Source organism: Botryllus schlosseri, chromosome 11, assembly GCF_051294905.1.
Source record: "Botryllus schlosseri isolate E-star chromosome 11, Bs_hap1, whole genome shotgun sequence".
Taxonomy (NCBI): Eukaryota; Metazoa; Chordata; class Ascidiacea; order Stolidobranchia; family Styelidae; genus Botryllus; species Botryllus schlosseri.
The window spans coordinates 8573314-8645402 of NC_137246.1; the positions used below are offsets into that span (position 1 = coordinate 8573314).

Below are 72089 nucleotides of genomic sequence, written 5' to 3' on the forward strand. Positions count from 1 at the left end.
AAATATTTTATTACAATGGATGCTGAATGGAAAATTAATAATTTCGTCGATACTGTTGGCATTTTCACATATTACAGTCAAAATGTTTTTCATTCTCATCCTCCGTGATCAGAATAACCGGTATAGGGGATGGCATGGAGGGGTGTCTTAGGATAAATTGGCCAAAAAAATAATTATGATGCAGCTTCCGGTTCTTTTTATTCGCTTTGTTGCATGGTGTTTTCTTGACCTCCCGCCAGGATTGTCGGTATATAGTTAAAGTATTTTGGAGACGCCTAAACGTAACAGAAAAACACTTCATTCGTGAGACGAGACACACACACTATTCCAACTTGATATGTCTTTATGGGCGCATCATTTTCCTCGGCGATTCGCATTTGTACAGTGGGCTTCCGATTGAAAGGACACTATTATGTTAAAAACGAAAAATCCAAGTTGCCCTGAATCGTGCTAAGCGTGAAGAAAACATTTAGGATGAATTAAAATCTCTCGAAGATTTGGAAACCAATTCGTAAATTCAAATTGCATACTGACGGCCGCCAACGTATAGGAAATGCTAAATACTAATCAGGGCTCGAGATTACCGGACCATCATCTAACACAGTGGTTCTGCAACTCGACCCCCGAAACCCCCTTGCTACGTCTCTGCAATTATGTAGGCTTTACTGCCCTATTTATAAGCTTGTCGCAGGAAAGACCAATTCAAAATGTTCGAGCTATCGCAGCGGTTTCCTTCCGAATTTTCCTCCGGATATCGCAAGCTGGACGCATGTGAACTCTAACCTCTTCTACTCCAAAAAGAACCAATAAGTCCATTAGGGACCATTACCAACGGTAAATGATGGGGAGAAACATTTGCTTGTTACATCACAAAAGGAATGTAATTTACCAGCTGCATGCAGCTAATATGAACATTGCATACGTTATTGCGCATCTGGTTAACCTGTTCTGAAGCATAAGCTTTCCTGTTTAATGTGATAGCTAGTCATCGGTCCATTGTAATGATGATCTGGTACACCTCAGTGCCCCCAATTCGAGTGGTATACTCTTTCGAAAGTTATGGTACACGTTAAGCCAGGGTGTATGATACACCCGGTTGAAGAGCCCGGCACCACGCAATTGGCCATCGTTATGGTCATTGCGTTGCGGCGCTCCGATTGTTCGAAACAATCGGTTTTGACATTCATTTCGGAGTAGTTCCATTGTCCTGACCAGATTTTAATAGGTGTTTTTTGAATCAGTGCGGCACTATTTTCGATTGAGACTAATTTTATTAAATTTTCGCCCGCGGGTCCCAGCTATAGGACTGCCAAGCATGCTTCTTTTAGCCAGCGCAGCAGCACAACTCTCTGGGTATTCAAGTATAACGACTTGAGTTGTGCATATATCCGTAGGTTTGTAATCTACAATATGTTCATAAGTAAGCGATATCGTTTGGCGAGACTATAAAGCCATATGCAAGGTCAGGGTCGCAGCTTCGGTTGCAAAGTGACTGCACCTCACTGTGCAGCGATAAGCGTTCAAATACTTCGTCCTATCACTGCACGCAATGAATCAAGATTTCTAGTGACTCTGCCGACTACTGTATCTGTCCATTGATGGGCGGGGTCCACATTATCAAGTAAAGGCTGGTAACAACAGCAAGTAACAACTACGGTATAGCTAATTGAATGGACCGACGACTGAATAGACCTTAAACTGCCTTTGCTGAATCGATTTTGCATATTTGTATTGCACATTTTGCTACTTTATTACTAAATCGCTTTAACGCTGTACAGCAGTTGCCCTCACTCATGTGTTCTTAGCGCCCCCTACTGCCTAAGTCATCGCCAGCGCCCCCAATCGCCCATCTCGTGGCTGGTTATTACAGACTGTAGCTGCACACTGCACAGTTACCTACCTATTTTAGTAGTAGTTCCGCGTATGCATGGGCGATACAACGCCCGTTTGCAGGTACATTTGGATTTATAATCTTTATTTGATTCTGCATAAATGGATAATTGAAATGATTTTGATTCATCCCTCATACTTCAATATCCAATTGGACTTGACTCGTGACTCGACTTGACTGGACTTGACTTGACTCGTGCCACCTCCAAATATCGAGTAACTTGACTTGACTCGAGTCAAATTCGAAAATCCACTGACTTGACTTTACTCGAGTCAAAACTGCAATGACTCGAGGTGGCTTGTGACTCGAAGATAGTGAATTTATCCCAACTGATGCGCAGTAATTTCAGATTAGTCAGACACAACTTCCTTCTCCCAAGCTCCCCACACAACTCTGTTTCTTCGTTTTGATATCAACTAGTTTACTAAATCCGCTTCCTGTCAAATAAATTGTGGGGTTTTGTACATAAACTTTTAGTGCTTCGATGGCCAGGTCTTTCTCACAACTATCCAGAACTGTATATATACCCAGGTGAAACACAAAATTATCGGGGGCAACATGGTATTTTTCAGTTTAGAATTATTATCTGAATTTCAGAAACTTCAAGTTCAAGTTCAAGTTTATTCATGAAATTTCATCACTTCAAAACATCACTAGACTGCAATACAATAAATGATATGAAGATGCCGAAACGACTAGGAGTGGTCTTAAGATCAGACACCAATCTGGGCCTAGGCGATGTAAAGAGGAGGCATGCACACTGAATGAAAGTAAAAGAAGCTAATATAAAGTTGCAAGTGACGGAAGGCGAGATCGATATGTCTGGTCGTGGTCCGGTAAATGGTGAGGGCTGACTAGCATTCACTCAGCAGAAATTGCTTATATTTCGACTCGAATGTGGACATGCTCGACGGCTGTCGGATAGCCGGCGGGATACTGTTCCGCACTTCAGGTCCGGCATATTTGATAGAGTGATGATCTTTTTTGTCAACCATATGATAGTTGGACGACGTGGACGCGCGTGTGTCGTACTTATGCCCTTTTGAGACCGAGGTAAAGAAGTCATTGAATTTTTCGGGGCAGTGGCCAGTGTTGAACTGATACATAAACTTTGCAATTTCTAGTTTCCGCATATCTTTTATGTTTAGGACACCGAATTTTGTGAGCAGTGATTTGTTGGACACACATCCTGGGCCCCTTTGGAACTCTGGCTATAATGCGGAAGACGTGATGTTGTAGTTTTTGTAGCGGCTTTAGTGTCGGTTTACTAGCAGCCCTCCAACAGATGATGCCATATTGCAACTTTGATAGGAAAAATGATTTAAAGAGTATCAGAACGACCCAGACTGGCATGTAGTCTCTAAGGCTGTAAAACAGACCACAGTTTCGTGATAATTGTTTTTCTTGCGACTGAATGTGACTCTTCCAGGACATGTTCGAGTCTAGTAAAACCCCAAGGTATTTCGCATTTTGCGAGTTGGAAATAGGTTGACCAGCGATGGTAACGGTTAATTTTTTTTTTCGGAGTTTGAGGTCAATAACTGGGATTCCCAGGCGTTGACGCAAAGTTTATTGTTCGCCGTCCACTCATGCACTTTGTGCATTTAGTCACTGGTCACGGCACCTAACTTAGCCTTAAAAGGATGAGCAAGAGAGGAGGTGAGTATCATCAGCGAACAGTGTGGTATTCAATGAGGAGGACTCAGAAATGTCGTTGACATATAAGGTGAAGAGGACCGGTCCAAGCACTGAGCCTTGGGATTTACCACAGGTAACTAGTTGAGGAGAGGACAAGATGTTAGTGATTGAAACCATTTTTGGCGTCCAGTGAGGTAGCTTTTCATGAGATCTAGTTGTGGGCCCCGGAATCCGTAACGCGCCAATTTTGAAAGAAGAATAATATGATCTACACAGTCAAACGCCTTTTTAGATCAAGGAAAATACTACACCCCACATCTCGTGTCTCCGGGATATCGTAGTACTGCTCGGCCACTGTTAGGAGGGCATGTGAGGTTTGGTGTTTATTTCGGAATCCAAATTGGTGAGGGGGAACTATAGACATTTTGGCGAGGTAGGAGGAACAGAAGCAGCTTTTCGAAGACAATCCCAATACACGGAAGAACAGATATCGGTCTGTAGTTAGTGACATTAGTTCTAACCCCAGCTTCGTACCAGATTTCAAAATATTTCTTGTAACAGGTTACAGGGATTTCTGATTAAGAATGCGACTGAATCAGTAGACACATAGGTACCCAAATCTAAAACAGATTTACAAAAGATATGTTTCGGAATAACTCAGAGGAACAGATCAGAATCGCAATCAATTCGATGGAAGATTGCGTCATTCAATACATAATTATGGATAACTTGCATTTACGACAATTTGGATTTATATAATTAAAGAATTACCTATGATGAGACCTTAAAGAAACATAGGCCTATTCAACCTCATCAGTGGACGTAAGTACCCGTAATCAAGAATTATTCATAAATATTAGGGTTCGGAATAATGGAGGAACAAAACAGGATCGAATTCAATTCGGTGAAATATTTTGTCGTTCAATTCATATAGATCTTGAATTTACGACAACCTCGATATATATATAATTGGAGTATTACCCATGATGGGACCAAAGGAAGATATTAAACCCCATCGGTGGACGTAAGTACTCCTCATAAAGAATTATTGACGAACATTAAGGTTCGGAATAACTCGGCAACAGTAGAGAATCGAATTCAATTCGGTGGAATATCGCGTTGCACTATATATAGACATATTTGAATTTTTGACAGACTCGATTTATATAATTGAAGGATTACCTATAATGGGACCCTGAAGGATGATATTCAACACCATCAATGGACGCACGTACCAGTAATAAAGAATTATACATAGACCAGAGGTGGTCAGTAACGAAGTACTTCTACTTTTTCGAAGTACTCAAGTATTTTTCCTCTACTTCTGGTACTTACTCAAGTAGATCTGATTTTCGCTACTTCTACTTCTACTTCGTAATATTTTGTGATCTACTCACTTACTTTTCGTTACTTTCAGTTTGTCAAGTAGAAGTAGTTCAATCTTCCAATCAGGAATATAGCCTGAGGAATTTCGGGGCTGTTTTCACGGAGTATCAACATTTAATTTTCATAAAAGTTTAGTATATTCAGAATTTTCGTCGTGCTTCGCGCGCAGTGCTGGATACGGAGTGACCAGTATGATTTCACGAAAGTATCGGTGAATATAATTTAGGTAGAGAGTTGGCATGGTTCCGTTTGCCCCACATTGTCGCCCTTCGTATATGTCAAATGATTCATTACAGTATATATGGCTCATCATAACGTTTGAAACTGATGTTTCGCAATCTAGCATTTACTTGTCCTATCGTAATCTAGCATGTCCATGGTTTGTCCAAATCTGGAAAAGTGGACTCTGACTTTTTTTAGTGTTAGAGCTGTTTTAGCATACTACCTTTGAAACTTTCTGAACTAAAAACATGAAATACATGTTACGCTTTTAGAAGTAGTATTTATATTTCACTTTCAATTTCCAGTATCATATACTTTGAGTTATAATTATTATCAACTCTTTTCTCCGGATAACATACATGTTGAAGCATAAAAGCAACTGCAGTAATGCCGTTAATTACTGGAAATAAAGCTACACAATATGGCATTTTTACCGTCCACCATATTTTTTATTAACGTTTACTAATCGCCCAAAGTGTTTACACCGTATCCTATACAACTTCCTCCGTATTGCTCTTCGACTAAACTACGGGCCTTATAATATGGGGAATGGCGCCGTACCATGCTATTTTCTAAGACGTGCTGTTCGAGAAAACAGAGGATTAGCATCGCATTTCCATATCAATACTATCATTTTCATCCCATGCTGTGGACGAATACTTATGCTATCGAAAATTGGATACCTGCTGGTATGCATCAATATGAATCAAGCTCGTCACGTATCGCATAGCTCGATTTGCACCTTTTTACAATCCATGTGAACGAATTAGGATCGTTTTTCACAACTACTTACTTACTTGAGTACTTTTAAAGTCAGTCAATTATACTTCTACTTCAAGTAGTGGTGGCGAGATAGCGCAGTGGTATAATCCGCGGCTGCGACACCAATGGGTTGCGGGTTCGAGTCCGACCGAGGTCGACTTCCGAATCCCTATACCTAAGTGTTGGAGGTTTATCTAGGCTCCTCCTCGCCACCTCATCCGCGTTAGCGGTGTCTTACGAAAAGCCTAGAAGTGGGCCGTGCTATAAGTCGGCAGTTACGAAATAAAAACCAAACATATCGGCCTGGTGTAAATGACCATAGTAGTCGACAAACACCATGAATACCACAAACAACAACAACAAACTTCAAGTAGTTTTAGGTTGCTTATGGAGGAAGTACTTCTACTCGTACTTGAGTAGATATTTTCGTCGCTACTTCTACTTCTACTTGAGTAGATTTCTTGACTACTTTGACCACCTCTGACATAGACATCAGGGTTCGGAATAACTCAGGAACAGAACGGAATCGAATTCAAATCGGTGGTATATTGCGTCGTTCATTTCATATAGATACACTTGAATTTACGACCAACTCGATATATATAATTAAAAAAAAAACATGATGGGACCCTTAAAGGAAGATATTCGACCCCCTAAGTGAACGTAAGAACCCCTACGAAAGAATTATTGACAAACATTAAGCTTCGATGGAATATCGTGTCGTATACCATATAGACATATTTGATTTTCGGCAAACTCGATATACATAATTGAAGAAATACCTATGATGGGACTCTAAAGGAAGATATTCAACCCTCTAAGTGGACGTAAGTACCCTTAGGAAAAAATTATTCACGAACATTAGGGTTCGGAATAGGAACAGAATCGAATTCAATCGACCAAATAGATATACATAATTGAAGAATTACCCATGATGGGACTCAAAAGGGAGATATTCAGCGGGATCAGTGGACGTAAGTACCCATAAGAAAGATTAATTGCCGAACTTTAAGCTTCGGAATAATTCAGGAACAGAACAGAATCGAATCGAATTGAATTCGGTGGAATATCGCGTCGCACCATATAGATATATTTGATTTTTCAACAAACTTGATATGGTGAGACGCGATATTCCACCGAATTCAATTCGACTCTGTTCTGTTCCTGAGTTATTCCGAAGCCTAGGTCTGGTAATAGCTCTTCACTAGGGGTACATACGTCCACTGATGGGGTTGAATATCTTCTCTTAGGCTACCATCGTGCGTAATTCTTCAATTACATAAATCAAAATTGTCGTAAATTCAAGTGTATCTATATGTATTGAATGACGAAATATTCAATCAAATTGGTTGCGATTTTGATCTGTTCCTGTTCCTGAGCTATTCCGAACCATATTTATTGTAAATCTGTTTTACATTTGGGCACCTGTGTCTACTGATTGAGTCGCATTCTTAATCAGATATCCCTATAACCTGTTACAAAAAATATTATAAAATCGAGCATGTAGTTTTTGGAAGTCCGGTAAAAATTCTAAACTTAAAAATATCATGATGTCCCGATATTTTTGTGTTTCACCTGAACATATATACTTACTGAGAATTACATTAGAATCACAGTGGTATCCAAAATGCAGAGCTTGAAAAATGGTTAGAAGCAGAATCGTTTTTACGAGTATGACGTTTGCCCTAAAGGTCGCAGAGGCTCTTGTTCACCGAAGGGGTTCAAAACCCACAGCGTTGTTCTTAATTCATTTCAGGAGTAAATAGGCGAGAAGAAAGTCAATTTTACGTCAATTCCCAGCGTTGATTCTGTGTATGTCTGCCGCTATTTTAGAAATGTTTCACGCGAACAAAAGTTATGGGGCCACTGTAGGCTACTTAATATCCTATCAATTATATAAGAATTATTTCATGCCTGAATATAAGTAAAAATACGCGCAATTTTCATCCGCACCACGTTCGTCACGAACGATTTGGGTCTTCCGCACAAGACCGTTCCATCCCACAGGCGGGGAATCACTGGTCTAGTATAATGGTAAGTGTTCAACTGTTCAATCGGGCCTCTATTGGTGCGTATTAAACCGATGTAAAATTTCACTGGCACGCAGCAAGTGGATCTGCTCATTCTGATGATGCGATAGCCGGTTGAGAATGCATTATATTGATTATGAAATAAACAATTTTCGAACAAATATAAGTAAATATAAATTTGTAACAAATATAACCAAATATAAACAGAAGACGAATAAAATATTTGTTTAGCAGTAACTTAACGTTTGGAATTACCGAGGCTGACCCGATGTATCAGCAAAGTGTGAATTTATTCGTATATAGTATGTCGAGAATCATGTCCTTTCGTGACCGGTTTAGTCTATACGCACTCAGTCGAATGCCGTTGGAATATTTGGCAGTTCGTTGTAGAGGTCGAAAGTAATAAGTTTAATGATAGTGGAAAAATCGAACAAGGTCATAGTCAAGGCGGTGTTGGGATGACTCGAGTAATGATTTTAAAAGAGTAATACCTTAAAATGACTTGGCTCAAACTCGATGACTGAGAAATATGAAATGACTCGTGACTCGAACTCATATTTTACGAGTCAATTTTTCATTTTCCAATCATTGAATATTCTGCTTCAAAACGCTTAGCAGGATTGGGAAGGTACCCATACCAAGTCAACAATACTAATTTTGAAATGACTTGACGGAACTCGAAGAAAAATCTGCACTTCATCTCAACACTGAGTCAAATTCGCATGTTCTTGGGGTTTTCGGTATATACGTAGTCTGGCGACATCAGGGAATTGGCTTCGGATTTATGTGTAGTCTACGTAGGTCTGCCTTATTGTGCAATCCGGAAGTGTCCGATGGAGAATGTCGATATCAGTAATTGATTGTTTCTTCCGTGCAACCGATCTAAAAATATATTGTTTTCCATTGTTGCATATTTAGGTTTCGATGACATTAGAGCTGATTACCGGCGCCCGACTCAGCCCATCTTATTATTCTAAACTTGAAACGACCGTAGTATTCAGAGATAGGGTTCTTCAACAATTGATACATATATCCATATAGTATGGTATGGGCCGCTCAAAATCACGTCGCAGGCCGGATCCGACCGGCGGGCCGTATGTTGCCCGTCCCTGGTATAGTACCAAGATGTTGCATCATGAGAATGTTATGTCAGCAAAATATTAAAACAAGAAGAATGTGACCCTAGCATGCAACTGATGGTAGGAATGGGCCATGGGGATTTTGTATCCTCGGACATGGACAGGACACCCAAAAGAGATGCTCACTCGATAGCTTCAGCGAAAACTCGTATATCCTTTACCTTTCATCACGCACCAAGCGTAACAACAGATCCATTTCTTATTGGAGGTAAGTTGGTCTTCGAAAATATTTCCCGATTCGTCAGCTCTTTTTCAAAGTGCCGCAGCTTCTTCGTTCTGATGTATCTACGGATTTGTGGTCGTATCGCGGTTAGTACTGAGCAATCAATTGCTAACGACAACTCGTGAACATTCAGATAACTGGCATGAAAAAACCGGCAGATGACTGAAGGTTATCATGACTGGGGATCATCACGTCTTAACATTGGCTGAACACTAACCATATACGTTTAGATACTGCGCACATTATATAAATGGAATGCGAGATTAACGGGAAGTGTCAAAACAACGAAACAACGAGTATCATATAGGAGCGCATAGGAGCGAGGCAAAATAACGGATGAAATAACAGCGATGCATTCAAAATATCGAGGGATTGAAATTAGTAAGGGTGGGTTGCACAAATGCCGTTCAATCAGTGTTCGCCGATTAAACGTCAGTATCGAACCGCTTCCGTCGCGTAGATGAAGATTAGTCACTAATCGGAGAATTTTAATCAGCGAAACTTGAATCACCGAATGAGGTGTCTCATAAAATTAATCGACTCTTTGATGCCCCGACATGTCTCGCATATCAGTCCACATAACACAGACACGATGTCCTAGTGGCGAGACAGTTCAATCATAACCAGGACATGATTTCAGAGAGGCAACATAGTCCGACAACATGCCCCAGACATGATGACCAAGTAGCAACGCAGTCCGAACATATCCAAGACATGATGTCCGAGTAGCAATGCAGTGCAAACGTACCAGCCCCGCAGGCATGATGCCAACCCAAGTCAATTGCGTCATTTATAGTCAGTGATCTGGGATAATCTGCATTTGTGCAACACGGCTGCCAGGTGACCTTACTGGCGGATTGAATTATCACCGATTAAGGCTATCGGAGATTACTTTTTGATCGGCCTTTGTGCAATCCACCCTAAGTCGATTTATGTAGGCCAACTCTATATTTTTCGACGTTCGCTGATTTGAATGCTTCACTATTATAACACGCGCTGTTTTGCTACTCAGTCTTTCAAACGTATGCCGGGCCTATCTTAGAGCATTGGGACGTCAGCTATGTCTACGTTCTTAAAGTAAAAGCAAGTTTCTATCCGTAAATCCTCAATTTTCATATTGACTTTGAAGCCTTCGAGCAATACCACCATCATCGACAGTCAAATTGAAGAGAATAACCTTGCGCGGCGTGCGTTGACCCACGACTCTTCGATCGGCGGAAGATTAAATTTTGTTCGGAGTTTGCCATCGGGCGCGATGTCTTCCGGATCAGGAACAGTAACCATCTCGTTGGTAACAGAATTATCATCAGGGGTAATTTCATTGGTCTGGTCATATTCGTTGAATATAATTTTCAGAATCTCAGCGTTGGAAAGCTTCCTCTCCTGAAAATAATCGTTACGAACGAAAACATTTATGTTGTTCATCTGCAGTTCATGTATTAATGAGTAACAAGGTCGCGATGTTGCCGGAAAACAGTGCAGCGAAGACTGCAGAAACGACAAAGTCGAATAATACCAACATTTGGACATCTGCCTCCCTAATAAAATAACTGTGAAACACATGAATTGCCAGCCGTGTGCACGATTCATTCCCACGGAATACGGGAAACAACCGCTTTATATTTATTAGGCCTACTATTATGGAAAAATGATTCTTATCGCTATATGCACCACGACAATGCAATGTATGTTCTTCAAGCTCTTTGCTTCTTGAAAGGTTTATAGACAACTTCTCCTTATTGCGTAGCCTACTCTCGCTCATCATTCTAACTCTACTCCCTATCTGGTCTCTGCTGCTGGTATTATTCGAGTTCCGCTTGTTCGATTGCTGAACTTTATGAGAACGCTGGCGCTACGGCAGGATCGGCGTTGAGGAGCCCAGATCAAGCTCCGACTCGTAGAAGAAGCCGCATTGTGATTATGGAAATTTAGAGAGAAATGGAGAAGACGAAACGTCATCTTGTGCTTAAGAGGGAGTTCACCATCGCAATTGTTATTTCAGCCAAAATATGTGCAGGCTATGTACAGGTAAAGCGATCATCGATAGGACTGAGAAAAACAGTTATTGGGAATATTAACAAATAACACTGGTAAACACAATGTTGTTTACTTTGATTAGACAATTGATTCCGACTAAGGTTTGGGCGCTAAATTCAAACATGACTTCCGTTTTTCTCTAGTACGTCGAATATTTTGGTTAGGCATCCACCACATTGTCTCATAATCCACATAAAAGTACTACTTTTAATATTTTGTGTTTATTGTTAAAAAAAAACGTTTCAAAAACCACGGGCAGTCGAAAGTAAATCAATAGACCCCAAATAAGCATTTGCGCTGCTTTCTTTGGTTGAGTTAAACTGATATTGCCTCTGCAAGACAAATAAAGTGCGTGTTTCAGGGTCCGAATTTACGCCAATAACTCATAATCATGTGAGTTGTCTCGTTTGCAACTAGAGCAATAGTCAGCAAACGTAAGTAAGCTCCAATCTACTCTGGTAGGCTACTTTACCTCAATCGTCTTCAGATATTGGGGGATAGTTTGTCCTTGCCCATCGCTGGCAATATGCCAAGGTTTTCCGGGCCATTATTTAGGTATTTTAGCTTTTTTGAATGTCTACTGTCCAACATAAACATATGGCAGTGGCACATGCGTATCAGGGGCAAATGTGCATCTTTATTGCCTGATCACTAAGAAAACACAATATTTTAAAGCTGACACATATCATCCAATCATTCTTGTGATATTGCAACAATTCAGTGTTTCTGTATTATTCTCAATGTTTCTGTAATATTCACGAAGACTTGTACAACTGTTACTGCACCTAAGACGTTGTCATTTTGGAGAATGCCACACTTTGGGATCCTTGTTGAGCTACCAATAGACATTTGTCATTCACTTGAGGTGTAAATCGGGATTCCTAACTTCTCCAGCAACGCATGGTGACAGCATGATGCCAATGCCAGTATCACGGCAATACACAAATATACCGAAAGTAGCCCTACGATGAAAACGCCGTTTCTCATGATCGCCGTTTCTCTCTCTTGCCAGTAATCTTTTATCAATTCACAAGGATGCTAAAAGTTTCTGATCTTTCTCTTCCAAGTCCCAAAGTCTATGTCAGATCATTGTAATTGTGTTGATGGACTACTCTACGTTCTGAATCATCTTCGATTTAAAAATATTCATCATTAGGCCTTCTATCTCCGATATCTTCATCTTGATCCAAATTATCGAGCGTACAAGAGTTTCAAGTTACACTGGATAAGCTTAATGCGGCATTGGACCTATAGCTGACAGTAAATGTAATATTTATTTTTCTTGCCATATCACCCTGTTTTCAATAAATATGTCTCGGAAATATCCTCGGATGATTGCATCCTCTAACCAAAAATGGATGAAAGCATCGGCCTAGATCGACACCAGTACCTTTTTTCTAAATAATTCACTTGGCGTCTTGGCTATATAACTTAGTATGTGATATAAGCAGGCCGTGTTATTTTTGGCATTTCAGGAGCCAGATGCCAAAACTGCCAAAAATAAAAATTTGAAAATGCCAAAAATAAGCAATTTTTGGCATATGCCATAAATAACACGGACTGCCAAATAGTGTATTTCGTTCATGGTGTTGTGTTAACAGGACCGCGTTACAAGCGAGAAGAGCGTTTGTGAAAGGCAGGTTTCTTAATCTTGGTCCAGCCCACCCATTAGGGGTGAAAGCATGGTGTCCTAAATGGTGTGGGCACAGCGAGATTGAACGGCTTACTGCATTTGGTTTACGTCATACTTTCCATTTGTCCGAAGGCAATTTACGACCATTTTTGACCGGCTTGTCGAGCGCTAAATTTGATAAAACGGGTATCAATGAGAAGCTGCCGCAGTACTGATTATTACAATATAAATTATATTCTGCTCATGGAACTGGAACCCCAAAATCAACTACGATTTTTGCATTGTGATCGAGTTGAACATTGTGACGCAACAAACTGTCTGGCTATTTCTGAGCCGCATAGTCTCGTTTTGCCAGACAGTCTTGTTGCGTCAATGTTCTTAAACAATAGCTAACCTTCCCAGGACTCTTCCATGAGAGTTGGTAATATTAAAGCCACCTGAAGTGACAAAAGTCCTCCGAAAATATATCGGTAGACTGAAGGAGAAATGATAGTCGGGCTACTAAATAGAATGTGTTGAGAGACAACACAGGAAACTCCTGGAAAAGGATCGTGAAGAAAATTCTTTCCGCGATGAGATCGATGGCACTGGCGAAGTGATCTCTTTTCATGATGCATGGAAGCCGGTTCGGCCCTCCAAAGATTTTGAAGCTCTGAAAACCTTTTTTGGATGACTGGCAACTATCTTTCCCTCAACGGCTACTGTTGAAGCCGATATTTCCCAGATTCGCTGGGCGAGAAATGAATTTAGGAGAAACTTAGCGGACCTGAGTTTGGAAGCACTGTTACAGTGCAAACGATTTAAGTCTATTCAACAGCTGTAACAATCAGCTGTTGAGCGTGTTTGTTGGGCTTTTCTTTTTTTTTGCTTATTGGCACCGATTATGATGGATACTGCACATTTTGTAGTTTCGTTTGATATTATTAACCTATGAAATCGTTAGGTTTTTTCTTCTTCTTATTGTTTGTTGGCACTGATTATACGTGGATGCTGCACATTTTGTGGTGTCTTTTTACAAACTAGCCCAAACAAAGCGTTTTTGTGACTAATTTAAGGCTGAAACTATCTATTTAGAGGACGATGCCAAAACTGCCAAAAATAAAAATCGAAAAATGCCAAAAATAAGTTATTTTTGGCAGTTTTGGCATATGCCAAAAATAACACGGCCTGGATATAAGTGTGGATTTCTATGTGGTATGAGACAGTATTATGACTAAATTCGGGAACATTTGTATATTTTGGGCATATGTCGTAGAGCAAAAACTTGGCTTGATAGAAGAAAACCAACGGCATATGTTTGGAATCAGCACGCCAAAATTATCCTAAATCAAGTGCAAAATCAAAGTCAACAAATTTTTCGATCAAAATTGTTGCCCAGTGTAGTATGTGATTGTTGAACGCTTCAAGGACGAGTCCTTAACGCAGGAAAGCCAGATTCAAAGCGCCCACAATGAATTTGCTTTCTTTTAATCGGCCTTATAGTGGGCAAACTAGTGAGTTTCAAAACAGGGAATGTCATAGCAGCGAGGCATCAAAAATTACAAGCAATTCTAAGTCAAGTTATTCAAAATAGCGAGTTCGGGTTAAATCAGCGGTTCTCAACCTTTTTGGATATGCGCCCCCCCTCCCCATTGGGGATGGTCGAAAATACTCCGCCCCCTGACCCCCCCCCCACACACACACACACACACTTTACGTCATGTCAAAAAGAGAACATCATCTAATACTGAGGTAGGCAACCTATACTTGCTAATCACGGCCCATCTCGATTACTTATGTAGCCTGAGGCCGCATTCCAGGGCAAAGCCGTAATAAACTAACTGGACGCGAAATACCTATGGTAATCTGTCCATATCCATTGCCGGTGAACTACGGAGTCCGGCGACGATTATACTTTTAACAAAAGCCTTTTTGTACGTACCGAAATCGCGAGTCGCAATGTTATGAATAGATGCAGGGATTGCATATTGTCGCGCCTAGCGCGAAAATATTTCAAATTCACGAATGAATTCCGTAATTAATAGTAGCAGTATCACATATTATTATCAAATATTTATCCTCTCTTAGCCCATGTGATCAGATACACCGGTAGGGTTCATTGAGAGAGTGCTTTTGAAAATTTAGGGCAAGTTATAAATGATAATGCATCTTCGGGTGGGCCAAATGTTATTAGTCACTTGGTTGCATGCTGTTATTTCTGGACCCACAATCAGGATAGTCAATTGTATCGGTAGTGGAAATATATTAAAATTTTAAACAAATTTCTTTCGTGCGGAACGCACGATTCCGATTCCGGCTAAGAGTGAGAAAGGCGCTACTATATTAAAATCGCAAAATTAGGTTATGTTGAATTGCGCGGAGTGTGAAGAAAATTTCAAGATTAATCAAAATCTCTCAAAAATTTTGGAGTGAATTCGTAATTTCAATTTGCATGTCGACCGATGCCAACACATACTAATTGAATTAGGTGTCGACGGCGGCATAAATTCCCATCTACAGCAACAGGTTACCCTTCCCTGATCTAATAGTATACATATGGTATGTCTTACACCAAGTTTGAATCCGCATTCCAGTTGTTGAGTCTTTAACATTTCTGACAAATTTCCCCAAACATGTTTGAAAATAGAAATAAAACATTGAACAGGACATCAAATTATTTCAAGGTAGGTTGCACTGAGAAATCCTAATGCTGGTAGTGACTACAGAGCGCACGGAATCGCTCTGTACTGACATGCTAAATTCGATCGGTTTGGAATTGAATAAATTGTGTTTATTTAGGGTAGCTTAATTGAGGGCGAAACCGAGCAACTTATATTGCATCTAAATCTGTCTTACGCAGTGCTGTTCGCCAATTATTAACAAAAGCTACCCAGCGCACCGAACGTTAGGCTACTGCAAAGCTATGAAGTAATGGATGACTTATACGTAGGAATTGCTCCAAATTTTCAAAGAATATCAAAAATTTGCTCAAATGAAGTTGAAATCAGCCTATACTCCGTTGAGTGCGAATGCTGTAGTTAGAATTTGGCGAGATTTCTTGAATACGAAATAAGTTTCATCTTTAACAATCGTCTTCTCAGAATGATTGTGATGCACATTTTTAGTCAGAATTCATACAGACGTGGTTAATTTCGCGCGCCTCCCCTGAGAGCTTCCCGCGCCCCCAGGTTGAGAACCCCTGGGTTAGAGGTAAGGTTACACGGTTTGGGTTTATGTTACCAGTTTAAGGTACGAATAGCGTTATATGGGTAGAATATAGATAACGGTCAACAATTTGATTTTCAAGAGAATATCTCACTGCCTTTCGTTCTTGGTCCATGGTTTCTATAAAATCCCTAGCCCGTCTCTCAGCGCGATTGCTTCGCCTCTTCATCTTTTCCATCATCTTCTCGTTTCTCCTCCTCTTCCTCTCTCTTTCCTCTTGCGCAACCACGTGAAAGGCGTCGTCGTAATCGAATTTGAGTTTGTGTTCCCCAGGTCGTGAGCATTTGCGCTTGTATCTTGTACGCACCATCTCAAAATTTACCTGTTTGAGATCTTGCTCGGTTCGCCGTACAGCGTGTCTAAGCGAATATTGGTAGAAATGAAAACCAGTGTCGCTGTAATTGGCAAATTGGTATAATTGCCTGGTATTCATGATTGTTCGACGCCAAATAATCATTTGCACCATAACGATATTCGTACTAACTATATTACGGAGTTTCCGGCTTGTAGTACTGCCCATGTTCGTTTTACTCTTTTGTAGGACACCGAAGATGTGGTGGTTATATTATCAGCCTATATGGATAAACTCGCAAGGATTAGAAAGGAATTCAGAAGTCAATTTGGGTCCGATTACAACCCAGAACCAGTTTGGTGTTGTAACAGTTGGTCATGAAATTTGTATCAGCGCACGAGAACGAAGCAGGAATCGGAAACTGTTTATAGAATATTTTACACGCCTGTCGCAGTTAAGTCCGCTGCAAAATTAAGTGGCGAATATGTATTTACACGCCGGATTTTCTCAAGTGTATTTCTTACCGCTGGTGCTGTCACGGCATGTCTTTCGGGCCTGTATATAACTCGAGGGCCAAATAACACCTTGATATCAATTTTACTATGAAAAAAACGTATCGTTCGTCGTGTTGACTATGTCAACATCACAAATTCGATGCTACCTTGAAACGTCAATCATATTACACAAACACTTACGAAGTCACACAAGGCTAAGGCAAGCCTTTATACGCTGTTATATTACTCATGGATGAGACGTCTCTGATTGATTTCTGACGATAGGCGAGCCTATATTGTTAACCTTTTCGTTCTCGCTGATCCAAACGGATATCGTAAATAGAAACATGAATGTTTGGATTTTGACAGCTTTTCCAACATCTGAGTGTTTACTTTATGGAGTTATGATTGATGCGGTTTTGAATGTACGCCAAGCAAGGTATGGATACGCGTGATGTACCCACGGAAAATCGATGTCGATATGAAATCGCTAAGCTAAACGTTTAGGGTATTTCGCCTTTCCTAGCCGTTCCAAAGAACGACCACGAGTATCATTCCGTATGACGTCATATACCAGTATATGGATGATGGGATAAGTTCAAATGCGCAACTTTTATGCAACCGCAAATAAAATATAGGGCCAGCTCTGTACCACATAAAGATGATTTGGTATTTTCTCGACCATACCAATCGCATTGCACCTTGTGGGTTCATCACGATCTTACCTATTTATCATTTCTACCAACTTGTGTATGGCTTTTTATCTGGTTTCGGTGCCGTGATTCGAACAATCGAGATTTCAGCCTTCCACGATGGTAAGAAAATATCGATACTATACCCGAAAATTTCGTCTCTCACGAGTCACGACTCGTCTCGAATCATTACAATTAGTATTCGTTTCGGATTCGACTAAACGCGAATCATTGTGCCTGGCTTTAGTTGTAAGCCCTGATGCAATCATTGAACACAGCCACGCCATAAATATATGAAGATCGGCCTACGACATAATTGAGTGACAATAAGTTGTCATACTTCTTTTCTTACTTTGTTTTATTAGTGCACTGTTGCTCCTGCTCCTGTGAGGAATACACCATCCGTAAACGCTGACGCATCGAATTTGATTAATTTATAAGGTTGGTATTTGGGTTTCCACGAAAGTCAGTTTGACTCACGGATAAGAGAGAGATTATGTAACCACTGCACTGAACCAACTCATCTCTCAAAATGAAATGACAGACATGAACTGTGAAGACATCCTTCTCCCCGCGAGTCATTAGTTTAAAAGTGCGAATTTGGTATGGATAGAATAATAGCAAAATGCGTTCGAATGCTAGGACTTTAGAGCCGTAAGGGCGCCTATGTTGGCCTTTTCATATCCTGTGACCACGATACATGCAACTGTTTAGCCTTGGCGTTTTCGCGTCTTCTACGCACAACTATAGATTTCGGTATCTATGTCACAGAGTTGTTCCTGATTGTGTCTAGAGTGAAGTCGCAACATTGCCACCGTACAGTCATAATGTGGCATACGAACATATGGTGGATGCGTCCTGTCTTGAGGAATTATTTACATTGCAGTACTTTATTATAAAAGTCTAAAATAATGTTAAAAATATGCGGAATAATACAACCATTTATTCATTTAATCAGGATTGCATCGCGTGCCGGATTAAATTTTTCTGGTGGCCGGATTTTTATATATGTCTGCCTTAGAGAAATGTCGGTCCGATAGTTCTTACCTGTATTGATACGCCAGACCTCGTTTTCCGTCTATCGAAGCTGCAAGTCGACCTTGTTCCAGTTGATTAGCTCGTTTTGCCATCCTCATGTCAAGGGACATGAAGTTGACTCTCCCCATTAGCTCCCTCATTATTTGTCCCCGAGAATGGGCAGCGGATGAGCCGCCCACCATATCAGAACGGTATTAAGCTCAATTAAGTAATACACCTACAGAACTGGGCGTAACTGTTATGTAATAATTTCGCACATAACAGCTGCAAAAACTGGAGAATTTGCGCATCCTAAAGCCGATATATTCCTCGAATCCCGCCCCTCCAAGAAACAAAATCGAATAAACCCAAAACCTCGCCTTGAACTGTATAAACAGCATGAAAATGTAGCATCAAATGGATTTATGTAGCACACTGGGTTTTATCGTTTCTACTAAAGAAATTTGGTTTTTCAGAATAATCTTGGTGTGGGCACATCCTCTCCTTCGTTTGATAAATGATTATATGCAAGTAATTCTATATGCAGCATAACGGTAAATGAAACCAAAAGTTCAACGATATATATTATAATAAATATAGAAAAATGTTGGCTATTAATGCCGGCTACCTCAACACGAGTTGTCGCAGAATTTGTACTTTGCTTCCAGAACTATACGCTTTGATCATAATCACTTACGCAGGGTTACTTGATTGTAACTGTATATAATTGTCCGTGAATACAAATTTGCTGCCGCGCTCAATACTTGGTAATCCAGCATCCGGAATAAGATATAAGGCTAGCTTCACAGATACTATAACTTCATATCTTCGCAATAACCGGCTCACTTGAGAGAGTAATCGTGCGCTTGTTATTTCAGTGGTGACGTTATATCATGGAGTTGGCTTTTGTGCGCAGGAAGTGTTTTGGGAAGATAAATTACGATCGCGATAGTACGTGAACGCAAGTGCTTTGTATCAAAGTTCTTCGCAAACAATATCCTTTGAAATCAATCGACAGCTATTGAATTAATAGTTAAGATTATACACAACTATGATCCTCGGCCATGATGTGAGTAGGCTTGTGTGTAATAATTCTCAGTCACCCCCGGCCACAGTCTATATATAAAACGCGAATTACGTACAACGCGAACAAAGTGAACAATTGTTACTTCGGTTTATTGTATATCTTATATGAAATATATAAGGTCACGCGTTATGAAAACAATCATCGCGCCCTCGTACAAAACAAAACCCAGCCCAAAGCTACTCTTGCTGTTGAAGAATCAATCGAACTACGATAAAACTCGAAGGGAATCAGGTAATTGACAAATATGGGAGTATAACATATATTTATAAACCCCACATAATCAGATTTTTATATGGTCAAAGAATTGTTGCTGTTAAAGCATCCACCATTAGAGCATACTAAAGCATACTACAGCTTCAGCAAGTAGATGATAATATCATGATTTTGATGTTTTGTAACAGCCACATTGGCGTTGTAATATAGGGGTGCGCGAACAATGGCAGGCGAGTCGTCCGCATTCTTGTCCTCAGAATATTTTGGAAGTCTAATTAATTGACAATGACCCGTGCTGCTTCAGCGAAAATCTGTTAGACTTCATAGTAAAATGTGTAGTGACTAAGATACTGTAAATCGGAACTCATGGTTCACCTCAAAGTCAAGGGAAATATACAAACACGAATAAAGCCGGTAAAAATTTATGAGTTGCTTCTGCTTCCATGAAACAAGTAAAATTATCATACTACTCTTGTATGGATGGTAGGCGCAGTCAATTTGAATGATACAATTCTATTCTATTGGAGGCTGACTTAGGAATCTGTGATTCCCCTTCGCACGAAAATAACAGAACAAAAAAACGTACAAGTGTTAGTGAGGTAAGATGGATATACAGTAAGTAACGGAGCCAGGGAGTGAGGGAAATACGATTGTTCGTATGTACCAATCTGTACTATTTTGGACTTTGTCATTGTATGGGCACGTAATTGTTGAATTTGTTTGTCCCAGCCACAAAATTGCTATCCCGGTTACTCATAGGCCTACCTGTGTATATGCCTGTACAGTGTACAGGATCCACGTTTCGTTCTGTCATCCGTATGCTGCGTGACTTGGGTTTTGGCGTATTGATCTGTATTCACCCGCACCAAGAAAAGTTTGGACACCCATGTTATAATGTAACGAACCCCCTTTTAGAGCATGAATGCCTGCACTCTTGTCTGATACACATGATGTTTCAATTTTTATCAATATGCCAATTGACATGTTTACACGACCCTCGTCTCCCAGCGAGAGTTATTACAGTCAAATATTGACAGACGTGTCACCTGCTGGCGTAAGTGCGGGTGGAATCTGTGGTGAAGTTATATTGTTTATGAGATGTGTACTGATCGGATGCAGTCAATAATAATTCGGTATGGAGTCATGAGAGACGTTATGGTTCCACTACGTAATGAAACCCGGTGAAAATTTTGCCTATTTTGATATTTTAGTGTTTTGGGCTAATTTTTGGGCGCAGTTTCAAACATGTCATTAGTTGCATAACTTCTGTAAATTCGATTCTCCATCTCAAGTTGAAAAATCTGCAGCCTACTTATGCGCAAGTTGTCGCCAATCAATCAGAGACGAAATGCTGCGAGTTGCCGGTAACTCAGGCTTGCGCCTTGGAGGGTGCCAAGAAACTGTCGCTTAGAACAGTGCTCTTCAACCGGGGTTTTCGTACACCCTAGGGTGTACCAGAATTTTTAAAGGGTGTACCACTCGGATGGGGTGTACAGGGGTGCACCAGATCCGAAATACAATGATTCGATGGCTAGCTATCACAAAAGCAGGTTTATGCGTCAGTAGGCCTACAGGTTGACGCACTGGTTAATGAGCAATATGGTAGTGCTCTTCAACCGGGTGTTTCGTACACCCCACGGTGTACCCTAATTTGTAAAGCGTGTACCACTCGGATTGGGTCTACAGGGTTGTACCAGATCCACATTATGATGAACCGATGACACGATGACTATAGCTATCACAATAAATACGCCAGTTTATGCTTCAAAACAGATTAACTGGATGTGTAATATCGTAGAATGTGATGTCATAAGCAAATGTTTCTAATCATTTAACTTTTGGTAGTGGACTTAATACTGCCTTTTCGAGTAGAGTAGGGTAGTTAGCGTGTGTTCAGCTTGCGATATCTGTCTGATGATTCTCGAGGAAACCACCGCTACAGCACGGACATTTTGAATTGGTGCTTCCTGCGGCCAGCTTACGAATAGCGCAGAATACATGCTTGCGCAGCCAGGGGGTCGAGTTTGCGAACCACTGCGTTAGATGGTGGTCCAGTAACCTCGATCCCTGATTCGTATTTAGCATTTCCTATACGTTGCAGCCTTGCTCAAATGCTCATTCTTATTTCGGCTAGGCCAGGGGTGCTCAACCTGCGGACGTACGGCCTCATTCAGCCGCAATTTTGCGACCTTCTACACATATTTAAATTTGCGTGTGTTGGCGGCCGTCATTATGCAACCAATTGTTGCTGGTTTGAGTCTCGGCTCTGCCATGTTTCTATGTGTCGGAGGTTTATCTAGGCTCCTCGTCGCCGACCCGCTGTTAACGTAGCGTCTTGAAAAGCCTAGAAGAAGAGTGAGCTGGGCTCCAAAGTCAGCAGCAAAGTCCTGAAAGTGGACGCACGTTAGCGAGAGAGAATGAAGAATGGAAGTGCGCGTTCAAGCGAAAGTCGTTTTCATTACCAAAGCAAAGACACTATACTTCAGGAACTGCACTGTCGTGACGCACAAATTCTAAACAGGCGATTATCGCCACTGTCATTGATGTGTAATAAAAATATTATCAATAACAATACAAACAATCCTGGTGGGAGGCCAAGAAATAACAACATGCAACTATGTGATTAATAAGAACCGGGAGATGCATCATCATTAACATTGTACATTGTAATATTTTCGAAGACACCCTCCATCAGCTCTACAGGCTAATCTGATCACGTGAGCTGAGAATGAATAAATTTTTGACAATAATATGTGAAACTACCAACAATTTCGATGAAATCCATTCAAGGGGCAAAGTTTTCGCGCCCCGCGCGACCACACACATAATTATAGTGTCTTTTCTTGACATTTATACTCGCGATTTTGGTACATATATTATATATTGTAAGCCTGCTGGGGTGTTTTGCTTCTACAATAAGAAAATCTGCGCATTGCATATCTCAAGAGATCAGTGAAGGCACAGAACACCACAAGGGCTCTCCGCGGTGTTAAGTTCCCAGCATCAAATTTGATATAAGCATTTGTCGTCCATGCGCCATGGCGTCTCCCTGGAATCCGGACATATTGTATATGTAATCAAAATGCGGCTTTCTGCGTCATCGGTGTATTAAACGGTCAGGGGTGTACGAGTTTTGAGAAAATGTTAAAAGGGGGTACCACGACGAAAAAGGTTGAAGAGCACTGGCTTAGAAAACCTGTCTCTAGAAAGATAGAAATGATTTTGTCGTGTCATATTGTATTTGCATTGATTGATGGAATTGGGACAACTTAGTAAACTATACAGCAGCCAATACCAACCAGTTCGGAGGGTGACGGAGCTATTCGGCACCAGGAAATACCAAGACATTTCAAGTTTAGGCCCCAACATGCGACGCTGTGAAGAGCAACAACACCCGAATTAAAAAATATACCCATATTAACTTTGGCCTTGAATGAGCAACAAGTAACATTGCTCGATAATAGCCAGTGTTAAAATGGACCACACGCATGACGCATGTAGCGGCATTGACAAGGCGAAGCTAGCTAAAATTGGTTTCACGATTCAACTGGTGCTTTTTCATCGAATAGTTTGATTGCCCATTATTACAACTGCCAATACGATTGAAATATTCTGTGCCGCTAAAGATGGTTCGGATGATTAGATATCGTAATTTAGAGAGTACGCCACCCCGCAAAACGGCGAGGGTACATTGCTGGCCGTCATATACGCTGCATAAATTCGACCAGATAAAGCGCGTAATAGGCGATTTCTCTAAGCATAAGTATTAAAGCACGAGAATGCATTGTACGGTAATTAAAACGGACTTGGACACAATCGCGAAGGGGAACAATGATCCTTCTGTATCCGCGACGTCGGCATATTTATCCATATTTTACGTATCAAATTTTAAATAGGATGGCATGTCTCTTAAACAACCCCCTGCTGGTTGCTGAGAATTGGCATGCCAGTTTTGAAAAAGTTGCTTCATTTTGACGGGTAGCGTAAACTGCATCAACCCTATAACACCCAAGGCTCCCGGTGGTCAGCTTGTTATAAGGGTTCAATTTATAGGACTCGATCTCAACCTAAAATATGGGTCATCACATCGGATACAAGCACCGCAAATCTCTATCGAGCTCCATACTCAGAGTTAAAATACCAACCTTCCATTTAGTAAGGGCAAAATTCTTTTAATGTTGGTATAGTAACATGTTCGCGAATATCCTTGGTGTTCGCCGCGCCCACAGAAATCCTGAAAGAAAATTGAATGTTTTTTTTTTTCATTTGCGCAACGATTCGAAAATGCTCAAGCGCATGCTTCACAGGTTCCAAGCCGAGCATACAGGTTCAGTCGGATACGCCGTCACCAGAATCATCCTAACATTAAAACTTCGTATAGATGGCAAGGTGCAACGAGTGCGGTTAATTTCGGTCAATTATTCACATCGGTCGATGCCAACTCGATGATGTTTCGGCCCCGCAATTGCTGACGATAAAATAGTCTCCCTCTCCCTGAACAAATTGAGGAGGAAGAGAGAAGCATGTTAGGTGGAACAAAGTAAGGTGTGTGTTTGATAACTTTTTGCATAGCAAACTATGAAGTCGGAAATGAGTACGCGTCTTTAATGTTGCGCAGATGGGAATGTGTGATGCTGATATGATGCGCGTGATTAAGGCTTATATGCTTATGTAATTTTATCGCCAATGCGTGATTTCTTATCGGAAACGTTCGATGTAGTTTCCTGCTCAATTTATATTTCCATGCGTGCTGGTATCGACACCAGGCGTTTTACCATATATCCTATTTGTGGAAAATAACTTGATGTGATCCGTCAGAATCTCGTAGACACCCCTTACTGTGAGTATCGCCGAAGTCACATTAGCCTAGAACAGTGGTTCTCAACCGCCGGTCCGTGGTAAGTTTCCTGTCAGTCCGTCAGATGTACTCGAATATCTCAATTCTTAAATGAAATAAGTTTATCCCTCGTCCATTAATAAGAGATAATAAACATCAAATTCAATCAGAAGTGTGGAACGTGTCATTTTGTATGTTGTCGCAATAGAGGGGTTATTGTCTACTTTGGGCGTGCGTTTCAATGGTGCAAGTGTTAAAAAGTAGTCTACAGCTGATTTTGGACGATTTTAATGTGAAAACAGCGGAGACTTTGAAACAAACTTTGGTAAATTCCGACAATTGGCAGTATAATAGAGGTTATAGCAAATAGCAAAGTCGCATTTCTTTCAAAGGACACCGAACAATCACAATCAGGTTGTTGGTCTTTGATAGGACTTCGCGAGCTGCGCCTTGCGGAAACTTCGGTAGCACCACGTACATATATCTAGCTAGTATCAAGACACATATCATTATATGAAGTTTCCCATGCTACATTTACGTTGCATGCAGTTCTCTTGATTACCTGAAGGTGAAGTTTTGATTCACAGGTCCGCAACATTTGTTTAGCAGTTTTACCTGTCCGCGTGGCCAAAAAAGTGAAGAGCCACTGGCCTAGAACGCAAGTCTACAAGTTGTAGTCAATGCAGGGCCTACCAGGCACAGAACAAATGTGGTTATTAAGGCTTAGCCTACCCTGGCATTCGGAAATGTGACGGTTGATATTAGCAATTGGGGCGTCATGTGATGTTATAGGGAACACTAAACCGAATGATCATTTTTGAGACAATTGCCCGGTGTCTCTGCATTTGTTTATGGATGCAATTAAAACGGCATGCCGTCATTGTTTGTCGAAAACCTCGGAGGCAGCTTATCAATCAATCTGCGTCTGCACGTGTGTTATTGTCCTCATGAAGCATTTTTCCGTTTTCGGAAATCGAAAATGTTATGTGATCTGCCAGATCCTCTTACACACACGCAACTTTGCTAAATAACGACTGCACTGCCGGAGAACGCAGAAGACTCGTCATCGCCAAGGTACATGTAGAAATACGTTAATATGAAGCTTCAGAAAATCGTCATCATTTCGATCACAACTGCAGTTATGGCCTGCATAGCCCGTGTCGAAAAATCTGCTCCGCCTCGACGGGTGAGATGTTAAACTTGTTGCTGTTGTCAAATATCTATATTCTACACGCAGTGTAGAGTCAGGTGGTTTCCCAACGGCTGAGGTTAGATTCCGGCCTTCAATTTCTTTGCTAGTAGCCTATACCTCATCACATTGACATGCGGCGTGGTTCAGGGTCAGTGAGGCACTGACCTCTTTGGAGTCGAATTTACAAGCATATAAACCAGGCAGGTTCGCTAATTCAGTTGAGGACTTGTTTCTTATCATATTAGCAATCTTTACAGATAGGCTATATAAAAACTATAGGTATGGAAAATGTAGCCGACAATAACAACTATATAGCAGTAAAAGGTATTTGCTCAGCGTTACATGTTGACCGTCGCAATTACACAATGTACGTACCACACCGTTGGTTCGCATATTAGATTGTTTCACTGCACGGATTGTCTCACTGTGCAGTGATTGTCGCATGTTAAGCCAACAATCGGTGTGCAGGGGAATTCATTCCTCACTTTTTATTGTTTCACTGCGTTCTCATAGTAAGTAAAAATGTGAAATTTCAAATTCCTTGGTGATTTCGAGAGGTTACTGGTACCGTGACATTATTACCATTTGGGTTTTCGAAATCAGTGTGGCAATAGCATTCGAATAATACCTGTATAATAAATTCTGGGCTATATTTATGATCAATTACGCTATCACAGGTTCGGTTTGGCTCTATGTGCTTTTCGCGCTATGTTGTTGATCAATATATGTGCGAATAGCTTTATTACGGCTGTAAATATGTGCAAAATTAGTATTTCATAACCTGAAGAAAAAACATAAGTAATGATTGAAGGTATTGCCAATTTTCTGTTACGTATCCTGACGGCAAGTGAGGCACTGTCTTTCCTGATCGACGCTTACGAATTTCCATTTCAGTGATCACACCATATACATGGAAGTCCAAGATAACACATCTCAAATCGGTTGTGAAAGAATACATAGCCTTGCTACGATTGCCAATATACTTTTAATACCGTGTAAGATTGCGCATTTGCCGTTCGTCGGGTTGCTGAGAAGAATCCCAGGACTGTCTGAAAGAGAATAAAGTCAAAGTATTATGGACATGATTTACGTACTGGGATCGGCGAACCAAATCGCGCGCCGTGTATTAATTTTCGATGCACCGCAAAATTTCTGGTCCGTCCATTTTAGTTATCGCGAATATCGTCCGCGAACAGTCGAATCTGGGTGCATACTTCACTAGCTCCGATTGCTCGCAGGTAAAAACTGTTACACTGAATTCCATTGCAGAACTCTATTTATTGTTTATACCCAGTACGTGATGATATTTTCGCGCGAAATTATATCGTTACAAAGGCTGTGAATCATCGCAAACATTGGCACGAAAGGGTGCGCGATACACGATACTTGTAGAAATGTAGATGTTTGAGAATTACTGATGCAGTAGCTCATTATGTCCAAGAAAGCTTCATTGACTAATTTTGGGCGTGTTTCTGGGTGACATACTACTAATCATGCTGAACAACGGATACGTCAAATAAAAGGGCATGTATAGTTGCTATATTGCATGACCTCGCGAAGTTCGCAAAGCATTGGGCGTATGTGACAGCCGACAATCAATTTTATTGCTATTAGTCGCGCAAGAATACAAAATAAAAACCGAGCAGTCAATACAAGCATTGCTGATCAACAGAAAAGGATCTCAAGTCATTGCCTTTTTTGTTTACAATTTACCAAATGTGTCAATGATTCATACTCATCTGCAGACTATTGAATAATATCTGCCATCCTTGCAATTCAATCACCAGTACATAGCGGTATTGCGATGGGAACCGCACGTAATATATTCCAAGTCTGGTAAAGGTGGGAGTGCTTCTTCATAAGCACAGAAGCGTTCAATGGGATTGCGCGCAAACCGCTCGATTCACCGCAAACAAAACGGCAAGACTGCGTGGGCATTGGTTCTTATACCAAAAAGCGCATGATGAAAAATTGTGATGTAGGTTGACAATATTGTCAGAATATGGTGTGTCACCAGCAGTTTACGCACAACTTCAGTGTTGCCACTTGCCAGCCATCAACTACTACTGTTGAACGTTCTTTCTCCATTCTTGGCAATCTCCTTGCTAGAGCTAGAAACAGACACTTGCTATCCGAAAATGCGGGAAAGTATTTTTCGTTGTACTACAACAAATTTTGAGTACTTCTGCCATAATACGTGAATTAACTACTGGAATTCGTCATAGCTCCAGATTTCGTTGAAACAAAGATTTTTTCATGTAAAAATTTATCAGGTTTTCAGTCAAAAAGTTTTTTCAGGCCAAACTACCTCGTAGGGACAGACAGTTCCAACCAGAAACGAAGATAACTAGTTCAATTCTAACGCTATGTGCGAAAATACCTAATTTACAAGTATGAGAGCTAAATTTTGTCAAAATTAAATTTTTGAGGTCACAAAATGTCCAACTTTTCATTTTTCAGGTCAAAATCTTCAGTTTTCAAATTCAATTCAATTCAATTTATTGCTAATAATTCCATCATTTCGATACACAACAAGACTACGATACAATGAAAGATAGGAAAGTGTCGAAACGACTTGGAGTAGTCTTTGAAATGATATATCAACCTGGCCTAGGCGATATAAAAAAGCAGGCATGCACAGTGAACGAAAAGTAAAAGAAGAGAAAATAAAAGGACAGGCGACAAACAGAGGTAAAAAATCGCGCAATCCCCGAGACCGGCTCGCGGAATCCCTAGTGTTCCGGAAAACACCGGTTATGAGCCAATGATCTATCATATATCAACAATTGGGTAGGATGCTTTTTTGATAAAATGATTGCTTCTGTTTATTTAGCAGATGAGACATTTGATTATTTAGAAATAACGCCACTTCCTGCGCGCCAATGCACCGATCGTTATTTGGCAATATAAATGAAGATCAGCACTGGTGTCCGCTATCCTGATTCGGCCAACAGCAAAACGTCTGTTCGGCAGTGTTGGGATCAAGTCACTACCTTCGAGTCACGAGTCATTTCGAGTCATTGCTCATTTTGACTCGAGTCAAGTCAAGTCAATCGGATTTCGAAGGTGACTCGAGTCAAGTCAAGTCACTCGATTTTTGGAGGTGACTCGAGTCAAGTCGAGTCAAGTCAAGTCAAGTTACGAGTCAAGTCACAATTCAAGTCAAGTTGCCTTTTCGAAGTATAAGGCATGATTGCGTCATTGCATTTAGCTAGCTATCCGAAATACAGATTGAGTGGCCATCGATTCTGAGCCGAAGAACGAATATAGAGTTAAATATACAGTTATACACGCAAGAAGGCGCTGCATCGCTCACATATACGTAGAGCTGCTAAACTACGCTAGTAATTGCATAGCCTCAGTTTATAGTTACCGCCAAAATAGAGAATTGAGAAACGAATTCATAAGATGCAATACATCGCCGATTTACAAATTGATATACTACAATTCGAGCCTGCTGCAATCGTTGAGGACTTTATAATTCAGAGTAGAGCCCGACCGATTATCGGCTCGCCGATAATATCGAGTCGATATCACGCTTGGAGAGAAATATCGGTATCGGCCATTGAAGGTAAAAAAATATCGGCCATTTTCGTGACGTCACAACATGGTGGCAGGGAGTCAAGAGAAGTCGGTGAAAGACGTGAGGACGGTCAATTATAAAAATAAATGGCCAAGCTGCATATAGTGCATACTGCATACAGGGCAGTAGGCGTGTCTATCTGAATATTATAGATAACTAACCACCGTTATGCCCCACTGACTTCGTGGGAATCCCCCTTCAGTAATCGATCAGCAAAGACAGAGAGCAGCTGGATGGATAGTTGTCTGCAGAAGATGTCAATCAGTAAGAGAAATGAGAACTTCAATCATGCTGGACTGACCCTCGTAATGATAGAGAAAAGCGTCGCGTCGAAACATTTCCCGGTTCGGTACCAACAGAGCTAATTATACCAGTAATGTATGAAGTCGTCTGACTGAGGCCTGCGGCTGCGGAGCCACCATGATAGGAAATATGCGAGCATAGAGGGCAAGAAAATCAAGCAAACGTGGAGTAAAGCCAGTAATTGATACGAAAATTTTTGATTCCATGATGACATTGGCCAATTCTGACAAAAGAGTGTAAAATATTGATCAATTGATTGTTGAAATGCTGGTCAAAGGCCCATGGGGGATGGGTGGAGCAGTTGCAGACGTGGACAATTTGAGTACTTTTGCACATTCTCATCAGCTATTTGTTAATGATGTGCTGAAGGCTCCAGGTGTCAGAAGAATATCAATATCAATATTTGGTTAAACCATTGAAGGAAAGATCCCCTGCAAGAGAGCGGTGGAACCGAAATGAAGAAAGATTTCCTGCTGTGCCACTAACTATGCTACCAAGTGAAAGACTGCTCACTGTGTTTAGTACTATATACATCATCTATGGAAGACCACAGAAGTTCACTCCTTGGAGAAAGGGCCGAGAAATTGTGCTTCGTGAACTGTAATCTGCAACTGCTGGATAGGTGCTTTTAATACATTTTTATAGTTCCTTGATCATTTATTTCATGTTCAAGCATATCAATGGCTGTAAAGTTGTTGAAAGAAATGTTCTGAGGTGTTAAATATGGGCCTTGAGCTAGATTCCATATCTTTTGAATATCGGCTGAATATATCGGGGTTATCGGTGGAGGTACTGGATATCGGTCTTATCGGTATCGGCTCAGAAATCCAATATCGGTCGGGCTCTAATTCAGAGGTCTCAAACACGCGGCCCGCGACAGCATTTTGGAATTTCAAGTATTCAAAAATATATTCAAGTGCTATAAAACTTTTTTCTATATTAGAACTTATAGTTCACCCCAAAACTACTATAAAAATCACTGAAATCTCAACAAACTTACTATCACATCACTTTCAAAAACTACCATACGGCAAAAAATCAGCTATTACGTCACATTTCTAGTTAAAGATGATAAAACATGACCCGTTGATGATTCGTGACTGAAAATTGTGATTTGGTTTGGTGCGACCTTCTCGTAAATTTGCTCGATTTCAGGTTGACTGGGTGATTAAATAAAAATGACTCGAGTTAAGTCGGGTCAAACGTTAAAATCAGATGAATTCATCGCCGATTGGACATTTCTATTCCAGGGCTCCTTAACCAGGGCCCGTAGACCCCATCGAGGTACGAAGCACCCAGCAGGGTGTACGAGATGCATTGTGGAATTAAGCCAATATGCTTTGGAATATTTCTTGGCCCATTTGTTCACCTGGAAAATAGTCTTTGCGCTACGTGCGATTTTATGTGAATGGGCTTTCTGATTTTAATATAGGTACCATCAGAAGTTATGTTGAAAATGGACAGGGGCTACGAGAAATGGAAGCATAATGGCCAAGTTTATGTATCAGTTTCACTGCGGTCGTTGCCCCGAATATTTCAATGACTTCTTTACCTCTGAATCAAAAGCGCACAAGTACAACACACGCGCGTCCACGTCGTCCAAATATCATATGATCGACCGAAAAGATCATCGCTCCATCAAATATGCCGGACCTGATGTGCGGAACAGTATCCCGCCGGCCATCCGACAGTCGACGAGCATGTCCACATTCAAGTCGAAATACAAGCAATTACTACTAAATAAATACAGTCCATCCTCAAGATTACCGGACCACGACTGACCTATCGATCTCGCTTCCAATGACATGCCGCCCTATTTCTTGTCGCTTTCTTTTTCTATACTGTATTCTTTACTTTCATTCAGTGTGCATGCCTCCTCTTTACTACGCCTAGGCCAAGGTGGGTGTCCGATTCCATTGACAAATCCAAGTCGCTTCGACATCTTCCTGTCTATTCATTGTATCGCATTTTTTGTGGTGTATTGAACTGATAAAAATTGCTAATAAACCAATGATGGGTACGATCGCTAAAAAGGCTAAGAAGCAATGCTATTACTATGGCTTAACAATGATTATATTCAAGTTCATTGATATATTCCAACAATAATCGAAGGCAAAATATGACGCAGATTTAAATTGAATTTGGCAATGACAGTAACAGTAGCCTATACTTATCACGACTATATCAAAACCAGGATAAGGCTATACCGCTCAAATGCTCTGATATCAGATCAATCTTCAGTATATTTAAAAATATTCTACATAAGATTGTGGCACGTCAAAGGTCCACCGACACTTTTACGATGTCATGATGCATCCTCTCGCCTGATGTCTCATTAATTAAAAAATTATGCCCGGCACAAAAACAATTTTATTCAAATATATGAATATGTGATTTTATCCGTGTCAAGAGTAAATAATACAATAATAAATAACATTTACACGATGTTTGTGGAGTGCCTGTCCCGTCAAATAAGGCCTACTTGGAAATATACATTGAATATCCCTATTATTGAATCTGCGGCCCGCGTCGTCATCAAAAACTAGGAAATTGGCCCGCGAGCACATTTGAGTTTGAGACCTCTGATATAAACTATATTCGAATTAGATTTCAATAAAACAAGAGGTTTGGTCACGGTAAGAACAGAGAACAGAAATAGACATTTTGTTATTAAATTACTTTACTATACTAGTTTACGACAACGTAAGCTGTAAGCTTCGATCACTTCATTTGCGGTCAATTTCTTTGTGAGAGAACAATAGAGGCTCAGTAAAACGCATGATCATTGAATGATTGGTCGCTCTCACGTGTTACACAAGCGTTGCGCGAACAATTCGACCATATGCAAGATGCAGTGATTTTTATCGATACCGATTACTTGATGACTTGAAATTGACTCGTGGATTTTCCTCCGAGTCACGAGTCAATCCACATTTCTGATACGCCGAGTCCAGTTAAGTCAAGTCATTTTACCAAAGTGACTCGAGTCAAGTCAAGTCATACGAAAAAGGTGACTCGAGTCGGACTCGAGTCATCCCAACACTGCTGTTCGGTTAGGTTGGATATCAATTTTCCGGGTGTCACTCGCCACGGACTGTTCATTTCTTTGATAGGGCTAGAAATCGCTAAGTTTATGTATCAGTTCCATTGCGGTCCCTGCCCCTCAAATTTCAGCGACTACATCACCTTGGAGTCAAAAGCGCACAAGTACGGCACACACGCGTCAACAAAGTACAACTATACAATATGATCAGGTCTGAATGCAAGAAAACGCGTTGCTCTTTCAAGGATGTCGGCTATCCGACAGTCTTCGAGCATGTCCGCATTAAAGTGGAAATACAAGCAATGTCCTTTTAATGGATACTAGTCAGCCTTAAGGATTACCGGACCATCACGACCTTACATATCGATATCGCCTTTCGCCACATGCCACCTCATTTTGTCGCTTGCCTTGTATATTCTCTGCTTTACTTTTCATGCAGTGTGCACTGTGCATGCGTCTTATCTACTACGCCTAGGCCAAGGTGGATGTCTGATTTCAAAGACTACTCCAAGTCGTTTCGACGCCATCCTATCTTTTCATTGCATCGCAGTTTTTGGTGTTTTTAAACAATGAAAATACTAATATACTGATACTGAAACAGTGCTCGGAACAAGAAAAGAAAGACTGCACGAGTATCAGTGGTCTATCTTGCGCCGCATCATGTCAAAGAGACGAATAGTCCGCGGCGACGCCACAATACTCGACCAGTATTCAGACGCTTTTATATTTTAAGTAACAATACGAAATCACAACGGCATACACAGAATTATCTACTTAACGCTATAGCGACGTCTCCACACTGCACTAACGGCCGGAAATAAGACGAATAGAAACTCATTGAGAAAAGGGATGCGAGTTCATGGCAGATGAATGCAGCAGAACCTCGCATGTCTTCTTGGCTAATCAGCTCAGTTCATTTTATCAAGTATTTCTTCAGTTAGAAACGAAAAATATGCGATATGGTGGAACGAGCATTCATTTTTTAGGTTCCAAAACTATTGAAACGAACCTACATAGGTTAGGTATCTATACTTAAACTCAGAGCTACATCTTTAAATTTCCAAATCTTTCATACGTCGTTGACGTCATAATCACTGGTACCCGATACTCGATTCTAATTCGAATAGATTCGGAATTGAATCTCTTCGGTCGTCGATATTACCCAGCCTCAGTGATAAATTGAGAAAAGCTCAGCCAAGAAGTGGGCTACGAATTAGTGGTGACGTAACTAACAAAACTGCGTCATAATTTCCACATTTTTTATTATGATGTTTTGAAATATATGCAATAAAAACATAGGACATTATCTTTAACGTGATCTATAACTGCCATCGTTTTCTTTGTGGTCGCATGAAATGTGCAAATTTGAACTTTTCATGTCATTCATGCTCACATGACTTCATAATGAGTTGCACACAAATAATCGACTGTAGTCGAAGCGGGTGAGGAAAACTGGACTCTAAACTGTCATTTGTCATCAACGACACGAAACGCTCTGCTCCGTGGAATGTCCCTCTATAAATTTTTACTCAATTATTATCATTGCAAGCTGAAAATCAGCATCATGTACTAGCAGTGATGTCAGGCACGAAGACATGTGACTCACGTCATAATATTAATGTCTCGTGGTTTGCTTCAAAATACGAGATCTGATGCTTTATAGAGTGAGCTTCCTGCCATATGCGCCATTTCACTTATTTTATATCACTATATCAGTGAGATGACTTTATCAAAATTACAGTCAACGCTTACCAAATGGATTGCAATTGATGCAAAAATTGGTTGTGCAGTAAAATGCAATGAATGCATGGGGGAATAAATGGCCGCACACCGAGCCATAAAAAGGCATTTACTTGTGTGACTCAGTTCAAGTTGGTCTCATTATCTTCTGCACCCATAGATTTTATCCACCGATGTCTACCATCCATCTATCCGATAAGGTTCGGTGGTATACACATCGTTACGGTAGCTGATATTGAAGTCAACTTTTTTATGAAAACGTCGCTCAGGATTTGGATTCTCTTGATATGCAGAATCATGACCTACCCTAGGTCGTCGGGTACGAAGAATTCGTGCTCAATTTTGAGTCGGATTGAAATTTTTAATTTTCAGCTACATTTTACATGCGACAATACGTCAACGGTGAATGGATACCAATGCGGGATTGTTGGGTTGGTATGCAAGTATTACGTCATCAACGAACGTTCTATTATGTGAACGTTTCTTTCAGGGCCCAGAAAGGATGTCGGAGATAATAAAGGAGCTTCAACTCAGAGAGAGAGATAGAGCAGAGGATGATAAGAAATGGATTGCAGAAAGGAAATAGACAGTGAGTCAATTTTGAAATATTTCATAGGCGGAGCCCTGCAATGTCCTGAGCAAGCGCAGTTTGCTATGAACAAGAGATAAAAGTTAGGTAGAGGCGACATAAAACTTTATATCATAACCTGGAACGGACTGAGAGAAGTGCATTCATGACATTTGTGAAACTTTGACTGTTTGCTGGATTGGGTTCCTGGTTTTCCAGCGAAGAGGGAACGGAGACGGGGATTTTTACCGAGGTTGGGATAATTACGTGAAAGGCTTCGGGAATAGCGAAGGAGATATGTGGCTTGGTAGGAAGGTTTTAAATTTCATATAATTACTTAAAGTTTATGGATTTTAGGAATCATAGAAAGTCAGTAGTTTTGCACAAACAACAGTGTAAGTAGAAGTTGAAGTATTCTAAAACCATAATGCAAGTCGGCAAGCGTAGGCCTACTCTACTACTCCAAAAAAGTGGAAGTACACTTCGTTTCTTGCCACATCAGATAGCTATAGTCATTGGCCTAGTGTCATGCGGTAATCTGCTAAACCCATAGTATACCTATTAAATCAGGGGTGGCCAACTTTTTCAGCCAAAGGGCCACTTGAGATTTACGAACCATTTTGCGGGTCACTTGAGTGTTGATGACCTTTTTTCAGTCTTCCTATAGGATTGGACTGGATTAGGTAACGGTAAAAAAACAAGACTTATAATAATATGCATCAAAATCGGTACCATTTCTTTTTTAACAAATGCGTTAACAATTATGAAATAAAGAGTCAGTGCGCGCAGCGCGAAGATTTTTCAAAGTTGATGAATGAACTCTGTCAATAATATTGTTACTTGCATATATTGCGGGTCGCCTCTACATATCGCTGGTCTCATTTGGCAAGGGCAGGATTATTCGGTACCTGGACATATAAATATCAAAGATTTCGGCGAATAAGCGGAATATTCTACTTTATGGTCATATATGAAGATCTACGAAAAACGTGGCTGGCCCCTGGCTATGCCAATGCGTCGGAGCTAATATTTTAGTCACTAACATTCCAAATTTCGCGTTCAGGCTAATCAAATATTTGGTTGGCCATGACCATGCGAGTTCACAATGTATTACCTGGGTAATGTATATTTTGATATTATGACTAATTTTGAGAATTACCCCGCGGGCCACTCAAAACCTTCTCGCGGGATATATGTGGCCCGCGTGACACGGGTTGGCCATCCCTGCAATGAAAATTCACACCCTTCAGAAGTTACACCCTGACATGTACGATACACCCGATTGATAAGCACTGGTTAAGGGCATTTTCGCCTAGCAAAGTAGCTTGATTTAAAACCAGCGCCTTTTATCATTTCACAACGTTTGACCTAAGGGCTCGAAGAATTGTATAGAAAGACTAAAGAAGGAAACATGGAATTGCAAATCAATATAATCATGAAAGATACAGGAAATCTTTTGGTTGTAAAATACAAGCAAGCGTGGCTCAGTTTCTTTCGTGACTCATTTTATTTTTAAAGTATTCTGTGACCCACTGGTGGGAAATATAGTTGGGAACTTTGTCTTTGCAAGTGAACATTGAAGTAATGCATTGAATCTGGAATGCATTGGGAGCACCAACATAACAGTCTTGAGGCGATTGAATGATGTATCAATGTGATATCTGAATCGAATCATCTCCGTAACATCACGATGCCATCTTGTCAATGACTCAAAACTCCATTGCAGACACACTTTATTTTCAGTGCAATTTCGTACCATATGCGTCAATTCTTATCATTCAGTAATTTCCGCATCGGGCCCGGTTCCGACAACTACTATCCGGATACTCCGGGAATGGAACCTACGATAATCTCGAACGTCACAATAATCGACAATTCTCAACGAAAGACGCCGATCACGATCCTGAACAGTCAGGGAATTGCGCTGCTTTCTGGTAAGGGGGCTGGTGGTACGACCCATGCGGCGACAGCAATCTGAATGGAAACTTCAACAAAACAGGCTTCAGGGGAGCTTCGTGGTCTGATGGTTCCTACGACCGCGTGAGCTACTCGGAGATGAAGTTTCGTAGAAGATTCTGAAAAGAAGAACGTACTTCAAAATACGTGTTGCCTGAACATTGTATGAAATCGACTTTTGTAAATAACATTGTGCCCCCCCCCCCCCCGCCACCTGATTTGTTGATCACTGTCTTCAGTATTATTCGGTTAGAAGGCACGATCTTTTTCAAATATTTCTGTTTATCAATGCGATTCCTTCATTGTTTTAAAGCTTCTGATCGAGTAAGAAATCTTCGACTTTAATTTACGTTTTCCCAATTTCATCTCTGCATTCACAGTCAAGGCTCGAATCGTGAATAAAAGACAATTTCATAATCAGTGATGCGTGATGATAATTATGAGCCCATCTGCTGTCGCAATTCTATCGAAATGAAAGTTCACGAACAAGTAAACTACGTAGGCGGTCCGCGACCTGATTTGAGATTTCAGAAGAAGGCTTAGTAAAGCATTTTGAAATGCTGAAATTGATTTCCCTGCAGTTTAAAATATTGTTGTCGTTATTTTTGTTCAATAAAAGCTATTCTTCTGTGCCGAACATCACTATTCATTATTCCTCAATTTTAGCTCACTAGCTTCGGCGAAGATGATAGCAGTTCATCGATGAAGAATTAGGTGATATGAATGGGCAATTAGGCATATTGCTGTGATAGAGAAGGGTCCAGATACTGCCAAGACCGAGATAAGGGCAGTGTTGGGATCAAGTCACTGCCTTCGAGTCACGAGCCATCTCGAGTCATTGCAGATTTTGACTCGAGTCACTTCAAGTCAATCGATTTTCCAAGGTGACTCGAGCCAAGTCAAGTCACTCGATTTTTGGAGATGACTCGAGTCAAGTCGAGTCAAGTCACGAGTCAAGTCACAATTCAAGTCAAGTTGCCTTTTCGAAGTACGAGCCCTGAATACGTCATTGCATTTTGCTAGCTGTTTGAAATACAGATTGAGTGGTCATTGATTCTGAACCGATGAACGAATATAATGTTAAACTAAATGAGTAATTGCACAGTTTATAGCTACCAGCCAAAATAAAAAATATTGAAACAAATTGATAAGATGCAAAACATTGACCATTTACAAATTGATAAGACACAATTCGAGCCTGCGCCAAGGTTTAGGACTATTAAACTTTATTCAATTGAATAGTATATTCATATTGAAATGCCGAAAATATTCGGGTTCATTTCAATATGAATATACTATTCAATTGCAGAGGTGGTCAGTAACGAAGTACTTCTACTTTTTCGAAGTACTCAAGTAGTTTTACTCTACTTCTGGTACTTACTCAAGTAGATCCTTTTTTCACTACTTCTACTTCGTAATATTTTGTGAACTACTTACTTACTTTTCGGTATTTTCAGTTTGTCAAGTAGAAGTAGTCTAATCCCCCAGAAAGAAAGATAGCCTAAGGAATTTCGGGGCTGTTTTCACGTAGGACCGACATTTAATTTTCATAAAAGCCATGGAATACCCAGAATTTTTGTTGCGCTTCGCGCACAGTAGATATGGAGTGACAAATATGTTTCAACGAAAGTATCGCTTAATATAATTTAGTTACCGGGTTGCGTGGTTCCGTTCACACCGGATTGTCGCCTATATCAAATATTTCATCGCAGTAAGTATGGCCCGCCATAACGTTTGAAACTACCGTTTCGAAATCTAGCAATTGCCAATTATACCTAGCAGCCCATGACGTGTCCTAATCTGGAAAAGTGGACTTGAACTTTTTTTAACGTTAGACCTGTTTTAGCAAACCACCGTTGAAACGTTCTGGACGAAAGACATGAAATATATTTTCTGCTGTTTAGAAGTAGTATTTGTATTTGTATTTTTCTTTCAATTACGAGTATTATACCTTGTGTTCTAATTATAGTTTCAATTCTCTTGTCAGGAGAACATACATGTTGAAGTATAAAAGCAAGTGTAGTAATGCCTTAGATTTTCCGAAAATAAAGCTATACACTATATGGCATTTTTACGATATACCATATCCTTAATCAACGTATACTAATCGCGCAAAGTGTTAAAGCCGTATCCAACACAACTTATCCGAGTTGCTCTTCGACTGAGCTAGGGGCCTTATAATATGAGGAAGGGCGCTATGCCACGATATTCTCTAAAACCGGGTGTTCAAGTAAACAAAGGATTAGTATCGCATTTCCATATCAATACCAGACATGGGGTGATTACTTCATGAATGTAATCGATTGCGATTGCGATTACGATTACTTCTGAATCACGCGATTACGATTACAGCAAAATCGGGAAGTAGTCGATTACGATTACATTGGAAAAGTAATCACGATTACTCACGATTACATTTACTTTGCATCGTAGTAGTTATATTGGAAGGCAATACATGTTTTGCGCCGAAAAGACCCAATGATATACCAACTGTCTTTAAAAAAGATGGGACGTTTCCTTGTTACGTCATAATGTACCCATTGCCCATTTTAAAGAGGACGGTTTATCGCACCCAATGATTTCCATTCTTGCCAGGTCCATAACTGCCGCACCCCCAATTCCCCAATAGGGTGGGGAGCGTGGTTGGAGGGGACTCAAAAGTATGTTGTAAACCAACATAAATTATAGAGCATTTTCGAGAGATTTCATTAACTTGGAATTTCTCTTTGAGCTTTGCGATTTAAATGTCTCTAGATAGCTTGATTTCGAAATGCATACGTCTCCCCCTCAAGAAATATAGCATGCATAATTCATAGTAACAGGCATTTAGGTGCCAGTCAATAACGCTCCTCGACACATCAAAAGACATATGCAGTTTCGGCCAACATGAGACTCCACGAAGTGTGCTATTAAAGAAAGACATTGGCCAAAACTTAGGGTATGTGTCCATTGTTAATAGCCGCGCTGGGTGGGCGTGACTAATAGTCCATTCCGTCCAATCCGAGCCCACGATGCAAATGCCGCCCGGGCACCCATAGAGCATTAGACATGACAATTTCTGTGTTCGTCTAACGCAAGTTTTTCTTTTAGTCTGCTGTTTGGGCCTCTACAATCAATATCTTTTGGCTATATAACAGACAGGAGGTCACGCATTAACAACATACAATAAAGTAATTATAGCTAGTCAACAGATGTTATAATTATGAATTACGCCACCCCCCCCTCCCCCCCCCGCTCTTCAGGTAAATCTGACCATCGACCGCGGAGATAGGATTAGAAATGCAATGTAATGCAATTACCAATATTATTGACGAAATTAAATCTTCAACTTCAAAATTGACTACCCTATGGGGGCCCAAGACTAAAGTTTGGTTGGGGAACGCTTTTGTTGTTTTGATCCTGATTCGAGCTACAACCCACGCTAACATGGTATATAAGCCGATGGCTATGGCGGCAGGTCCAAATGTTCAGTAAAGAATTGTGAAATAGCGACCCGTTTTGGGTAGAATATTACGAGAATAACAGAAAGTGAACATAAAATTCCGCCTTCAACTTTATGCAGATAATGTAATGCAAGCTGCCATTACGAGAAACGGCAAAACAACGGCCCAGTTATGATGATATATATCAGCAGCTGTTGATTTTAATGCTTCGTTGTGGAAATCGTAATGTTTTATTTGGCGAGTACAGAATTTTAAACCTTTGTCTGCTGTACGTTCGTACCATATAGGCCTACTGCTCGCCAGGCAGCAACGGTGAAACTGCATTTAACTATAGAATTAGAACTATTCCATTCTATAATTTAACTAAGCATAACCAAACACCAATACAAAAGTTGCTATTTTAACTTAGGCAGAGAGGTAATTATGATTAATTATCATGATGCGAGGTAGTGGCGTCTGAAATGTATTGATAAACCGATATAGGCCTACAGCACGGTGGGTTTTCTAACAATCACACAAATGTACATCGAATATCTATTTACTATGTGCGGATACTTCCTACGCAAAGACGAGCAAAGCTAATAGGCTACCTCTGACGTAATAATGAGCAGTGGCATTTGAAAATCAGACGTCTGTGCTCTCAATAACTGGTATAATATCTCTTCCTTGTTCACGAGTGTTCAGTTTATGTCACAGTCCTTGTACAAATAAAAAGTAATCGTTCTTTCACAAAGAAATCGATTAAATATGGGAAGTAGTCGATTACGATTACGATTACTTCGGGATTTTTTCGAATGTAATCGATTGCGATTACGATTAATTGAAAATGCTGTAATCGTCGTAATCGATTACGATTACTAATCGCGATTACCCCATATCTGATCAATACTATCATTTACATCCCATGATGTGGACGACTGCTTATTCTGTCAAAAATTGACACCTCCTGGGATGCATCAATATGAATCGAGCTTTCATGCAAATTGACACCTCCTGGGATGCATCAATATCAATCGAGCTTCCATGCAAATTAATTACGATCGTTTTCCCAACTACTTACTTATTTGAGTAGATTTAAAGTCAGTAAATTCAACTTCTACTTCAAGTAGTTTTCGGTTGCTTACGAAAGAAGTACTTCTACTCGTACTTGAGTAGATTTTTCCTCCAAGAAGCTGTTTAAACTTTATTCAAATTCAATTTCTATAAAACAGGAGGTTTGGTTAAGGAGAGAACAGAGAACAGAAATAGACATTTTACTATTGAATTATACTTTACTACTAGTTTACGACAACGTAAGCTGTAAGCTTCGATCACTTTGTTTTGGGGTCAATTTATATGTGAGAAAACAATGGAGGCTCAGTAAAACGCACAATCATTGAATGATTGGTCGCTCTCACGGCGTTTCACGCCAGCGTTTCGCGAACAATTCGAACATATGCAAGATAGCGATTTTTATCGACACCGATTACTTGATGACTTGAAATTCACTCGTGAATTTTGCTCCGAGTCACGAGTTAATCCACATTTCTGATGCACCGAGTCAAGTCAAGTCAAGTCATCTCAGCAAAGTGACTCGAGGCAAGTCAAGTTATACGAAAAAGATGACTCGAGTCATCCCAACACTGGATCAGGGATGTATTGAACTCTATATATCACTGACAGAAATGCTTAGAAAATGACTCGGGGCTTACCCACAAGATCAACTTTTGCAAGGAGATAGTTATCAGCAAGTACCGTGTCTCGCTAACCCCAATATCGATTCTCTAGTCACTGAAAAGTGTTGTCAGGTAGCCTACCTTGCGCAACTTATACTTCAAAATAGAATGGAAGTGATGACCAGACGTGGGGTGATTACTTCATGAATGTAATCGATTGCGATTACGATTACTTCTGAATGACGCGATTACGATTACGATTACGATTACAGCAAAATAAGGAATTAGTCGATTACGATTACGATTACATTGGAAAATTAATCGCGATTACTCACGATTACATTTATTTTGCATCTTAGAAGTTATATTGGAAGACAAAATATGGATTGCGCTGAAAAGGCCTAATGAGATAACAGACTTCCTTTAAAGAAGATGCGTCATTTTCTTGTTACGTCATAATGTACCAATCGCCCATTTTTATAAAGGACGATTTATCGCACCCAACGATTTACATTCTTGCCAGATCCATGACTGCCGCACCCCAAATTTCCCAATAGGGTGGGGAACGAGCACGAACGGTACCCAAAAGTATTTCGTAAACCAACATAACTTATAGAGTATTTCGAGAGATTTAATCAAGTTGAAAATTCTCTCTAGATAGCTTGATTTTGAAATGCATACGTCTCCCCTTCAAGGAAGAAAACATACATAATTTATGGTAGGGTAGCATTTAAAACAAATAGTTGTTTAACCTTTGTCCGACTGCATGGGTACAATTGTACCCATTCCAATTTTTAAATACGACAGTCTTTTTTCTAGAAACCCGAGAGACCTGAAACTTCCTTACATCTCTACATTTCTGTGTTAGATTATGCAGACTAAATGTCGGCAAAAAATCTTAACACGTTACCGAGATTTAGGGTCGAGTTGTTTTTACACCCTTAACAGGCGGTATGGGTACAATTGTACTCTTGCACATTGTGTATCTAAATAATGCCAGTATACATAACACAAAGACAATTTTTTGAAAGTTGAATGAAACAGAGTACAGAAATGATTTATTTGACACAGAAATATCAAAGAAAACTTAGTCGAGATGGGTTTAGTCAGTGTCACAAGTAATACACTTTGTTTTTGTTATGGAGTGTTCGTCGCACACAGGCTGAGCGCAAGCCACGCAGCCTTTCCTGGTTTTACGTCGTTTTCGTTTCTGATCTCTGCAGACATAGCAACTGCCAACAATCGGTGTAGCTCCTCGATTTCCATGGGGTTCTTTGGGGTTAGCTTCTGTCCCTTCTGGCGGTGTCGCAATGGGCCGTCCTAGAACCATTTCCACTGCAGCTCGAAGGAAGCGGTTTCTCATCATCGTGCGGTTGGTAGAGCGGGCTTCCAGTGAAGGCATACATAGCTGTTTCGCAAGATATTTCAGGAACTTTCTCCGTTGATCCTTTTTCCTAAACACTGGCTTGTGTTCCCTGTAGATGATAAACGACGCTAAGCCAGTGACGTTGATCATGTTATAGAAAAATGCCAAAGGCCACCCCCCCCCCTTTCGTTTTATTATAATACCTGATGATCTCTGGTTTGCTTGATTGTGTTGCTTCGACTTCTCCGGTCGTGTGCATGGATGATAGAAGCACAACTGCCCTGTTTTTCTTTGGCACATATGAGCAGACTGTTGCATCTCGATGGTAGGCGAAATTGGTCGAGTGAAGTGCTCTTTCCTTGCCAGGCTGCATGTTGCTTGGCAAAAACCTCTGTTTTTCTGACTGTTCCAACTAAAGTCATGTTCCAGGTGTTCAATACTTTAGCTAGCTGCATACCTGTGAAGAAATTATCGGTGGTGACATTTCTTCCAGAGCCTTTATACAAACAGACCAGGTCCAAAACTGTTCGCTCACCAACATTTGTTTGTCGGGGACCATCTATTGGTTTTCCAGCATAAAGCTGACCATGCAGTGGATAGGCGTTTGATGCATCACAAGCCCAGAACACCTTGATACCATATTTAGCTGGTTTAGATGGTATAGAATGTGTGAATTTGGTATGTCCTCGAAATGGAAACAATTGTTCATCTATCGTGATGCATTCATGTGGCTTGTAGGCTCTCTCAAAATTTTTATTCAGCATTAGCCACAGATCTCGTATTGGTGCAGCTTTATCTGTTTGCACACGCTCTGCACGTGTATTATCGTTGTCAAATCTGATAAATCTGAGCATCAACTTGAAGCGGTCACGAGACATAGCTGCACGTATAAGAGGCAAAGCATCTACTTTCCACATATTGTCAAGATTCTCTTTGTTTTTCCTGTGTACGCCAGCAGCAATAAGGATGCCAATAAATGCACTGAGCTGAACTTCAGTAAAGGGCTCGAACGTTCTTAGTGGTGGCCGTTCAGAAGCATTACGAAATCTTTCTGCGAGATTGTTGTTGAAAGCTTCATAAACTCTTCTAGCCTTCGGTTTGTTTCTCTTAGTATGTTGTCACTCATCTCTGGACTCATGATGGATTTGAACAGCTAAGGCAAGAGACGAAGGGAGAGGAAACGAAGTGGGACGACTGGCATGACGATAGCTGATCGTAGGGGCAGAAAGGATGATAAAAATAAAAGGGGGATGGAGAGAGAACTGGTGCAGCAACACGTGCTATACTTCCCTAGAGCACAGTATTTAAACGCTCTGACCAATAAATACGGCATACCGTACAAAAAATATAACTAACTTGGAAATTTCAATGGAAATGTACGTGGGTACAATTGTACCCATGCCGCCTGTTAGCGGTGTAAAAATATGCAGTCGGACAAAGGTTAAAACACTCTCTTTGAAATATGTTTTAAACAGTGATTTAAACAAAGGCATTCGAAAAACCTAAATTGTGTTTTTTAAGTTGCAAAATTATGCCATAATTGTGTAAATACTTTTCAAAAAACATTTTGCATGAGCCTACGGACAATTACCACCCGATTTAGCCGACGTACATCGATATGGGATGGTTGGAACCATCAAAATAGTCTGTTCAACAGTTATACTACAGATATTTCGTCGAAGGAACTATATTTACCCCATATATTTTCAATTGTCAATGTCAATCCACTATGACGTCCCACATGAATATTCGTGACGTCATGGCTTAGAAAACATGTTTTAAATAAGGGCCTTATTTCATACATGTTTGCTTTAAATTGCTTTTTGTTTTAAATGCAATTCTAATTTATAGTAATTTTAGGCATTTAGGTTCCAGTCAATATCGTGCCACGACACACCAAAATACATATGCAGTTTCGACCAACAGGCGACTTAACGAAGTGTGCTACTAAAGAAAGAACTATAGGCCGAAACTTAGGGTATGTGTCCATTGTCAATAGCCGCGCTGGGTGGGCGTGACTAATAGTCCGATCCTTCCAATCTGAGCCCACTATGCAGATGCCACCCGGGCACACAGAGCATTAAAGACATGACAATTTGTGCGTGCGTCTCACAAACGTTTCTCTTTCAGTCTGCTACGTTCGGCATACAACAATATCTTTTGATTATGTAACAGACCGGAGGTCACGAATTAACAACATACATTAAAGTAATATAACCAAGATACCAGTCATTATAATTATGAATTAAGTGCCACCAGCTCTACAGGTAAATCTCACCATCGGGTGCTGAGAGATGATTAAAAATTAATAGTAATACATTGCAATATACCTATATTATTGACGAAATTCAGTCTTCAACTTAAAAATACCATCCTATGAGGGCCAAAGATCAACGTTTGGACTGGGGGACGAATTGCTGTTTTGGTACTGATTCTAGCTACAACCCACGCTAACATGGTAATATAAGCCCATGGGCCATGGCTATGTCGGCGGGGCCCAATGTAGAGTAAGAATTGTGAAATAACGATTGGCGCCCGTTTCAAGTGGAGTCATATGAGAATAAGATGCAGAGAACATAAAATTCTGTCTTCAACTTGTTGCAGATAATGTACTCCAAGCTGCCGTTACGAGAAACTAAAAAAAAACGGCTCGGTTATGATATATATCAGCATTTCTTAATTTTTAATGCTTCGTTGTGGAAACCGTTATGTTTTATTTAATGAGTACAAAATTTCAAATCTTTGTCCGATGTACGTACGTTCTACATAGGCCTACTGCTCGCCAAGCAGCAACGGCCAAACTGCATTTATCTATGCATAACCAAACATCAATACGCAAGTTACTATTTTAAACTAGGCAGAGTGGTAATTAATTATTCTGCTTCGAGGTAGTGGTGTGTGGAACGCGTTGATAACCTGATAAACATCACGGTGGGTGTTCTTACAATCACACTAATGTACGTACAGTACATTCGTACCTCGAATATCTATTTACTGTGGAGTGGATACTTCTTACGCAGTGACGAGCAAAGCTAATAGGCTACTTCTGACGTAATAATGAGCAGTGGCGTTTGAAAATCACACGTTTGTGCTATCACGAAACTGGTATCCTTATTCATGAATGTTCATTGTTCAGTTTATGTCATAGTCCTTGTACAAATAAAAAGTAATCGTTCTTTCACAGAGAAATCGATTAGATATGGGAAGTAGTCGATTGATTACGATTACTTCGGAATTTTTTCGAATATAATCGATTGCGATTACGATTACTTGAAAATGCGGTAATCGTCGTAATCTATTACGATTACTAATCGCGATTACCCCATGTCTGGTGATGACCATGATAGTTTTTGTTGTAGTTGTATTTCTTTGAATAAATATTATTTATTTTGTGGTAACTATGCCTGTCGCCCATGTTAGAGAGCTCAGCGCTAATGGCGTAAAGTTCTAAAGACGTGGTTGGTAAGCTGCTGTGTATCCAATTTTATCTCGATATTGAATTCATGCTGCCCGCTGCCTCTACGAAATTTGAAATGTGACTAGCGACCTGCTTTGAGTTGGCGCCCCCTGTTGTAGATGATCGGAGATACAACCAACGTTTTCAGAGAGCTTTATTCCACACTACTTTTGGGCGTTTCCCTATCATTCATTGTATTGCAGTCTTGTGATATTTTGAAGTGATGAAATTTTATGAATAAACTAGAACTTGAACATATCAACATCACACAACACAAATGTAACATAGTGAAATGCCACATGTAAGGTAGACGGGTGGCTAGATATGACAGACTCTTCAGAGCCGAGATACCCGAAACAGGAGCAAGTTTTTAACGATTTTGCATGGAGATGATTAAGAAATGCAACCCTGAATAATAACGCGATACAGTAGATGGTAATGACTGAACCTACGCTCAATGATGGATGAATTACCGCTGACGAACAGCCGATTTTATTGAACGCAATCAATGGAGCAAAAAAATTATAGAAGACTTGCGATTGTTCCATGCAATGTTTAGTATATTGGAGTTCCAGAGTTCTATATATCTCTGATTGGGTTGATAATAATTTTATCCTTCCGAAAAGCACAAGATAGTAATACAATGAAAAGACAAGAAGATGTCGAAAGAATTGAGAATTCCCCTTGAAATCATATCCGGTCAAACTATAGCGAATGTCAAAACAGCCTTAGTACAGATAGGAATCACTGCTATAAAGTTACTAACGATTTCAAGGAACGACATTCGTAATATGAAAGTTGGGCGGTCGTAAAAATGAATCATTTTGATTGAATAAGTTCCTGTGAGCTCTATGTTTCAGTCTCGTGGTGATAATAACTACAATTGTTTATATACCTACTCCTATGACCACTGACCAGGTAACAAATATTGTGATATTTCGATAGCGATCTGTTGTGACGTGAATTCTAGGCTATAGTAAAATATTCAACGAGATTATCATGTTTATATTGTTCAGTTCACGGACAACATTCACGTTGACTGAAATGGACGGACCAGTATTTGTATGTTGCCTCGGAAACCGTTATGCGGAGTCACATTTGGTTAAACCAGGGATTTCAAACACGCGGCCCGCGAGACATTTTGTGCGGCCCGCAACGGGATTTTGAATTTTTAAGTATTCGAGAATATAGTAAAATGTAATATGTCTATTTTAGATTTGAGAACTGGAATGAAAAAACGTGACCCGTTTATGATTCGTGACTGGAAATTTTGATTTGTAATTGTGCGCGACCGTTCGTAAATTTACTCGAATTCAGACTGATTGGGTGATAACATAAAAATGACTCGAGTTGGGTCGGGTCTAGGGTTGCATTTGAAACAAACGGTGTTTTAAAACACTTTGTTTAAAACATATTTTTTGGCTAATTGATTAAAATTGAGAAAATATTCTTCACGCTACGCGCGATTTTGTGTGAATGGCCTTGATGATTTTGATATAGGTACCATCAGAAATTGTGTTGAAAATGGACAGCGGGAACGAGAAATCTTATTGAAAGCACAAGTGGTACGATCACCGGAAAGGTTATCAAACACTGTTATTACCACGACACATTAATTATTATATTTAAGTTGTTATTGATCTGTTCCAATCGAAGGCATATCCAACGCTGATTTGATTTGACTTCGGCAATGGCACGAATAATAACCTGCTTAACAGGACTATATCAGAAACCCGGATTAGGCTACAATGCTCAAATGCTGTGATATCAGAACAATCTTTGGTAAATTCTACCTATAATTGTGGCACGTCAAATGTCTGCTATAGCTGCAATATTATAACGCGACAGTTTTTACGATCTCATGATGCATTAGTCCTCTCGCATGATGTCTATAACTCACTATTTTGACAAATTATGTCAAGCATAAAAACAATTTTATTCAAATATTTGAAAATGTGATTTTTGTCGTGCCAAGCGTAAATAGTATTAGTAAATTACATTTGTGGAATGCTAGTCTGCAAGTTCCCGTCAAATAAGGCCTACTTGACAATTAGGCAGAGGTGGTCAAAGTAGTCAAGAAAGCTACTCAAGTAGAAGTATAAGTAGCGACGGAAAAATCTACTCAAGTACGAGTAAAAGTACTTCTTCCATTAGCAACCTAAAACTACTTGAAGTAGAAGTAGAATTGACTGACTTTAAAAGTACTCAAGTAAGTAAGTAGTTGTGAAAGCGATCCTAATTCGTTCACATGGATTGTAAAAAGGTGCAAATTGAGCTAAGCGAAAGGTGACGAACTTGATTCATATTGTTGCATACCAACAGGTATCCAATTTTCGATATATTTTCCGGAAATTAAAGGCATGACTACACTTGCTTTTATACTTCAACATGTATGTTATCCAGACAAAAGAACTGATATTAATTATAACTCAAAGTATATGATACTGGGAATTAAAAGTAAAATGTAAATACTACTACTAAAAGTGGAACATGTATTTCATGCCCTTAGACAGGGTTGTAATGAATGGAGTCAAGACTCGACTCGAGTCAGACTCGAATCACGATTTTTTGATGACTCGACTTGACTCGAGTTATTTTCTTAAAAATGAAAAATGACTCGACTCGACTCGAGTCAATATGTGTATTGACTTGACTTTTACTCGAGTCATTGCGCACGGCTCGGAGTCTCGGATCAAGTCATATGACTCGAGACTAGGTCTACCAAGACAGGCATTTCACTGTAATTTCGAAGAATAGTAAAGTTATCCACACTATATTTATTTTGTCTATCAGTACTAATACTTGAAAATGCTACCAGTAACTGTTATAACTGAGGAAAATTAGCATATTATAAATGGGAACCATTCGATATCACCAAACAGAGTAATAAAAAGTGGGTTTAACAAGACTTTAACTGGAAACAGAGCAGTCAACACAATGACTTGGACTCGGACTCGAGTCAAAACACTATGACTCAGACTGGACACTCTACTCCGTGACTTGAACTCGGACTTGACTCGGTACTGAATTGAAAATGACTCGACTTGACTCGAATCAAAACTATAAAAGTGAGATTGACTTGTGACTCAGAGTCTTCTGACTTGGTTAATCCAGAAAGTTTCAAAGGTGACACGCCATGGACATGCTAGATTACGATATGACAAGTGAATGCTAGATTGCGAAACATCAGTTTCAAACGTCATGATGAGCCATATGTACCGTGATGAATTATTTCATATGGGCGAAGGACGACAATGTGGTGTAAACGGAACCACGCCAACCCGTTACCTAAATTATCTTCACCGATAATTTCGTGCAATCATACTGGTCACTCCGTATCCACTGCGCGCGAAGCGCGACGAAAATTCTTCGCTTTACTCAACTTTTATGAAAATTAAATGTTGATACTCCGTGAAAACAGCCCCGAAATTTCTCAGGCTATCTTCCTGATTGGAGGATTAAACTACTTCTACTTGACATACTGAAAATAGCGAAAAGTAAGTAAGTAGATCACCAAATATTACGAAGTAGAAGTAGAAGTAGCAAAAATCAGATCTACTTGAGTAAGTACCGGAAGTAGAGGAAAACTACTTGAGTACTTCGAAAAAGTAGAAGTACTTCGTTACTGACCACCTCTGCAATTAGGCCTATACATTGAATACCCCTATAGATGCTGAGGCCCGCTGCGCCATCAAAAAGTAGTAAATTTGCCCGTGAGCACATTTGAGTTTAAGACCTCTGGGTTATAGACTATCCCAGCATGGGAAATCCTGCATGCACGGTGCACACGTTGGACTATATCCTCGATCAAGAATACCGGCTCATGGGCTACTTTTCAGTAACCTGACGAGAACTAATGCACTTAGTTACACGATACGACATGTATATTGGAATTCATGGACCAAATATATTCTTTCTTTTTCAATGAGTGATATGCTGAATATCCTTTTCTGGTGCGATCACTGAAAAGGAAATTCATCAGAATCAATGATAATCAAAACACGATACCTTGTTGTAACATCACACTTATTGTGCAATTGTAACATATAGAAAGTTCGTAACGAACAGTACACGGGAGTATATGTAACTGTAACAACTAGGGTAGCACTCGACAACGTGTGCAAATGATATTGAGAAGTTCCCATACAATATCTTCGCCGCTCATCTCTACGTATATAGCCCATTAATTATAGCTGCCGTGACGAGTGCTTCATTATAATACCTGTGTTTGCCCATGTATGCCTCGACAAATGTACGCAGGTTATACATCACCGGTTCACCGGGATCATTTTGGGGCGGGCCACAGGCTATTACGATGCCATGAATACTAATGTATTAATGTAAAATGTAAAATGAAATGAAAATCTTTTTTACCGTCTAGATTCCGCAAATCAATATCATTGAAAGACATCCAGCTCAGCCATAAGATAACGAAAAGACTATGCATTAGGGTTCGAATACATATTCAAACACCGTCGTCCATCACATAATTCAACGTGGCACTTACACGTCGTCGAGAAATCTTTTTAGCGTATGCTGCGCATGCCATTGCGATGGTGACGATATTTAGTAGCTCCATCTTGACTTCTTCCTGTTAATTTGACGATGTCGAGTCTTCAGCATTTGCTTATGCGGCACCATCTGTATGGTGGATATATAAGTCCAAGATGAGTGTGTGAGGATCCGGCAAACCACACCACATTCATTTCTGAAAAAGAAAAAAGACTTGGTACAGATCGCAACACGCGTGGAAACGCAGATTAATTGGGAAACTTCCTCCAAGGTTCGTGATAAATTGTGACGGTATGCCGTGCCAATATCATACATCGATTCCATAAGCAAGCGCAGGAGTCGTACAATTTTCTCCGAAGAAATTGCCTTTGATTCTGTCCAACATAGCTTCACGTGTAAGAATTGAAATATTCTGCGGATACCGATGTATCACCTAGGCATGCTGCGAAACCCTGACATGTTTTGGTTCGTGAATATGATGCATGTGGCTGCCATGAGCAGAACACTGTCGAGAAGAATGAGTTATGAATCCCACACATGAATGTGTTGCTTGTAATGTAAAAGTGTTGCTTTGTGACAAATCTCTGCAAATCCTATTTGAATGATGAAATGTTCAGCATCGTATCATTTCCGAAATCAAGTATATATATTATATGAAACATGCCCGTGAATTCATGAATATCATATTCACATTGAAATCAAGGTTGTCGCACGTATATTCGCACCTAAAAATCCTATCGGAAAATAAGCACCTTGCTGATACGCGAGGAATTCAACACTTACATTTCTCACTTCGGGTAAGTCCATTTAATTCGGACACGGGATAACCGGGACAGCCGCTTTATTCGGTCAAAATACTGAAGAATGGAACGAAAGTAAAAATTGCATGAAAAAATATCCTGTTAATTAGGACAATTTTCCGCTTAATTCGCGCACATGCTTGCAATTCCTATCGTTATGATATGACACCATTAGCAGTGTGGTGAACCAAATATGATCCATGCAATAACAATCGCCAATCAACTCATTAGGGATGGTGCGAACGTTCGTTTTGTGAACCTCATAAAATTGGAGGTTCGCGTTCACAAATGCACCTTGGTAGGTTCTACACGGTGAATCCTTTTCACGAATATGACAATTTTTCAGGACGTTACAACACCTTTGACTACATCAATTATTGGTGTCAACGAAATTGATATATATGATGAAAACGTCCAGCAGTCGTGTACGGGATCTATTTTGATTTGAAATGTTTATTTTATCATAAAACCGTCCGATTGGGCTACTGTATAACTTGTTTTTGAGGTAATATCTCGTGCAAGTATGGAAATCGGCTTTTTACTCTGATCAATGTAAATGTGCGAACGTCACGAAATATACACACAACAACTAAAATGTGTGATGATCTGAAATATACGCAATATAGCGCCGATCTCTGCGTCATTATTATCGTCCATTTTAAATGTGTTGAGACGTCCCTTGCTTAGCGACATTCGAAGACGTCACATATAAAAAAGCAAAAAGGTAAAAAACGGGGCTTTTAGGAGAAAAATGATCTACTGCATCTTCATCTCTTAAAGCTTAAGCTTAAGTAATATGCATCGCTCAGCATTTCGTGATAATATCTGCGATTATTTTCAGCCCTTGTAACAATAATATTAATATCACCTTCAGTACAAACAATAAATAGGCATTTGCCCTGAAATTCTATGTGACCGTTTTTCGCTGCGAGCAATCGCCCTGGGCCCCCGTATATGGCCTATACGTTGATTTGGGGATGAAGCAGACTTGTACAGCTAGATTATTCTAATTGTCTACCAGTGGTTCTTAACCTTGCCTCTATGGCCCCCAAAGGGGCGCTGGCGATTTTGAAGGGGCGGAAACGCTCAGGGGGGCGATATGGGGGGCGCTGGGCTCAGGGGGGCGATAAGGGGGCGCTGAAGAAAAATGGCTTCGCCGTAGATGATGTGGTAGAGTAGGACATATCCTTAATGAGTATTCAGAACAAATCAACAGTCCACAAAACACGTCAAATCCCGAATTCGTTGGTCGCGCTACGCGACGATGTTTGCTACATATGTTTTTATAAATGTAGTGGGTTATTATAATTCACTTAAAACGAATTGCGCGTACTTTTAGATCGCCAATTTCCCGTTATTTAAAACACTGCAGTCACACTTGCTAGGGTTATTTTCAACTAAATGTTTCTAATTAGATATTTTATTCCGCAGTGCACAGCGTGTGAAAATCGAAGGAGGCACTGTATATCAAATTTGATTGAGAGTGAGAGCCCCTTGTACATAAAATAAGTTTTAAAGCATTGTGCACGAAATGAATAACTAAATATACTTGCACATGAGAGCTACAAAATTAAATCGTCAGAATATTTCTTCATCCTATAACAAAGGATGATACTATCTCGTGTTGTGGTTCACAACCTCACATGAACGTTATATAATATGAGTTTCTTTATTTGGAATACATTCATGTTAAAATTAATAACTGGGCACAGTACTAAATTAAATGTGAGCAGATATATGCATCCAATTCTCAGTTGACTTACTTATAGTTACACAAAGCACTAAAACAAAATCCAATACCATTAATTTCCCGTATTGCCAATCGCCGCTGTGAGTTCGGGAGGGTTCGAACCACAGGGTATGAGACCGTACCCGATTGTTGATATAGCAACCTTGATTTGACCCTGAATATACCACATACATATTAAATGGTTTATTATAGTCGAATGGTCCTCGAGCGCGATTGAAGCGCGAAATATTTCCAATACCAAAGTCCCAAGACGACCGACTGAACTTTGACCTCTTACCAAGACCGACACTGCTGCAACCCAAACCCCTTACCGGTTAGCTCGAAGTGTGCCCTAAATTATTTCGGTGAATGAACATAAATTAAACATCATGTTCTTACGACTCCCCCACGAAAGAATACGCATAATTATAGAAAATAGAAAAAGGCATTTTGGCGTCGGCCAGTACCACGCCACGATGGACGGAGACATATGAAATTCCGGTGAATATGGGACTCCGAGAAGTTTGTCAAAAAGATCGTCAGCGAGAAAACCTTAGCCAAAGAGAATTACCCTTATGTTGAGCGTAAACTTCGATGTATATAAGTCTAATTGTTCACAGGTGTTTGAATCGCTCGTGCCGAACTATCATGTCGTCGCAATCTGCACCCCACAGGACAATAGCATCCATCAGAGAAAATTATTTGCCAGTGACGAAACCGCAATTTTGAATCGTGTGATTACTTTAGTTTAATACGTTTATGCGTTTCAATATCTTTAGACTATATAGCGGACAAGATGTAACAAAATAACAACTTGTAGCTAAGTAGTTGGGCCAACGGGCACGCCCGAATATGTTTAATTAATAATTACGTGGCCTTCATTTTCCAAGACAACAGCTCACTCAGCGCTACTGGTAATTCTGATTACGTGGACTGAGAGGATAAAAGGTTTATAGCGACATATATATGCAATTACCACCTATTCATTCATACATTATTGAAAATTTTTGCGCCTTTGGGCGACCAGGCCAGACACACTTTGCTGACCAACGAAATCACGCGACGGGATTCTTGGGAGCTAAACCCCCAGAAGTTTGGTTTATCACGCTATGTGTGCGCAAGACAATCGTTTTTTAGGGGGGCTGACGAAGTGCTGTTATGGCCCTCCCGCTTACCTATTTTCTTTATTACAGTCCTTAAAATATGTGGGGGGGGGGGCGCTAGAGCCCGATAATTTTTGAAAGGGGGCGCTGGAGGAAAAAAGGTTAAGAACCACTGATTACACGAAATTAGAGCGAAATGCTAGTAATCTATAATTCCAACCTAAATTGTGAAATGTTTTTTATGCTCTAATTCTAATTCTAATCTAATTTGTTAAATTTTTTAATACTCTCATTTTAGTTTTAATCTAATTTATTGTTTTCCTGAAACTGCCTCTATGTCCGTGGTATTTTGCAGCAAGTTGAAAAGAATTTCCCTCTCGCATAGGCGAATTCAGTGCCAAGCCGCTATCGCATTGCTTACACCGTACAGTCATGGTAGTTATTGTGACGAATAATATCCATGCTGACATAGTAGCTCGTAGTCTGCAAACAACCATCTAGTTTCGATCGCTAACAGGACAGCAGCGAAGACAAAGAGATAGTTACCACACAGACTTGTTTACTTTCATGCCCTCAACTATATAAAGAGGAAATTGGAAGATTGCTTCATATCTATCGAAAGAAAATATATTAACGGAGGATGAAGGGGAAAGGTATTTTAAAGCAGGACGTGAGAGCATCGACTATGATGTTTTGCAGTTCTGGGAAAGGGAAAACCGTTTTCCTCATCTCAAGGCTGCTCCTCGAGAACACGAAGGCATGACTGCAATATCATCTCCATCGGAAAGGTTCTTCACCCGTGAAGGAGAACTGTATTGAGCGAAAAGAAACGAGCTTTGTGTACAAACGTTAACCATATTCATGCTTTAAGGGAGCGAACTGTGATTTGATATGGAGTGAACTTGAATTTTGCCGTATTTCTTTCTCTTTCGGAATTTCATTCAATTTCCAAGTTTTGGCGAATTCAGTAATTCTAATTCTAATCAAATTTGGAAATAACTGTGTAGCTCATATTTTAGTTTTAATCTACTTTCGAAAGAATTGTGTCCATTAGGGTTACCATACGTCCTCTTTTAAGAGGATGTGTCCTCTTTTTTCACTTTTTGAAAGTCTCTTCGGAGGATGCCCAAATGTCCTCTTTTTAAAAATTTGGGGTAAACAAAGGTTAAAATTCGATTGAGATGCAGGAAATCTGTACTCAAGTAACGTTGAGGTGGGTATACAAACAAAAGTGTACGTTGCTGGAGTCGAGTAAGAAAAATGACCTTTTTTGGTCAACCAACCACAAAGTCGTGAAAAATTTAACAGTTTTTCCGGACTTTACTCCAGTAATGTAAGTCTGAAAATTTTCAAAAAGCGTCCTCTTTTAAAATATCCAAATATGGTAACCCTAGGGTAGCTCTAATTCTTATTATAATCTAATCTGGAGAAACTGACAATTTTCTACCTGTCCGAGTCTTGCTGAAGCTTACGCCAATATTTGAATGCTCATGGGCGACAGTCATGATAAATAGAAAGGACATATAGGAATTTTCATGGTGCCTCGGAAAGTGTCATATGGACTACCATTTGGTTTGACGATCACAGCTTCGTAAACCACGTCCGCATACCCCTCAGTATATATTCTCTAACGGTCGAAATCTACCAACTAACAGGGTAGGTCTCGGCAACCTCACGAGCAATAATCATGCAATATTACACTGTATTCCATGTACGGAGAGCATCATATACCGAATAGCCTATATGTCACGCACGGGTATAGGCCTATACGTGTTGCATAATACCTTATCGTTCATAAGCAACACGTTTCAAATAGCAATAATAATATTGATTATAATTAGCAAAATATAAACTTTCATGTTCGATTTGAGATGTGTTATCCTGGAAAATGGCCATCCATCCGTGTCTTGGGTGATTACTGAAATGGAAATGGGCTACTTTAGCATCGAAGAGACTCGAAGCACAGCAATATACTGCAAGTTGCGAAAGTATTAGGGTTTATTTCATGAAACGCCACATGCTGAACGCAGAAAGTTAGTTATGAACAGTATACACACAACTTTTACGAATATAGTAGCTCTCCGCGATGGTCGAAGAAAATGATTTCAAGTTCCCATATAAATACATCATCTTCGTAAGACCATAGGTAAATTGGCAATTATACAGCACCGCGATGGTTTTGATTCTTTCTACATCTTCGTTTACCCAAAAATGTGACCGTAGCCTACGTATTTCACGGCATAACATGCTCCAACGAAGGTATCGGCGAGAATTCAACCTCAGCCGTTGGCTGGTGACCTTACCCGGCATTACGGTTCGCACCTATTTTATAATTACCATCATCAAGCTTACCTGGCCTCTTGGGCTCATAGCCGCCGCCGACGACGACCACTAGTTTTTATGGCATAAGCTGCGTATGCCGTTGCTGCAATTACAATTACGATGAAGATCGTATTTAGAAGCTTCATTTCGACGTCGTTCGGATAACTTGGCGATGACGAGTTATCTGAGTTTGGTAATGCGACTTCGGTAGTGCAGCGGAGATTTATAGCAACGATGTATCGACGAGGAAGCGGCAATTTGCATCAATTTTATTTCGAAAAACAAAAATATTGATGTGGATGTTGAAGGTGTCACGTGGAGACGCAGATTGATTCAGAAACTCTTACTTTCACGCGTCATTTCCACCCATCGATTCTTATAAGCATGCGCGGGCATTGTGCTATTGTCCCTATCGAATCCGCCTTCGTTTCATACGTTTTGCACAATGTGTCAAAACTACTTCAGGTGGCAGTAAGAATGTAACGCATGAGTGTCATAGAAAAATGATTTCGTTATCATCATCATCATCATTATCCTTTTATTAAATTTAATCAAATCAATACACCGCAAGATTGCGATAGAGTGAAAAGATGGGACGGTGCCGAAACGACTGCGAGTAGTCGTTTTATTCAGACACACACCTTGGAATACATCATCTAAATACGAGTCGTGCACGCTGGATTTAAGAAAGGAGGGCATTAAAGGAAGCGACGAAAAGGAATGCTGCATGTGTCGGTAGGCGAGGTCGAAATGTAAGATTGTGGTCCGATAATCTTGAGGGCTGCCTGACTAGCAGAGGTGGTCACTAAGGAAGTACTTCTACTTTTTCGAAGTACTCAAGTAGTATTCCTCGACTTCTGGTACTTACTCAAGTAGATCTGATTTTCACTACTACCCCTACTTCTACTTTGTAATATTTGTATAAATATCTATACTTACTTACTTTTGGTAGAAGTAGTAGTAGTAGTAGTAGTTTAATCCTCCAATCAGGAAGATAGCCTGAGGAATTTCGAGGCTTTTTCCACGGAGTATCAGCATATAATTTTCATAAAAGTTGAGTGAAGCCGAGAATTTCCGTCGCGCTTCGCGCGCAGTTGGGAATATAATTTAGGAAGCGGGTTGGCGTGGTTCCGTTCACACTGCATTGTCGCCCTTCATCCATATGAAATATTTCATCACAGTATATATGGCTCATCATAACGTTTGAAACTGATGTTTTGCAATCTAGCATTTACTTATCATATCGAAATCTATAGCAGTCCATGGCGTGTCCCAATCTGGAAAAGTGGACTCTTGACTTTATTTTAGTTTTAGAGCTGTATTAGCATACAACCATTGAAACTTTCTTGACTAAAGACACGAAATACATTTTCCGCTTTTAGAAGTTGTATTAATATTTTAATTTCAATTCCCAGTATCAAATACTTTTAGTTCAAATTAAATTAAGTTCTTTTGTCTGGATAACAAACATGTTGAAGTATAAAATATGTTTAGTATTGCTTTTAATTTCCGGAAATAAAGCTACACAATATGGCATTTTTACGATCCATCATATTTTTTATTAACGTTTACTCATCGCGCAAGGTGTTTACACCGTATCCTATACAACTTCTCCGTATTGTTCTTTGACTAAACTGCGGGCCTTGTAATGTGGGGGAGGGCGCGATACCATGATATTTTCTAAAACGTGCTGTTCAAGTAAACAGAGGATTAGTATCGCATTTCCATAATATTACTATCATTTTCATCCTATGATGTGGACGAATGCTTATGCTATCGAAAATTGGATACCTGCTGGTATGCATCAATATGAATCAAGCTCGGCACCTATCGCATAGCTCAATTTGCACCTTTTGACAATCCATGCGAATGAATTACGAACGTTTTCACAACTACTTACTTGCTTGAGTAGATTTGAAGTCAGTGAATTCTACTTCTACTTCAAGTAGTTTTAGGTTGCATATGGAAAAAGTAATTCTACTCGTACTTGAGTAGATTTTTTTCGTCGCTACTTCTACTTCTACTTGAGTAGCTTTCTTGACTACTTCGACCACCTTTGCTGACTAGCATGAAATCAGTAGTAATTTCTTGTATCCCGACTTGAAGGTGGACATGCTCGACGAGATGCTGTTCCACACTTCAAGTTCGGCATACTTGAAAGAGCGATTCGTTTTCTTGTATTCCGTCATGATCATATCCAGCACATTTTTACCAAAAGTTGAGATTTTTAATGAGAAATACTTTCACCGAAATCCCCCGAGACAGCTGACAGTCGAACATTTTTATATGTCACATTATAACTGGGGCTGGGCACAATGATTCGAGTACTCGAATCTGAATCGAGTATTAATTTTAATGATTCGAGTCGAGTAGTAAAAGACGATTTTTTCGAGTACTGAAATTATACGCTCCTCACCACTGAAAGTTGAATTATCAACGAGGAGTTTATCAACGATCAACGAATTTATGCTAATTTCACTGTTGAAGCCTTGAAACCCTTATTGGCCGTATCGTAGCATACGAAACATGAGTACAAAGCTACAAACGTTACTGGACATAGCACATTTCCGAAGTCATAATCATCCCACAATATTGTCACCAATTGCAATGAAATCGGTATGGTCGAAAAAAATAACAAAGTATCCTTAATATGATGGGTAACAGGCATTATATTCTTTGTGGTCGCTTAAAGGTACATATTTGAACATTGACAAATAATGTTCTGCTATGACGTCATAATGAGTGATACTCGATTACTCGACTCGACTCGAAGCATTTTACGTGATTCAGAATCGAATCACTCAGGTACTCGATTTTGCCCAGCCCTAATTATAACCACCCGACGATAGTCTTCAGTTTTCATTTAGCTATCATTAGTCACCAACACTACCAAGTTCCGGAAAGGCAAAAAAGGTGTCCACTCTGTCAGTCCACAGTCCACAGTGCAAAACCTTCGCATTGTCCCTCGTAACTGTCGTAAGTCGTTACTATATGCGAATGTTATCTCTCGTTCGATTGAAAGATATTCTGACAAGTCACAACACATTGATTTCCGCTCATCGGAACCCGGTATCCTTACTCAGTCACGCTAAGGTATAAATTGATCGGAAAACATGCATCTAACGTAGGGTTACCATACGTCCTCTTTTAAGAGGATTTGTCCTCTTTTTTGACTTTTTTGAAAGTGTCCTCGGAACACGCCATTTTGTCCTATTTTTTGAGATTTTGTCCTCTTTTTTGAAAATGTAGGTCACATTTAGAGCAAAATGAGAGTGATATGCTGTTAATTAGCCCAGAAGTGACGCTCCGGCGGGTGTTTCGGAGTGAAAAACGGTGATTTGAGCTCTGAGCGAAAAGTTGACCTTTAATTTTATTTTATTTTTTAGTCAACCGATCACAAAGTGGGAAATATTTACCGATTTTTGAGAACTCTTCTCCGGTTTTGCAAGTCTCAAATTTCTGAAAAAGTGTCCTCTTTTTAAATTTCCAAAATATGGTAAGCCTAATCTAACGTCAACCTGGAGCTACTGCCAAATTACGTTTCGATTCAGAAGTAACCAGTAGCATCCTACAATATCTACTGTAGCGGCAATGCTTTTTGAAAAATCTCATCGATATTTACCAGAGATACGTAAATTTCGTATTTTCGAATCCTCTTCGCGACTGGAGATTCAACTGCATGTTCTTTTTTAAATGTTGAATGAACTTCGTCCTGTTAAAAACCAAATCGACATCTGTTTCATATAAAAAAGGGACTATTTCAAAGTACAGGAAATGCCATATACCCATCCGTTTCAAGCTCACAAGTAAATATATTTTTGGCATCAAATGCCATCGAAATGCACACATGATAGACACGTGGGGACTTCAGATATAGTTACATTCCCTTGGCTACTTACTTCCAGGTTTTAACTGTCCATCATAGCGCATTGATATACCTGTTCTTCATAACATATAATACTTCAACTTGAAGTAGCGGTGGACTACTTTGACAAACACTGCTTCTCTTTGACAAACACTGCTTCTACCCGTACTTGAGTGGAATTCTAAGTCACTATACTTCTGCTGCTGCGGGAGTAGCGTTTTTTGACAACTTGTCGCACCTCGAACACCAACTGCTGTACCAGGACTTTAGTCTAATAACCAGATTTATATAGGTTTCAATGCGTACAGTATATAGGGCGACTATTCATTGTGCAGCATGATCTTCTGCCGACGGAGCACAAGTAGATGATAAGGCTCGGATGAATCACGATAGACTAATTCCAGATATCCCTGCCTGACTAGGCTTACCATATTTTTGAAATTTAAAAAGAGGACACTTTATCAGAAATTTAAAAATTTGAGGCTTTCAAAACCGGAAAAGAATTCTAAAAAATCGGTGAATTTTTCCCACATTGTGATCGGTTGACTAAAAAAAAGGTCAACTTTCCGCTCCGAGCTCAAAATACCGTTTTTCTATCCACATTGCTAGGGGGTTGACGAAAAAAAAAGGTCAACTTTTCGCTCCGACCTCAAATCACCGTTTTTCACTCCGAAATAACCGCCGGGGCGTCACTTCTGTGCTAATTTACGGCGTATCAATCGCATTTTGCTCTAAAGGTGACCTAAATTTTCAAAAAAAAAGGACAAAATTTCAAAAAAAGAGGAGGACAAAAGGGCGTCATCCGAGGACACTTTCAAATGCTATATTTGATTAGTGGTAATCTACTATTTTCTCTGAAAGAGCGGCAGCTCTGCACTGCACAGCACATAGATAAACTTGAAATCATCACTCCATCCTCGGTTTTCTAATATTTTCATTTGAAAGTATGGCTTGGTGGATTGTACTGAGTTTTCGTAGTGTTTTACAATATCATCTCCAAATATGTAGCTGAGAGTTGGATTTGTTGAGGATGTTGGATGGAAGAACTCTGTCATATGCTTTAAGAATCGATAATATCATGTTGGCAACCAATGCATCGCGATTTATGAAAACCCTTGCTCATCATTGCAATTTGCAGTTTCATAACGTCATTCCGCCGCCCAGTATCACCAGATACTGAGTCACATATGATATGACATTATCAAATTTTCATCATATTGTTCGAATCGGTTTTCTAGACCGCTGAAAATTTGTTGAGTTATTCTACTTACGCCTTTTCGAACAGCCAGTTGGATTTGTGTCAGACAAATTGAAATTATACGATATATACGGTCTACATCTAAAATCGTAATTAATAATTATTTAAGAATTATTTAATTTTGTATGTAAGCAAGAACACGATCGGATTAATTCACTCTGGGCAATCACAATTTACCAAAATACTATTTTAAATCCAAGTGTAGCCGCCGTACGGCCCTAAGGTGTCGCTGTGGCTCCTTCACACTCCCGCCGAGCAAGAAAGTGGACTCTGTGTCATTGTTACCTCATAGCGGTAACTAGGTCTGACGTATCGTGATGCAATTCACTGTTCAGTGCACGTGCGTTAGTGGTAGGATCGTTTTGGCATTAGTTCAGTTATTAGAATAGGAATAGTTAGGTTTATTGCATTTCTAGAATAGGGCTAGTTAGGTTAATCCATTCATTGTCTCACTGTTTTGATATCTCGTTACAGCCAAATTAAATCTATAAATGAAATAAACTAAAAAACCCAGAAGACACATTGTCAAGTAAGATGCTTTGTATTTGATAGCTTAGTACGTACTTGCCAATGCTTATTGTATTTCATTTTTAATAGAAAACACGCACCAACAAAGCGAGTCTTTTTCTCTGTGCCGAAAGGGAATATAAGCAGCCAGATATTTCAATCCACCCTGTGGCGCGATCTGCGGGTTGCGGCTACATTAGTTTTTTGACAATCTTCAAATCTGTTTGTTGGAACACCTTCATCAACAAAGAAAACCAAAATGGCTGAAGAAGCTAATTCAAACTTGCTGCTAGTGGAGACCGAAGAGAAAACGACAGTACCGGTACGTTATGATAAATCAAACAATGCCCAGGCGGGCACAAACAGTGGTTCTTTTGGCCTCGAACAAATCCAAAGAATGTCGAACACTAACAAACAAAAAGAAAACAAAAAGTCAAAGTCAGCTGTGTCGACGATTCACAAATCAAAGTTATCGAGGTCACATTCCATGACTCTTAGGAGCCTGCCGACCAAAGGCAGGTCGTCCTTGTCATCGAGCCACTGCTCAAACAAGCCAAATACCCTACCGGTATTTGCCAAATCACTGAAATCACGATCGTCTGTCTCGAGCACTGCAACAGGATCAAGCTATATGAGTAACTCTCAAATACTCAGTTTACAACACTCGAGGGATGTTCACCGCGACAAAAAGGCTGAAATGGACAAAAAACACGTCCAGCATCGCTTTCAACAAGAAAATGACGCCTTCGAAGATCAGATAAGATCTGAAGAGGAACAGATCTACCAGGAATTACGACTTCGAGAAGAAGAAGAAAAGAGGCGTCAAGAAGAAGAAATGAGACGTCAACAAGAGGAAGACAAGAGGCGTCAAGAAGAGGAAAAGAGGCGTCAAGAAGAAGAAAAGAGGTATCAAATGGAGTTGCGACAAAAACTCGAAATGCATAAAAAGAAAGCTCTCGAAGGCAGAAGGTCTTTGAATCTAAGATTGAGGAATAACCTACAAGAAATTGACGATAGAACTGAGCGAGAAAAGCTACAATCTGAAGCTCAATTCGAGGAAATTATGATTGAACGGGGACTATATAACGGCTCTAAAAGCACCCAAATTGTGCATCAACCAACATCAAGCTCGAACTCCGTCACAGTATCCGAGAACGCCAACGTTCCACTGGCACCAGTGGTGAAACCAGAACCGCAGCAACTTCGAGAATCGTCGGTGACTCCAAATCTCTCAGAAACAGGTACGTCGGCTATTTTCTCACCCCTTGGAAGTTCATATTGTTCCTTACCAATTCGCAGTGTGGGTGCTATGAATGCAAGTAGTGTGAGTGCAACGAACGCCAGCAGTACGAGTATAAGTAGCCCTGGTACTGTGATATCTGGCACTAACGCCTATCATCAACCTTCTAACTTGGTTTGGTCTAATAGTCCCATCATGTCAAATCTAACAAACATGGTAGCTACAACTTCTCCGCTCACTGCTTTGAATCATAAGCCTATTTTCGATGCGAGAAGGCCACCTGACCCAGAAGTAGTGCCTAGTTCGATTTTGAATTCGATAAAAAATGACTCTCGTTCGCCCGCCAACGTTGTGTATTCTGTAGCTCCGCCAGTAATTCAACAAAACCTTTTGCCACCTTTCGAACCCCCAATATTTTCTGGTAACCCCAGTGATTTCAATAGTTTCATGGATATTTTCGAAACGACGATTGGAAACAAAATTACTGAACCAAAACAAAAACTGGTCTACTTGATGCGTTACACCAAAGGACCAGCAAATACTCTCGTCAAGAGCTGCCTACACCTTGATGCTGATAACTGCTACAGAGAAGCCCTGAAACTATTACAAGAGACGTATGGCCAAAAGTTCCGAATCGGACCTTCTTGCTTAAACTCAGTATCTTCTGGTCCTCAAGTAAAGTTGCATGATCAAGATGGCTTGGCGATTCTTTCCGCTGACCTTATATCCTGTGTAAATACTCTCAAAGGTATTAACTACCAATCCGTCTCGCTGGAGACAATTGATAAAATCGCACTCAGAATGCCCTCACAATGGAGGTCAGGCTGGCTTAGTGTCATGGACCATATCCTTCATGAACTGAAGAGCGATGTGAAAGTGAGCGACATATCTGCTTACCTGCGAAAAAAGGTACGTGAAGCGTCAAACGTTCCTCCCCGAGAACAAAGTAGTACAAACAATAAGCCAGTTGTTGTAAGGCAAGCAAAATCAAACTTTGCAACTTCTGTTTGTGCCGGTAATAAAGGCACCAAGGATGACTGTGAGTCATCGTGCATAAAATGCAAGAAGAAACACTTTCTCAATCAGTGTCAGCAGTTCCGCGATATGGACGTTGCTGGTAGAAGAGATTTCGTGAAAAGTAATGAGCTATGCTTCTCATGCTTGCAACCCGGACACTGGTCCGACAAATGTACTAGAGAAAAGCCATGCAAGTATCAACATTGTAATGGAAAACATACAACACTCCTGCATGTGAATCCAGTGTCCACAAACGATGAGAACAAACCCGTCGTCCAAAATTCTGCGGCTTCAACTGTCGCCCAAGAAATCGCTCCAAAGGCTCAAGGACCTGTGAAATTCAATGCATTCGCCAAATTACCTGAAGAAAATGTGTTACTCAACGTGGCACCTGTCCGCGTCAGAATTCGAGGAACAAACTGCTATCTTGCTACACACGCTTTCTTTGACAATGGAAGTCATCTTTCCTTCATCAGTGAAAATCTTGCAAATGAACTTTGCCTCCAAGGCAGTCCAACAGAATTTGATCTTCGCACTCTGGCAGGATTATCCGGTTACAAAGGTAATATATTCGATAATCTTGAGTTATCCGACTTCTATGGCACAGAATATGCTCCGCTCGCACCATTAGTATCAACTGACTGTATTGGTGTTGAGGACGTTGATATTCCCAAACAAGAAGATGTCAACCAATTTCCGGAATTCCAAGACGTGTGTATTCCAAAACTTGCATCCGAAGTTGGACTATTAATTGGAAAAGAAAACAGAAGGCTTCACAAGCCCTTGGAGGTAATTCATGGTCCAAATGACTATTATGCAACCAGAACGTTAGCAGGCTGGATGATAAACTGCCCGGCCAAAGTGGCAGGCGGAACAAAAAAGGTATTTTTCTCAAAGCCTGCTACGAATTCGCCCAAATCCCTATATCAGCTGTGTCGAGATTTTGTAGACTCGACAACGAATGAAAAACAAGAACTGTCACAAAATGATAAACTGTTTCTTGAATCTGCAGAAAAATCAATGGAACTGTATAATGACATCTCACTTAATGATGGTCTGTTACAGGGGCCAGATTTGACAAAGGACCTGGTTGAAGTCTCATCCAGTGTCCAAAAACATATCGTCGGCATCCAAGGAGATGTTCGAGCTGTGATTCACCAAGCGAAGGCTTGTAAAGATGACAAGGATCTGTTTCGCCTGCTACGGAAGAAAGATTTCCCTTACTCTGAAATGAATTCAAACTCTACGGTCAACAGTAACAAATACTCTCAAAAAGAAACGATATTTACAATCAGCCTCTCCTTTGTCTGGTGGATGTGTATAACTGTAATGTGGCATCTGGCAAACTTCTACAAAGTCTTCAAGACATTCGTTTTTAACCTTGTTAACCAAATCAAAGTTGGGTCCAACCCGTATCGATGGTGGAATGTACCGTCCAAGTTGAATCCCTGCAGACATCGCCTCGAGAGGCCTTTCTGCTGATACACTTCTAAATTTGTCTCCTTGTCAAACAATCCACAGTTGCTCCCAGACCAGCCACTGTGGACCTAACCTTCAAAGTACACCTGTTGTATTTCTAAGCTTGCCCTCTTGCATAAGAGAGAATAACTTTTGTTTTGATTTCGTTAAATAATTACCCTTTCGTTTGGTAGCACCTGCTGACTGCGTGAGTGTGTATGTGTGGAAATCTCCAAATTCGGAACAAATTTTGAATTTCCAAGGGGCCAGGATGTAGCCGCCGTACGGCCCTAAGGTGTCGCTGTGGCTCCTTCACACTCCCGCCGAGCAAGAAAGTGGACTCTGTGTCATTGTTACCTCATAGCGGTAACTAGGTCTGACGTATCGTGATGCAATTCACTGTTCAGTGCACGTGCGTTAGTGGTAGGATCGTTTTGGCATTAGTTCAGTTATTAGAATAGGAATAGTTAGGTTTATTGCATTTCTAGAATAGGGCTAGTTAGGTTAATCCATTCATTGTCTCACTGTTTTGATATCTCGTTACAGCCAAATTAAATCTATAAATGAAATAAACTAAAAAACCCAGAAGACACATTGTCAAGTAAGATGCTTTGTATTTGATAGCTTAGTACGTACTTGCCAATGCTTATTGTATTTCATTTTTAATAGAAAACACGCACCAACAAAGCGAGTCTTTTTCTCTGTGCCGAAAGGGAATATAAGCAGCCAGATATTTCAATCCACCCTGTGGCGCGATCTGCGGGTTGCGGCTACACCAAGCAATTGGAATTGTGTCAGTTAAATTCAAATAAGTCGGTATATATATTATATAGTCTGTCCCTACAAAAAAAAAGCATATCCTTCATACAGTGAAAACTGGAAAAATTTTTGCGGGAGGTTTTTGTTTAACCAGTCTTAACTTTTGTTAATTTTGAAATCAGGACACAAAAGTTCATCGTTTGTGACTACAGGACACACAAAATTTTGAAATATTTATTCTATTCATAACCCTACTGCGCATATGCAGAGGCGCGCAATCACGAAGTCACTAATTATGCGCGGGATTTTAAATTGCAATACAGGCAAGGAAATCACGAGGCGCCTCGGAAGTAGGTTCGTGAATCTCGACTTCCTAATTGCTTCCCGCGCTAATTCGTATCACACGTTTTGTACAGGCTTGTAACGCAAGCAGTGACGGCGTGAACTCAGGTGGTCGTAAAATTCGATCTACTACGAAAGTGTCTGCCAACAAGAACGCAAACTTTTAACATCGTATGACGCCAAGTTACTCTATCTTCAATTTCTATACATCCGAAGTGTGGCCTATAGAGACTGGGGATCGTTCAAATTTACGTCCCAATGCAAAACGAAGGGCATGGCTACCTTTTGCACTCCACGAATGTAGTGGTGGGTACAATTTGTAACAGATTAAGAGGACCTTGGTTTGAGGTTGCGAGATAGCGTAGTGGTATAGTCCACACCAGACATGGGGTAATCGCGATTAGTAATCGTAATCGATTACGACGATTACAGCATTTTCGAGTAATCGTAATTGCAATCGATTACATTCGAAAATATTCCCAAGTAATCATAATCGTAATCGACTACTTCCCATATTTAATCGATTTCTTTGTGAAAGAACGATTACTTTTTATTTGTACAGTACTATGACATAAACTGAATATTCGTGAACGTGAACAATGATTATACCAGTTAGTGATAGCACAAACGTCAGATTTCCAAATGACACTGCTCATTATTACGTCAGAAGTGGCCTATTAGCTTTGCTCGTCATTGCGTAAGTATGAAGTATCCAGCAATCCACACATAGTGAATAGATATTCGATGTACATTGGAGTGACTGTAAGAACACTCACCCTGCTGTATATCAGGTTATCAGTAAGGCAAGTTTTTGCAACTTTTTTTACAGCTTCCGGCAGCTTCCTAAATACTCGTAAGATATGTAGAATGCTGTTTGAAGGAATCTTCTAGTGCAACTTTTGTCCATTTTTTCCATGCAACTCTTTGCAACATTTTGCTACTTTTTCGATTTTTCATGAAAGTATTTTCGGTTTTGGTGAAGTATCCGGCCAAATTCGACTGAAACACCATAAATCAGCACCGAAGTACTTCGAACATGTCCTGGAAGAGTCATATTCAGTCCCTAGAAACTAAATTATCACCGAAGTGCGGCCTGTTCTACAGCCTTAGGCGCTTCATGCCAGCATGGGTTCTTCTGATACTCTTTAAATCCTTAATCCAATCGAAGATACATTATGGCATCCTCTGTTGGGGGGCTGCAAGTAAAACTGCACTCAAGCCACTGCAGAAACTACAGCATAAAGTACTCCGAATCATAGCTAGGGCCCCGAAGGGGCCTGGCTGCCCATCCAACAAGTCGCTGCTGAAGAGATTCGGCGTCCTAAACATAGAAGATATGCGGAAACTAGAAATCGCCAAGTTTATGTATCAGTTTCACTGCGGTCATTGCCCCGAATACTTCAATGACTTCTTTACCTCTGAATCAAAAGCGCACAAGTACAACACACGCGCGTCCACGTCGTCCAAATATCATATGATCGACCGAAAAGATCATCGCTCCATCAAATATGCCGGACCTGATGTGTGGAACAGTATCCCGCCGGCCATCCGACAGTCGACGAGCATGTCTACATTCAAGTCGAAATACAAGCAATTACTACTAAATAAATACAGTACATCCTCAAGATTACCGGACCACGACTGACCTATCGATCTCGCTTCCCATAGACATGCCGCCCTATTTCTTGTCGCATTCTTTTTCTATACTATCTTCTTTACTTTCATTCAGTGTGCATGCCTCCTCTTTACATCGCCTAGGCCAAGGTGGGTGTCAGATTCCATAGACTACTCCTTGTCGCTTCGACACCTTCCTGTCTTTTCATTGTATCGCATTTTTGTGGTGTATTGAACTGATAAAATTGCTAATAAACCAATGATGATGAAGTACGGGTATTTCGGGAGCTGAGCCGGTAAATGGATCTTTTATTTAGTCAACCGAGCAAAATGTGGTCTTTTAGTGCAACTTTTGCAACTTTTGTCAATAATAAATAAATAAATGCAACTTTCCGCGGATTTAACTGCAACAAAAACTTGCCCTAGTTATCAGGATCAGGATCAGGATCAGGATCAGGATCACCACTCTTCCTAGTTTAAAATAGTAACTTTTGTATTGCTGTTTGGTTATGCTTAGTTAAACGCAGTTTCACCGTTGCTGCTTGGCGAGCAGTAGGCTTATGTAGCACGAACGTACACCGGACAAAGGTTTGAAATTTTGTAGGCCTACTCGTCAAATCAAACATTACGGTTTCCACGACGAAGCATTGAAAATCAACAGCTGCTGATATATATCACAACCGAGCCGTTTCTCGTAATGGCCGCTTGTATTACATTATCTGTATTAAGTTGAAGGCAGAATTTTATGTTCACTTTCTCTTATTCTCATATGATTCTACTTGAAACGGGCGCGTTATTTCACAATGCTTTACTCAACATTTGGACCTGCCGCCATAGCCATCGGCTTATATACTATGTTAGCGTGGCTTGTAGCTAGAATCAGGACCAAAACAGCAAATCGTCCCCCACTCGAAACGTTGATCTTGGGCCCCCATTGGGTAGTAAATTTTCAAGTTGAAGATTTAATTTCGTCAATAATATTGGTAAATGCATTATATTACTATTCATTTTTAATCCTCTCTCAGCCCCCGATGGTCAGATTTACTTGATGACCTGGGGGCACGTAATTCATAATTATAACATCTGGTATCTTGTAATGATTACTTAGGGGGTGTTGTTAATTCGTGACCTCCGGTCTATTATATAATAAAAGAGATATTGTAGTGGCCCAGACGTAGCCGACTAAAAGAAATACTTGCGTGAGACGCACACACAAATTGCCATGTCTTTAATGCTCTGTGGGTGCCCGGGTGGCATTTGCATTGTAGGCTCAAATTGGACGGACCAGACTATTAGTCACGCCCACCCAGCGCGGCTATTGACAATGGACAGTGGACACATACCCCAAGTTTCGGCCAATGTCTTTCATTAGTAGCACACTTCGTTCGCATGTTGGCCGAAACTGCATGTCTTTTGGTGTGTCGTGGCGCGGTATTGACTGGCACCTAAATGCCTGTTACTATAAATTATGCATGCTTTTTTTTCTTGAGGAGGAGACGTAAGTATTTCAAAATCAAGCTATATAGAGACATTTAAATCGCGATGCTCGTAGACAATTTTCAAGTTCATGAAACCTCTCGAAAATAGTCTATAATTTGTGTTGGTTTACGAATTACGCCTACTTTTGATTCCCTTTCGAGCTCGCTCTCCACCCTATTAGGAAATTTAGGGTGCGGCAGTTGTTGACGTAGCAAGAATGCAAATCGTTCGGTGCGATAAATCGTCCTCTATAAAATGGGCAATGGTTACTTTATGACGTTACAAACAAATGTCGCATCTTTTTTAAAGAAAGTTGTTATCTCATTAGGCCTTTCAGCGCAATCCATATATTGTCTTCTCATATAACTTTTAAGATGCAAAATAAATGTAATCGTGAGTAATCGTGATTACTTTTCCAATGTAATCGTAATCGACTACTTCCTGATTTTGCTGTAATCGTAATCGTAATCGCGTCATTCAGAAGTAATCGTAATCGCAATCGATTACATTCACGAAGTAATCAACCCATGTTTGGTCCGCACCTACAACCAAAATGGGTTGCGGGTTTGAGTCCGACCGACTTCGACTCCAGAATTCCTTCTTAAGTGTTGGAGGCTTGTCTAGGTTCCTCCTCGCCGGTGTCTTACAAAAAGCCGCGAAGTGGGCCGTGCTACAAGTCGGCAGATACAAAATCAAAAATAAGGAATATCGGCCTGGTGTAAATAACCATAGTAGTCGACAAGCACCATGAATACCACGAACAACAACCTTGATTTAAGGGCAATGTAGAGAAGTTTGGCGAAGTAGAGGTCACCAAGACTGACAAACATAATTGAGTTGAAATCGTCAAACAAATCATATTTAACAACAATAATGATTTTACTTTGATGTAAACATTTTTCGAATCGCGTTGAGAGAATTGTGTGTATCTAAGCAGCAAGATTAATTAGGGTGCACTTTACATTGAACATTGTATCATTG

The 72089-nt window shown here is 40.2% G+C and overlaps 2 protein-coding genes and 2 long non-coding RNA genes across 5 annotated transcripts; 1 reads left to right on the plus strand and 3 right to left on the minus strand.

Annotated features, from left to right (window-relative positions):
• Positions 1-8038: 8038 nt before the first annotated feature.
• Positions 8039-19367, minus strand: LOC145451084 (uncharacterized). Its single transcript, XM_080329576.1, has 5 exons — positions 18691-19367; positions 16260-16524; positions 10469-10674; positions 9230-9353; positions 8039-8811 (listed from the first exon to the last, which is right to left on the minus strand). Exons 1-4 carry the CDS (start codon positions 18861-18863, stop codon positions 9236-9238), a joined length of 762 nt encoding a protein of 253 aa, XP_080185702.1. The 5' UTR covers positions 18864-19367; the 3' UTR covers positions 8039-8811; positions 9230-9235.
• A 28197-nt stretch (positions 19368-47564) lies between these two features.
• Positions 47565-51655, minus strand: LOC145450591 (uncharacterized). The gene is made up of 2 exons (XR_013918534.1): positions 51611-51655; positions 47565-51065 (listed from the first exon to the last, which is right to left on the minus strand). It is a non-coding gene; the product is annotated as an uncharacterized LOC145450591 (long non-coding RNA).
• A 5280-nt stretch (positions 51656-56935) lies between these two features.
• LOC145450592 (uncharacterized) lies at positions 56936-57741 on the minus strand. Its single transcript, XR_013918535.1, has 2 exons — positions 57600-57741; positions 56936-57165 (listed from the first exon to the last, which is right to left on the minus strand). It is a non-coding gene; the product is annotated as an uncharacterized LOC145450592 (long non-coding RNA).
• Positions 57742-62899: 5158 nt separating this feature from the next.
• Positions 62900-67690, plus strand: LOC145450720 (uncharacterized). Of its 2 annotated transcripts, XM_080329225.1 has the most exons (3): positions 62900-63221; positions 63290-67515; positions 67584-67690. In XM_080329225.1, exon 2 carries the CDS (start codon positions 63459-63461, stop codon positions 66936-66938), a length of 3480 nt encoding a protein of 1159 aa, XP_080185351.1. In that variant the 5' UTR covers positions 62900-63221; positions 63290-63458; the 3' UTR covers positions 66939-67515; positions 67584-67690. The 2 variants fall into 2 exon arrangements, with proteins under 2 accessions (XP_080185351.1, XP_080185350.1); XM_080329224.1 differs by lacking the exon at positions 62900-63221 and having other exon boundaries at positions 63249-67515.
• Positions 67691-72089: the final 4399 nt, after the last annotated feature.

Bases quoted from the DNA above. Each gene is read 5' to 3' on its own strand.
- LOC145451084 (XM_080329576.1), bottom strand. From the start codon at position 18,863: ATGGTGGGCGGCTCATCCGCTGCCCATTCTCGGGGACAAATAATGAGG. The intron at 16,525-18,690 runs GTAAGAACTATC...ATATTCGCTTAG, and splicing joins GGTCTGGCGTATCAATACAG to ACACGCTGTACGGCGAACCG. The intron at 9,354-10,468 runs GTTATTCTCTTC...ACAAATCCGTAG, and splicing joins GTCAACGCACGCCGCGCAAG to ATACATCAGAACGAAGAAGC.
- LOC145450720 (XM_080329225.1), top strand. From the start codon at position 63,459: ATGGCTGAAGAAGCTAATTCAAACTTGCTGCTAGTGGAGACCGAAGAG.